A 72,089-nucleotide genomic window follows, 5' to 3' on the forward strand; every position below is an offset into this window, starting at 1 on the left:
CTTCACTCCCCCCACCCCCCTCCCCATCACCTGGCTCCATAGCAGTCCAGGCAAATAAGGACAAGATCGTCCATATTGACCTGCATGCACAAGCGACGGGTCACCAGCGATGAATGAGCCCGGGGCCGCGAATTGTTCATCGCTGGTGCCTCCACACTGAAAGATATGAACGGTATCTCATTAATTAATGAACGAGATCGTTCATATCTTTCAGTATTATCGCCCAGTATGTAGGGCCCATTACACTCCCCGTAGGTACCTAACCGTAACACCCCTCCCCCGCAGTCTAAGCCTAACCGCCCTACTGTAGCTTTCCTCTCCGGCATCCTGGCAGTCACTCATTTGGGATTCCAGCTGTCGGTATGCTGGCACCAGAATTGTGATCTCATTTGGGATGCCGGCACTGTCAGTTTGAGCAGTGTCGGGATTCTGGCGTCTGTATTTTCGACTGCCAGGATCACGACCACTTTGATTTTGACCGGATCCCATATTAAAAGGTATGAAACACTGGAACACTGATATATGAAGTCAGCGTGTTGTTGTGAAATATGTGTGTGCTGATTGCATGGTGTTCAACACGACTCTCTTCAGCGGCTTTTATAGACAGGTTTATGATTCAGCGCAGACTAAGTAATTGTCAGTTTATTTATACAAATAGAATATTTCACAAACCAATATAAATCAACAAACAGTGCAAATTTATTGTACAAAATGATGTGCTTAACAGAGAAGTCACTGCTCCAGCTTCCATAAAGCGCTTCACAGTTGGTGTACATTGCTGTCTGGTGTGGCTACTGTCTGCAGATACAAGTACAGGCGAGAAGAGCGTGGCAGTAAACAGTGCAGCAACTTTATTAGTTGGTGAAGGTTATCTATTGTCACGACGGGGTTGCAAGTATTATGATATTCAGATTTCAACAAATCATTCATCGAACTCTCACAGCACTGTGTAATGTTACAAATGATAAAGAACCCTATACTGCTGTGGGGTACATATGGAATACATAAGACTGACATATTTTTATTTCTAGACATTATTTAGTGACTTGCACTAAGAACCGTGATGTCATATCTATGGGTTATTCCAAGCCTCTATGCTCAGTGTGTGCTTCAGGGGCTTTACCATGGGTCTTATGTCACAGTATATAAGGAAGATGGTTCACAATGCACTGCATGGAGACGTTTGCTGACAAATTATTACAAATGGAAAATCAAATTTCTGTTTTGCTAAGTTGGATGAATACATTTTGTTTCACATAGGTGGTCATTCCGAGTTGTTCGCTCGCAAGCTGCTTTTAGCAGCTTTGCACACGCTAAGCTGCCGCCTACTGGGAGTGTATCTTAGCTTATCAAAATTGCGATCGAAAGATTACCAGAATTGCGAATAGACACTTCTTAGCAGTTTCTGAGTAGCTCCACACTTACTCGGCATCTGCGATCAGTTCAGTCAGTTTCGTTCCTGGTTTGACGTCACAAACACACCCAGCGTTCGGCCAGACACTCCCCCGTTTCTCCAGCCACTCCCGCGTTTTTCCCAGAAACGGCTGCGTTTTTTCGCACACACCCATAAAACGGACAGTTTTCACCCAGAAACACCCACTTCCTGTCAATCACATTACGATCACCAGTACGAAGAAAAAACCTTGTAATGCCGTGAGTAAAATACCTAACTGCATAGCAAATTTACTTGGCGCAGTCATACTGCGGACATTGCGCATGCGCATTAGCGACTAATCACTCCGTTGCGAGAAAAAAATAACGAGCGAACAACTCGGAATGACCCCCATAGTGCACACATGCCTACTCCCTTGGAACGGTCCGGGAGAGCAGGTCAGTGTCCAGTACCGCAGGAGATGATGGAAGTCTCAGCGGCTCTGCTCCCTGTGTGATGATGCAGCATTGCACCTCAGGTGGTTTGCTCTGTCCTCACCGAAGTCACCTGCATTTCCCCCCCAGGTGGGAACAGAAACATAGCAGGCAAGTGTGATATAGTGGTGTGTTACCCTGCAATATTCTTGCATCAGTGTGACACGGACCTCGCGGCATTAATCTCTTGTGGAGGACCCTGCTCCTTCTACTGTTTCTCAGTCTCTGGTTTCCTGCTCGCCTCCCGGCCTCACATTATGATTTCAGACCTCACAATTTGTAGATTTCCTAATCTGATCAGGATGCGAACTATGTCACTGTATGCCAACACAAGCATGGTCATGTTACATGGGGATGAGGTCATCAAAAGCCCTCCCATAAAAATTCCCCATCGATGCCACCTGACGCTGGTATTCTTGGCATTGAAGGGGCACCCTCAATATGGGAACAGCTGTGAAGAATAACACATTCAGCCCTGACTTCCTGGATATAGGGGCCATGGATTCAGTCCTGATCCGGTCACACATGACACATGTTTTGAGGACTGCACATGCACCGTAGCCACAGCTCCCTGTAAGTTGCATCCAGATTGGTGGCTGCAGGCATTTTGGGGCAGTTACAAGACGCACTCCAGAAAATGGAGGCAACAGACTAATTTTATGGGCATGCCAAAGCCAGAGGCTGCGTCTGTGGACGCAGGCAGCAGATCATCTGCCTACTGCAGCATTTCCATTTTGTTGCACAGATGCTCTGTACATACTACAAAGACGTAGCGGAGGTGACATTTGAGTCCACCCTCTGAATCAGGCCCGTAAATTAGGCCGTAATCATGAGTGGACAGGGTGCAGCCTCCCACAAAACCAGCTCACTCTTCTGCTAAAATACTCTCTACTGCTAAGAACATTACTGTAATATGAATAAAGGTTATATGATCGCTGACTACTTGAAGACACAAAGGTGCTCTGGCCATATCAAAATTCACCTTAAATGTGCTCTGAACATTTAGGGGGGTATTCAATTGTTTGAAAAGTCGGTTGCGGGTCTGTTTTTTCCTGTCTATTAGATAGGAAAAAACAGACACCCAACTGACTTTTCAAACAATTGAATACCGCCCTTGTAACGCAACTAGTTACCAGACCCTCAAAATGTTGAACAACAAAACAGTAATGTCAACGCCGGCAGCTGTGCGCACCCGAATTGATCAACAATTGAATTGCTCCGTTGGGTGCCATCTAGTGGCCGCCGGCGTGCAAAACACTTGAATTCCCCCCATAGAGGTGAGGTGCAGTGTTAGCCTTTTATTATATAGGATTCGCAAAAGTTATGTTGCCAAAAGATTCTGCTTTAATGTTTTCTATTGTTGTTTTAACAAATTTCAGTGGAATTGACCATTTACAAAGACTTAATGCAGCTTTTCAGACTATGGGGTAAATTTACTAAGATGGGAGTTCTATTTAAGATGGGATGTTGCCCATAGCAACCAATCAGATTCTACTTCTCATTTATCTAACACCTTCTAGAATATAATACCTGGAATATGATTGGTTGCTATGGGCAACATCCCATCTTAAATAGAACTCCCATCTTAGTAAATTTACCTCTATGACTTAATACTTGGCTGTGGGTGTGGCTGTGTCTTCTTAAAACTAATTTTAACAATAAAATATATATAGAGTTAGCCAAAAACATGTAAAGGCACTTAATATATGTAATATACCATGCTTATTTATTACTATTAAACCTGTTCATAAAATGGCAGTATGTACTAATAGCTGGTGACTATGAATATCATGAGTATTACACAGAAACAGAGAATTTGACGGCAGACTAGAACGGAGGGCGGTCATTAGGTTGACGAGTTAGGTCGACATACATTGGGTCGACCACGTGTGGTCAACATGCATTAGGTGGATCACGTTTGGTCGACATGCATTAGGTCGACATGATCACTAGATCGATATGGTCATTAGGTCGACATGGAAAAAGTTCGACGTGAGTTTTTCCAATTTTTTTGACCTTTTCATAAGTAACGATCCATGTGGACTACAATTGGGAACGGTAACAGAGCGAGGTGAGCCATGCGAGGGGTCACGGTGCACTAATTGGGGTTCCCCGTCACTTTACGAAGAAAACAACACAAAAAAAGTAAAAAAAACATGTCGACCTTTGTTTCATGTCGACCTAATGATCATGTCGACCAAACGTGGTCGATCCAAAGTATGACGACTTAACTCATGTCGACCAGTCAAGGAAAGTCAATTTTGACTATCTCCTCAGTCATTATGTGCTTGCGATACCGACTTAGTCCCCGTCGCATAGTGAGATTAGGGGTTAGCCCGAATCTCACCGTGTGTACTGTACACACCTTGAGACTGAATCAATGTAGCTATGAGAAAAAAAACTACCTGTTCACTGGTAATGCTAGCTAGGATGCACCCTCTTCTTCTTCCAACTCCAAATCTATCTGCACACGTTACATCTTCATTCCCTCCTCTCTGCAGGGCAGCATGGATTTATACACACAACTCTAGTTGCTAGTTGACTGTAAATACATTCTGTACACATAATAATGCGTATATTCACCAATATGCAGAGTTCTGCTCATTTTGGTGGCATGACTACCTTATATGTATACTTGACTTAATTGCTGACACCATTATCAGTGTGAACTTTCCCCAGCCCTATCCAAAAACAGGTGTAATCACGGGTATGCACAGATCTGCACATTTCTGTCAACTTGCTCTCTACCCTACGCAAGAACGCCCCATTACAGCAGAAATGTATCAGATTCCTATTGATTAATATACTGATTATATTCCATGAAAATGAGTAAAAATGTCCCATACGTGTCGTCAATCAGCAACTATCATTCATAAGCGCCAGTGCTGGGAATCACCATAAGCCATTATTCTCACCTGCCCCCAACCACCCTCACACAATATTCATTTCTCAGAGACATATAGGGCTTCCTACAACTATTAACAGATCACACACATATTGGGGGTAATTCTGAGTTGATCACAGCAGGATGTTTGTTAGCAGTTGGGCAAAACCATGTGCACTGCAGGGGGGAGAGCAGATATATAACATGTGCAGAGAGAGTTAGATTTGGGTGTGGTGTGCTCAAACTGCAATCTAAATTGCACTGTAAAAATAAAGCAGGCAGTATTTACCCTGCACAGAAACAAAATAACCCACCCAAATCTAACTCTCTCTGCACATGTTACATCTGCCCCACCTGCAGTGCACATGGTTTTGCCCAACTGCTAACAAACTTGCTGCTGCGATCAACTCAGAATTATCCCCATTGTTATTGTACTTCTGTCATGTCTATCCAGCCACAAGCGACATCAGTGTCAGAATGACACAAATCTGCATATATGTGCACCCGCTGTTCTAGACATGTGCAGAGCGATTTCACACACGCATACATTACCTAGAATGGCGCACTCATCATCAGCACCACTGTGTCACGTTGAAATAAATTAATATTGTCTTAAATACACCTATTGCTTTAATTTCTACATATCACTTTCCTCTGATCTACCAGATGACTAAACATATTAATGCACAGCAACCTGCTCATTGTATACAGGTCAAGAGCAAAGTTTATTGTACGTATTTATTATACATTTTCATAAGATAAAATTACTTATCTGGCTTCGGGGAGGAGGGGGGGGGGGGGGATGGGGCATATTACTGCCTTGTCCTGGGTGACAGAAATCCTAGTTTCAGCCCTGGTATCATGTTAGTAATCTCCATGGTCTGTTCTTGTCCCCCTTTTCTCCTTCATTAGAGATCTCATCACCTACTTTTACTTCCATGCTGATGAAACCAAAATTCACCTCTCCTCCCATGACGTCGCTCCCTGGGGAAAGAGGAGGAGGTCCGTGTGCAGGCTGTCGGGGCCCTCTACTCTCTAGCCGGCGGCAGCGCTGTGACTCTGGGAACTAGGGTCCCTAGGGGACCCTAGCGCTGTCCCAAAGTCTAGCGCACATGCGCAGATCTCTGGAAAAATGGTGCAGTGGCCATTTTCTCAGTGGTTTTCCTACTGTGCATGCACAAAACACCGGGAAAATGGCTCAGTGTCATTTTCCCAGTGATTCCTGCAGTGCTGCTGCTTTGCTGTGGGAATCCGGAGGGTAAGAATTACAAATAATGGGTGCAGGGTGTGCGATGTGGTCCCCCCAGTATCCCGGGGGTCTGTGTGCACCGCACATACTGCACCCATTATAAATACCACAGTGTTGCTCCCTCCGTACTCTCTCCTGTCTCTGTCTTTATGCTACCTCCTATGCCCCAGCACTTTCTCATACTCAGTATTTCTAAAAACAATCTCACCCTATTTACCCCTCTACAAAACCTGCTAAGCCTACTCTCTCTACATGTTGTTATTGTTACCACTACACTGTACCATAAGTCCCCGCTTACATGTGTGTTATCCGTTCCCCTCTGCAAGCCGAGTTACTGGCTCCTCATCCATCTAACCCTCACTTAAACTCTTTATTTTCATTTATAAAGCCCTCACTCACTTCCCTCACTCCTACATCTCCAACCTCACTGATCCTGTCTATCTGCCCACTTTGTGGGTATAGGCTCATTAGGGCTAATTCAATTCCAAGCAATGTGTGGATGCACATATCACTTGTAATTATAGTAATCCAACATCACAGATTTTCCTGCACAACTCTTTGGAGTGTGAGGAAAATTCTACAACCTTGGTGTTGGCAGTTGAAACTAAGGGCCATCGCCTCAAACTGAACTGCCTCCATTGAGTGCTGTTTACACTCTACTCGGGGGTGGAACTACTATTTGGTGCAGAAGGTGCATTGCACCGGGGCCCCTGAGGACTAAGGGGCCCACTGCTGCCCAGACCAGCAATGAGTTATCCCCTGGCTCCCCGCAGACCATTTTGAGCAATGCCGGATAAATGGCTCAGTGCAGAGAGCAGGGTGGGCACCACTGTCTGAGGGACCTGCCCCTTACCTTTGGGAGGCAGGGCTGACCTTGTGTGTGCCGAACTCATACCTCCCAACTGTCCCGATTTTTGCGGGACAGTCCTGTTTTTTGGGACTGTCCCTGTGTCCCACCAGCGGGCCGCAGTGTCAGTAGGGAGGCTCTCTATCACACGCAGCTCAGCTGTAGAGCAGCAGTAAGTCTATTCATGGCAGTCAAAGGGACTGGGGGCATGCCAGCAGCTCACAGAGCGCTGGGTATGCCCCTAAAGTGATGGACACTGGGAGGCATAGCGGGAGGTGAAGCTGCGCAGGAGTCCTGAATGGCATATCATGAAAGTTGGGAGGTATGCGAACTGACACAAGAGTCCTGCCACCTATCAGCGCAGATGATCACAGCCACATACTGCCTCTAATAACAGTCAACTGTATATTTTTTTTATTCACTGCTGTCTGTGAATTAAAGGCAGCCACAACTGGTGTAACTGGCACCGTCAGAGTCTGCCTGGCTGAGTAAAGTACAAAGGGTGGTGGTTCCTGTCACAGACAGAGCAGAGGCCTCTGTGTTTCTGCCCCCACCAGGGTACATGTCCCCTGTTTTCCACACCATACAGGACATTGTGCTTGTACCCCTGTCACCCACTGCCTCCCCATGTCACCCTCTGCCTCACCCTCCCTTCTGCTGTCAACCACTGTCTCTCTTTGCCTTACGATGTCACCCTCGGCCTCTCCTCGTCATCCAGTGCTGTGTGACACATTGTGAATTTGGGTTGGGGTGCAGAAGGAAGGGGGGGAGGATTATATTTTTACACCTGGGCCCACCACTCACAAGTGCTGCCACTGTCCCTACTCCACCTGTGTCATCCATCACTACAAGCTGCAGTGAGTCTCTATCTTACTCTACTACTCCCCCTGCCTCTGCGCTGTCTTTGGTTTTATATAATTGTATTTATATTTATATACGTATTTATGTTTATATTTGTAATTTTTACATAATTGTGTTCTTATCCAGGGCCGGTTCTAGCCCTTGTGGCACCCCAGGCGAAAATAGGGGCATGGTCAGTTATGCCCCCTGTAGAGTTGTGCCCCGTTTGTGCCCCCAGTAGAGTTATGCCCCCATTTGTGCCCCCAGTAGAGTTGTGCCCCGTTTGTGCCCCCAGTAGAGTTGTGCCACTTGCAAAAAAATAAAAAATAATAATTAATTCTTACCATCCCCGCTCCTGATTCCCGACCGCTGTTGACCTCCGTCTCCGGTCTCCGGCACCGCTCCTCGGATCTATGGGAGAGACATCAGGACGTCCCTCCCATAGCACAGCATAGACACTAGAGGTCAATTATGACCCCTAGCGTCTATGTGCCAGTCCCACAATGCCGTGCGGTGTGCAATGACGTAATCACACACAGCAGTGACAGCACAGCACCGCGCAGCACCAGGGGGCACCACCAGTAGCGGATCTTGCCACGGCGGTGGCGCCCTCCGGATGGCGGCGGCGCCCTCCGGAAGGCGGTGCCCCGGGCAAAAATCCTGTGTGCCCGTAGCAAGATCCGCCACTGTTCTTATCACTATGCAGTATACACAGTGGCACTTTTCTACACAGTTCATTCCCTCCTCGGGTTTACTTTCATCAGTTCATTCTTTTGGATTTTCTCAGTACACTTTTGTACATAAGTATTGTGCGGGAAAAGAGCCGCCTTATGAAATCCAGACCTGCATCTGCACATTCCGTTAATCATTCAGTGCGTTCACACTGACAAACCTTGTTCTTGATAAGAACCACACAAATTAACAGTACTGTATCTCTGCATATAAGACAGCAGTTACTACCACAGACAGGCTCTATGCATTCAAATTGGATGTACTTTACATTTATACATCATGGATATTGTGAGATTGTGCTTGGTAACGTTTTATTATTTGCTTTTGGGGCTTGTAAAAAAAAAAAACAACAACTCACAATATAACTAATGAAGGTAAAAATTTTTATATGGGCTCTTCTGCTCTGTGGGCCAAATTCAGAGATTTGTGCAAACCCGATGCTTTGTGCATCTCCGATGTTAGGCGATCTGAGCATGCACATTATGTGTCCTGTGCATGAGCAGATCTGTTTCTGCATCGATGGTCGTATTGCCCCCTAAGCCACAGATTAATTGATAGACTGCAGCTGTTTGGGGATGGAGAAGGGGCGGAGACCGCCAGTGTTTCAGAAAATGGGGCAAGTCGGCCCTACTTTTTGACCATGCTGAGGCCAGTTGCTACATCCATGGAAGCAGCTTTACTGTGAAAACACCAATCCTCCTGAGAAACCTGAGGGTTACTTAGATGGCCGATGTTCACGCAGATAATCCAATGCTGTGTCTCCGGACGCAGCAGCGGATCAGAGAAGCCGTCATATTTACACAAGACACCTCCTCCTGCGATATTTGCATATAATCGCACAGCACAAACTCGCAGCAGCTGTACGGTAGCATCCATCTCCAGATCGGGCCCTTTGTCCATTTGACACAACTGGTATGTTCTAACCCATCAAAAGCAGCATTCATAATATGACCATCTATCAGTTCATGTCAAAACCAATGACATTTGTATCATGAATAAGTGTGACATGTATACTTTGCCCAACTGCTAACTTTTCAGCCCTGCCCATGAAAATGTGCAAATGCTACCAACTGATTCTGCTGCAGAACTACATGAAAGCAGAGGTGTAGCTAGGGGGTGGTCTTCAGTATGCCGAATGTCGGGATCCCGGCGCACAGTATACCGGCGCCGGAATCCCGACACCCGGCATACCGACAGATATTCTCCCTCGTGGGGTCCACGACCCCCCTGGAGGGAGAATAAATAGCGTAGCGCGCCACCGTGCCCGCTAGGGGCTCATTTGTGCTCACCATGCTGTCGGTATGCCGGTGGTCGGGCTCCCGGCGCTGGTTTGCTGGTCGCCGGGAGCCCGGCCGCCGGCATACCATACTACACCCGTAGCTAGGTGCCATGGTGCCCGGAGCAAGGGTATGTTTCGGCACTCCCTACCCTGTATTGAATTGTGGGCATGTTACATTTGAAAAGAAAAAATATTTAAAAATTCTAAATTGGTGACAGGGTCGGTTCTAGACCTTGTTGATCTTAGGGCAAACGTTTCCCCCATGTTTAAAATAGGGTCAGTACGCACCTAAGGCGCGCAACAAACATATAGGGGCCTGGCTTCATGGGAATGGTTGTGGCCACAGAATAGTTCCAATTCAGATTGCACCTTACAGTATTGTCCGTTATTCACATTACACCAAAATTGTGTCTGTTAGTCACTTTACGCCACACAGTAGAGCCCCTTATACACGTTACACCACACAGTAAAGCCTCTTATACATGTTACGCCACAGTAGAGCCATTTATACATGTTACACCACAGTAGAGCCGCTAATACATGTTAATCTGCAGCAGCAGCCGGAACAGAGAGAGGTGCTGCAGCAGCAGCCGGAACAGAGAGAGGTGCTGCAGCAGCAGCTGTGACAGAGAGAGGTGCTGCAGCAGCAGGGGCAGAAAGAGGTGCTGCAGCTGCTGGGGCAGAGAGTAGTATAGAAGAACAGAAGTAACCCTGCTGCACAGCTACACGCAGACACTGAGACATATAAAGAGGGCAGCAGAGCTCCGGCATGTGCTGGTTGTCCGTGTCTCCTGCTGTCGCCTATGGCCTGCCCTGTTCCCTACATAGTCTCCGAGTCAGTGTGCGCCCTTCTGCTTCTCCTGCTCTGCAGCTGCCTGTACAGTGGCTCGTGGTATAGTGGATGGAGAGAAGGGTGCAAGTGGCTACGCGCCCTCTAACTTTTCCAGCACCCGGAGCTCGCGCTCCACTGGAGCCACCCTGCTACACCCCTGCATGAAAGCCAAGGTTTATGAAGTTACATATGCACAACCCGAGCCTGACATGTAAATTATGGACTATATGTTTTTAAATGATCTGTTAAGTAAAAATAAGACAAAGAACTCTGAAAACAGGATGACTTCACATTCAGAGACACATCCATTTACAACATAATAAATAAATAGCTGTAGTTTGTTTCCCCGTGCTTCTGATTACTGAGTGATCTGCAAGTGATCACTGGTATAGGGGTTTATTCAGAGTTGCTAGCAAACCAAAAAAAGTTAGCATTTGTGCAAAAACCATATTACACTACAGGTGTGGCATGTGTAACATGTGCAGAGAGAGTTAGATTTGGGTGGGTTATATTGTTTCTGTGCATTGCAAATACTGGCTGCTTTATTTTTATACTGCAATTTAGATTTCAGTTTGAACACACCACACCCAAATCCAACTCTCTCTGCACATGTTACATCTGCCCCACCTGCAGTACAGAATGGTTTTGCCCAATTTGCTAACCTTTTTTATTTGCTAACAACTCTAAATAACCCCCATAGTTTGTACAGTGAAGAGGAAAATTACGAAGACTCTATATAAGGCCTGGGCAACCTGAGGCTCTCCAGCTGTTGTGAAACTACACATCCCAGCATGCCCTGCCAAAGTTTCAGCATTCCCTAATAGGAAAACTGTGACAAGGCATGTGGAGACTTGTAGTTTCCTAACACCTGGAGAGCCACAGGTTGGGCAGGCCTGCTCTACATGAACTTGTTTATCAACCTGTCCTGTACAGTCATGATATACTTGTTAAGTGTCACCCCATATTTCAACACAAAGCTATACTTGTGATGTATAGACTTATTACACTTTTTGCGTGCCACAGTTGTCACATGTCAGCTTGTCTTGCACATGCTAAATAGTACCATTCTTGCCTTAATGCAAGGTCCTACTTAGCTGGAAGTGTACGTGCACTGGTAAATGTCTTTTGAGGAAACTTTCTTGCTCCTATTTCCAACCACTCAATTTTATGTTAAGATAAAATGTTAATGGGAATACAATTAGTCATAATTTGCTTTTACCATTGATGATAGCCATAAACTTGATAGATGTGGGAATTAAATAAAAGAAGTGAGTTCTGCCCTTAATGCATATAATACTGACCTTGAGGAAGGTCTTTGTTTTTTGTCTCTAACATATTAATACATTACTGCTGCATCTGCCTGGTGGTTTAGAAGATGTCTGAGAGCATTCTGTGAGGTCCTGTCATACCAGAATACTGCAACAAGAGAAGCTGGCATAGAGGTGAATGTATGTTCCTACGGACCCTGGAAACCTCATTTTTTATCAATGGTAGCATATAGTTCTGCTTCCAGAGCCATCTTATCAAAAGTACGTGTGTTTGTTTCTGATCGTACTCTATCCCGAAAATTGAAAGAAGCCCTGGCTACAGACCGTGCATTTTCAAGCACAGACTGTTTCTCCTTAAAGAGCTGTTCACTGCGCTCTAACTTCTTTTCTATGGACATAAGCAGTTCCTGTCTTTTCACATCCTCGCTTTTCAGTACTTTTTGACGATTTTCCCTCTGGACCTTCTCCTTTTCCAATCGGCTTTCCACAGCTTTTCTTGCTTTGTGCTGCACTACTTCATCGGCTACTTGTGCAGCATGCTGCAGTCTCCTATCAGCAGCCCTGGCCAGTTCAATTAAATGCTCTGCACGCTCCTTCTCTCTCCGTTCTGCTGCCTGTCTTGTTTTCTGGGTTTGAAGCTCTTCCCTCTCTGCTCTGTTCTTCAGTTCTTGGTTTCTTTTCCCAAGTAGCAGCTCCACGTTTTCCTGTGTTCTATGAAGGTTTTTCTCAAGTGTCCTTCTGCGCTCCTCATTATCAGACTCCTCTCTTTGGGCTAACTCCTGAAGAAGTGCCTGGTGCTTAATTTTCTCTATTTTGTTCTGCAGTATTTTGTTGACCTGTAGTTGTTGTGCCTTCTCCTGTTTCTTACTCTGTGCTAAAAGCAATTTATCTTCCAGTAACTCATCATTTTGCTCCAGATCATCATTTTTTTTCTGTTGTTTGGACTTCTGACTTTTCACCTGGTTGGAGTTCTTTTGTTTGCCTTCAACTTTGCCTTTTACCATCTTCTCCCGTTTGAGTTTTTCCACCTCTCCTTCCCACTGCTCCTCATGGAGCAAATTCTCTGTTGATATTTTATTACGCCTGTTTCTGACTTGAGACTCCAGCATTCTTTGTCCTTGTAGTATAGCTCTTTGTCTCTCCCTTTCCTCATACTCCTTTCTTATATTTGAAGTCCTTCGCTGGGTTTCCCACTGTAGGTGAGCCCAGTAACGCTGCTCGTTCCTGATGTTTTCCTCTTCATGTTTGGCAATCATAATTGCTGCAATCTTCTTATCTCTCTGAGGCAATTCTTGAATCCCTTTCTTCTTCACCTCCTTTACCATTTTCTCAACTTTCTTAGTTGTCTGGGGTGAATGACTGAGATCTCCAAGACTAAAACTCCTACCCAAGAGAGAATTAACTGTGTCCAGGGTTCTGGACTTTGGGATAAACTGTGCTGTCCTGCCACGAGAGCTGTCCCCACTGTAGGAAGATGTTATAGACTCGGAGGAGGTTCTACCAGAGGCACCATCTCTCATCTTCTGCAGGGAGTCCAAAGACTGACTTTTACTCTTTCTTTGGACAGGATGAGTAGAGTCTGTGATCACTGCATCAGCAGTGCCCTGAGCATCTTCAGATTGGGAGCATTTTTGAGTCTTGGACACTGTGGCATATTGCTTTTTGCGGATAGGAGGATTACGTCTTTGGGTGACTTTGGAAGGTAGGGATTGGTAGCTATCAGTATCATTGGAAAGTGTTTTTTTACGTCTTTGAGGATCCATGTAAGGTAGTGTATCAGATCTTTTAGGTTCTGTAGCAGATGCTGGTTCAGCCCGAGAAGGCACTTTTGAGCTTGATGGTGAGCTTAGGTTGCTGCTCAGCACCAAGGGTAGAATTCTCCTCTTCTCTTGACGTATAATCCGTTCCCTTTCCTCCCTGCACATCTTTAGCTTTCTTTGTCTTTCTATCTCGTACACCTCACAAAGACCAGTTGCTACTCGCATGGATCGCCCTGGAGCCTCTTTAACTAGATCAGATAGACTTCTAGATAGTAATTCTACAGGTTTCACCATACAGCGAGCACAGGCCTCCAGTGAGCGGGGACTAGTCAGCACATAACGACTTCCTTCTGCATCTGGGGACTCAAAGTTATAAAGGTCCAGGTGCAACATTGGAGAATGCTCTCTCTGCCGCACAGATGCTCCCCCTGAGGCCTCATCCCCTCCTGGATCGTCTGTGGGTTCAGCCATCATTATACCTGGCAGACAGAGAATAGTTTAGATTTTACAAATAATATAATATTTATATAATTATATGTATACTTTACACATAGACCTTGTATGTTCGGTAGGATAAACTAGCTACTGTGAAACTTAAAATAGATTTGGTGATGTTAATGCAATGTAGGGCTTCATATTTCAAAATCCAGTTCATCTTCATATACAGGTTGAGTATCCCTTATCCAAAATGCTTGGGACCAGAGGTATTTTGGATATCGGATGTTTCTGTATTTTGGAATAATTGCATACCATAATGAGATATCATGGTGATGGGATCTATGTCTAAGCACATAATGCATTTATGTTTCATATACACCTTATACACACAGCTAATTTTAGCCAATATTTTTAATAACTTTGTGCATTAAACAAAGTGTGTCTACATTCACACAATTCATTTATGTTTCATATACACCTTATACACACAGCCTGAACTTCATTTAATACAATATTTTAATAACTTTGTGTATTAAACAAAGTTTGTGTACATTGAGCCATCAGAAAACAAAGGTTTCACTATCTGACTCTCACTCAAAAAATTCCGTATTTCGGAATATTTGGATATGGGATACTCAACATGTATTGTGATTAGGATTCATTGTAAGTGAGCATAAGAAACGAGTTGTAAAATTATTATGATGATGATGATGTTCAGCCACATCCTTCCTTGTATCTGACACATTTACGATATATTTTATCTACAGTCAACACACACACCCGCGCTCCGTGATGGCTCAGCGGTACTGCGGTGCGGCGCTGGGAGGGGTGCCCTGGGCCAGCGCCGGACCCTACACTGTCCACTGAAGTCTGTCGGGGTCTGCGGATCCAGGCCAGCCCAACTCCTCCGGCCAGTATAATCTTTCGGTGAGCAGGAAGACAGCGCCATTGCGGGGGTGGAGCTTCTCCTCAGAGCGGACACAGCAGCGTTCAGCGCCATTTTCTCCTGCCTGCACTTACTACAAGTGGAACCAGGTCCCTCCAGAGCAATCTCCAGCTATCTGTACGGTACCAAGGGGGTTGTAGAAGGGGGGGGGGGGGAGGCTGTATACAGGCTGTGACACCTATTAAGGGAAACAGTCAGCGCTGTGTGTGGGTTGGCTCCAATCTCTGTGTCTCTCTGCCATTCTTGGGTGGGAACCTCTGTCTACATAATACCCTGTGTGTTTGTGGGGTGTTTGAGTGTGTGTGACAACATGTCTAGGGACACTGTTTCATATGCTGCAGAGGATTTATCTTCCCAGGAAGACTCCATTCCATGTAATCAGGATTGCACTGTTTTAGCGCAGATCCCAGCTAGAGAGCCAGAATGGATAGTCTCTCTGAGGGGGACTATTTCTAAGATTTCTGATAGAGTTGCTAGGACTGAGCATGCCACTCAGGTCCTCCAGTCCTCTATGGTAGTATGGTCTGATCCTGCCTCCTCGGGGTCCCCTGTGGTACATTCTCAAAAACGTGCACTTGCAATTATGCAGGATGACACGGACACCGACTCTGACGCTGCAGACGGTGACGGGATGTGTTGAGGGGGACGGCATCACTTGCCAAGGGGGTGCAGTTGATGATTGAGGCTGTTAGGGATGTTTTACACATTTCAGACACAGCTCCGGAACAGGTGGAGGAGGCCTTCTTTACAGATCATAAGAAGCCCCCCTCACCTTCCCGGCATCCAAAGAATTGAATGCTATCTTTGAAAAGGCATGGGAAACTCCGGAAAAGAAATTCCAGATTCCTCAGAGGGTCTTGGTGGATTTTCCCTTCCCTGAGGAAGATAGGAAGAGATGGGAGTCCTCGCCGATAGTCAACGCCTCTGTCTCCAGGGTGTCCAAACAGGTGGTATTAATGGTCCCGGGATCTAGCGCGTTAAAGGACCCGGCAGATCGCAAGGTGGATGCTACACTGAAATCCATTTACACGGCTTCAGGTGCTATATTGCGGCCTACTATAGCCTGTGCTTGGATTGCAAAAGCTATTGCCAGGTGGTCAATCACTCTGCAGGAGGAATTGACTACGATGGATAAAGGTGACGTTGATTTATTTTTACGTAATATTCAGGATTCTGCAGGGTTCCTGGTGGATTCCATGAAAGACCTGGGTTCCATGGCTGCGGGGATCTCCTCCATGTCCGTCTCGGCTCGCAAGGGTCTCTGGCTGCGCAACTGGTCTGCGGACGCGGAATCCAGGAAGTGTGTGGAGGGCCTACCATACAAAGGTCAGGCTCTTTTTGGGGAGGCGATGGATGCGTGGATTGCCATGGCTACCGCGGGTAAGTCTCCTTTTCTCCCCTCAGCTGGACCGGCTATGAAGAAGCCTTTTTCATCTACCACGTCACAGTCCTTTCAGCCCGCAAGGCCTAGAAAGAATAAGCCTTCGAACACCTTCTTCAGAGGTGGTCGTGCCAAAGGAAAGAAGCCTGCTCCAACAGGTTCCCAAACCCAGAAGCCCGCTTCTGATACCCCTAAGTCCTCCGCATGACAGCGGACAGCTAGGCCTGGAGGAGGGTCAGGTGGGGGCAAGACTCCGGCAGTTCAGCCACGTCTGGGTGTTGTCGGGTCTGTACCCCTGGGTACTGGATATAGTGTCCAGAGGGTACAGACTGGAGTTTCAAGATCCCCCGCCTCACCGTTTCTTCAGGTCAGGCTTGCCAGCCCTGCTGGCAGACAGGACAATTCTTCTGGAGGCCATCAGAAAATTGGTGGTGTCAGAGGTCATTGTTCTGGTCCCACTTCAGCAATGGAACAAGGGTTATTGGCCCTCATTCCGAGTTGTTTGCTCGCTGCTAATTTTAGCAGAGTTGCTAATAGGCTAAAATCCGGCAGTTCTGCGCATGCGTATGCACAGCAGAGCGCATGCGCTAGGCAAATTTACACAAAACTATGCTATTTTACTCACAGGCGGACAAAGCTTTTCAATCGCTCTGCTGATTGACAGGAAGTGGGTGTTTCTGGGCGGAAACTGGCCGTTTTCAGGGAGTGTGCTAAAAAACGCAGGCGTGCCAGGTAAAAACGCAGGAGTGGCTGGTCGGACGCTGGGCGTGTTTGTGACGTCAAACCAGGAACTAAACGGACTGAGGTGATCGCAATCTAGGAGTAGGTCTGGAGCTACTCAGAAACTGCAAGGAAATTGCTTTCGTTAGCAATTCTGCTAATATTAGCAGAATTGCTAATCTTTTGTTAGCAATTGCTAATCTTTCGTTAGCAATTCTGCTATGCTAAGATACACTCCCAGAGGGTGGCGGCTTTGTTTGCATTTCTGCTAAAAGTAGCTAGCGAGCGAACAACTCCGAATGAGGGCCATTATTCAAACCTTTTTGTGGTACCGAAACCAGATGGTTCGGTACGGCCTTTTCTAAACTTAAAGTCTTTGAACCCTTATCTCATAGAGTTCAAATTCAAGATGGAATCTCTGAGAGCTGTCATCTCAGGACTGACGGAGGGGGAGTTCCTGGTGTCTCTGGACATCAAGGATGCTTACCTCCACATTCCCATTTGGGCGTCGCATCAGGCATATCTCAGGTTTGCACTGACGGATGATCACTATCAGTTCCAGGCGCTGCCATTTGGCCTCTCCACAGCACCGGGGATCTTCACCAAGGTGATGGCGGAGATGATGGTTCTCTGCAAATAGGGGGTGAACATAATTCCATATCTGGACGATCTCTTGATCAAGGCATCGTCCAGGGAGAGGTTGTTGCGGTCCATCGCGCTCACGACACAACTGATCAGGAGGAATGGTTGGATCCTAAAGCTTCCAAAGTTTCATCTGGAACCGACAAGGCGGCTGTATTTCCTGGGAATGATCCTCAACATGAAAGTGCAGAGGGTATTTCTCCCGGTGGAGAAAGCTATGGTGTCGGTTCATCAATGCATATGCCTTCTGGGGAAGATGGTTGCCGCCTACGAGGCTCTGTAGTACGGCAGGTTTCATGCTCGACCTTTTCAGCAACCTATTGGACCAGTGGTCGGGCTCTCACCTACACATGCACAAGAGGATACGCCTGTCTCCAAAAGCCAGGATTTCACTCCTCTGGTGGCTACTACTTCCTCACCTTCTGGAAGGCCGAAGGTTTGGAATACAGGACTGGATCCTTTTAACCACATATGCAAGTCTAAGAGGTTGGGGAGCAGTCACTCAGGGGTAAACCTTCCAAGGAAGGTGGTCAAATGAAGAATCTCTTTTCCCAATAAACATCCTGGAGCTAAGGGTCGTGTACAACGCCCTTTTGCAAGCCGCACACCTTCTACAGGATCGGGCTGTTCAGGTGCAGTCGGATAACGTGACCACAGTAGCCTACATAAACCGACAAGGCAGAACGAAGAGCAGGGCTGCCATGTCAGAGGTGTCAAGAATCCTCCTCTGGGCAGAAAGGCACGCTGTAGCGATGTCGGCAATCTTCATTCCGGGAGTAGACAACTGGGAAGCAGACTTCCTCAGCAGACACGATCTCCATCCAGGGGAGTGGGGCCTCCATCCGGAGGTGTTCGAAGAGGTAATCGGTTGGTGGGGGGTTCCTCACATAGACATGATGGCCTCCCACCTCAACAAGAAGCTGGGGAGGTACTGTTCCAGGTCGAGAGACCCGCAGGCAGTGGCGGTGGACGCACTGGTAACACCGTGGGTGTTCACGTCAGTGTATGTGTTCCCTCCACTTCCTCCGATTCCAAAGGTCCTTCAGCTGGTAAGAAGAACAAAGGTTCTGGCAATCCTCATTGCTCCGGACTGGCCAAGGAGGGCTTGGTATGTGGATCTACTGGATCTTCTGCTGGAAGATCCAAGGCACTTACCTCTTCGGGAGGATCTGCTGCTGTAGGGGCCGTTCGCCTATCAAGACATATCATCGCTACGTTTGACGGCATGGCGTTTGAACGCCAGATCTTAGCTCGGAAAGGTATTCCGAGTAAGGTCATTCCTACCCTGATTCAGGCTAGGAAGGGGGTGATGTCTAAACACTACCACCGTATTTGGAAGAAATATGTTTCTTGGCGTGAAGCCAGGAAGCTTCCTGCGGTGGAGTTTCAACTTGGACGTTTTCTCCTTTTCCTGCAGGCAGGAGTGGATATGGGCCTGAGATTGGGATCCATCAAGGTCCAAATCTCTGCTTTGTCCATCTTCTTTCAAAAACAATTGGCTGTCCTCCCTGAGATTCAGACCTTTTTGAAAGGGGTTCTGCACATCCAGCCTCCCTTTGTGGCGCCATCGGCACCCTGGGATCTAGATGTGGTGTAGCGGTTCCTACAATCAGCATGGTTTGAGCCTCTACTGGAGGCTGAAATCAAGTTTCTCACAAGGAAGGAGGTCACTCTGTTGGCCTTGGCTTCTGCTCGGCGCGTGTCGGGCTTTATCTTGCAAAAATCCTTATCTGATCTTCCATGAAGACAGGGCAGAACTTAGGACTCATCCACAGTTCCTACCTAAGCTTGTATCGGTTTTCCATATCAACCAACTTATTGTGGTGCCAGTGGCTACTGACTCCTCAATTACTTCAAAGGCCTTGGATGTTGTACGGGCTTTGAAGATCTATGTGAAGAGGACTGCTCGTCATAGGAAATCTGACTCTCTATTTGTCCTCTACGATCCCAAGAAAATTGGGTGTCCTGCTTCTAAGCAGTCAATTTTGCGCTGGATCAGGTTCACTATCCAGCATGCGTATTCCACGGCAGGATTGCCGTGTCCGAAAACGGTTAAGGCCCACTCTACTCGTAAAGTGGGTTCTTCCTGGCCGGGGTGTCTCAGCCTTACAGCTGTGCCGAGCTGCTACTTGGTCTGGTTCGAACATGTTTGCCAAGTTTTACAAGTTCGATACTCTGGCCTCTGATGACCTCAAGTTTGGTCAGGCAGTATTGCAGGAGCCTCCGCGCTCTCCCTCCCGTACTGGGAGCTTTGGTACATCCCCATGGTACTAATATGGACCCCAGCATCCTCTAGGATGTAAGAGAAAATAGGATTTTAATTACCTGCCGGTAAATCCTTTTCTCGTAGTCCGTAGAGGATGCTGGGCTCCCGCCCAGCGCTTCGTTTTCCTGCATTGGCTATATGGTTCAGTGTTACCTGGTTCCTAGGTAAGTTCTGCGTTATTTATGTTTCAGCTGTTGCTGAGTTGTTCCGGCATGTTGGCCGGATTCGCATGTTTGTGTGAGCTGATATGAATCTCGCCACTATCTATGTAATTCCTTCTCTCAAAGTATGTTGTATTCTCGGGCACAGTTTCTAGACTGAGTCTGGTAGGAGGGGCATAGAGGGAGGAGCCAGCCCACACTCTTAAACTCTTAATGTGCCACTGGCTCCTGGTGGACCCGTCTATACCCCATGGTACTAATATGGACCCCAGCATCCTCTACGGACTAAGAGAAAAGGATTTACCGGCAGGTAATTAAAATCCTATTTTATTATGTTTGATATGTTTTTATATGTGTATCTCCTTATATTCCCAATAACTTCCTGTTGCTCACTCATTAAGGAATGTCTCCTAACTATATCAATGACCACCAAGGCCTTAGTCTCAGTGCCCTGTTACTGTAGAATGCATTTTCAATTTGAATCAAGGTGCTTTTCTTACCACAGATTTCTCTTAAGATGCATACACACGGTGCAATGTAACCATAGGATTTTGACTGTATAGTCAAAATCGTAAGGGAAGTTAGTGCAAATAGCACTGTGTGGACAGCTTGCGTTCCCGATGCGCGCTCCTGTGGGGTCGGTGTCGCAAGAAAAGATAGACTGTACAGCATACTTGCCTACTTTTGAAAACTAGTTTCAGGGAGATTGTAGGTGTGAGCAGAATGCTTCGTGTCATGCTCGACCCAAAGGGTGCATCTAACTCCACCTATGGGTGTGTCTATTGCCACAATGGGGCGTGTCCTTCATTGTTAGGTGCTCACTCCAGTGACTATATGGCATATCTCCCAACTTTTGTCACTCTGAAAGAGTGAAATATATGCGCACGTGAAATGCGCCCATAAAAGGGGTGTGGCCTATTAAAAGGGGCGTGCCTTTGCGGAGGGCCCGTGAATGTGATCCACACCCCGTTTTCATCACTGAGGGGGCATGCCCAGAGCTCTGTGCACTGCTGGCATGCCCCCTCTCCTATCTCCGGTGAATAGACGCTGTGCGACGGAGACAAGCGCCCAGCCAAAGGCGCGGCCGCCTCAATATATTGCTGAACTAGTTACTCCTGCAGTCCCTATGTGGATATATGTACTGGGAGGTGGTCTGTAAAATCCTGCACACCAGAGCCACTGGAGAATCTGTGCGACGGAGACGAGCACCCAGTCAAGGGCGTGGCCGCCAATTACATATTGCTGAATCAGCTACTTCTGTAGTCATCCCTAGTGCAGTGAAGCCGGGGAGTGCACAAAGTACTGGACTGGCACGCCAGCCGATAGCCTCCGACGGGGACGCCGTCCGTACCATCAATTGGAACTAGACCTGCCTCTCCAAAGCAGGAGAGCTATTCATTCGGTAAGCGTATCCAAGTTTCAAGAATATTATCCCAAAGATTGGGGCATATCAATATTGCTATCCTCTGGAATTGTTTAGAACTGTCATTTAAAATGTAATATTCATTAGTCACAGAAGACCGCAGAATCATCCCAACGCATGTTGTGCAGAATTGTATTGGTGTGGATACATTCAGTTTAAATAATTGCAACATAGTATGCTGATATTACAAGTGTATCCCCCCCGTACAGCTGAAATTGTTACATGAAGTGCTATTATAGAGTGTTAAGTAAAAGAAATAATGAGTATATGTGGTTTTAAATGTCATTTTATGGTTGATCTTAATTGTTTAATAAATACTCTTTGTTATTGCACAGCGCTTTCATAATTTATTCACTATCCCTATAACACTGACACTATACTATACTATAACGCTGATTCTATCCCTATAACGCTGACCCTATCCCTATAACGCTGACCCTATCCCTATAACACTGACCCTATTCCTAGAACACTGACACTATACTATACTATACTATAACGCTGACACTATACTATACTATAACGCTGACCCTATCCCTATAACGCTGACACTATACTATACTATAACGCTGACCCTATAACGCTGACACTATACTATACTATAACGCTGACCCTAGCCCTATAACGCTGACACTATACTATACTATAACGCTGACCCTATTCCTAGAACACTGACACTATACTATACTATAACGCTGACCCTATCCCTATAACGCTGACACTATACTATAACGCTGACCCTATCCCTATAACGCTGACCCTATCCCTATAACACTGACCCTATTCCTAGAACACTGACACTATACTATACTATAACGCTGACCCTATCCCTATAACGCTGACACTATACTATAACGCTGACCCTATCCCTGTAATGCTGACCCTATCCCTGTAACGCTGACCCTATCCCTGTAACGCTGACCCTATCCCTATATCGCTGACCTTATCCCTATATCGCTGACCCTATCTCTATAACGCTGACACTATACTATACTATAATGCTGACCCTGGCCCTATAACACTGACCCTATAATGCTGACCCTGGCCCTATAACACTGACCCTATACTATAACACTGACCCTATACTATAACACTGACCCTATCCCTATAATGCTGACACTATCCCTATAACACTGACACTATACTATAACACTGACCCTATCCCTATAACGCTGACCCTATCCCTATAACGCTGACACTATACTATAACGCTGACCCTATCCCTGTAACTCTGACCCTATAATGCTGACCCTGGCCCTATAACGCTGTCCCTGACCCTATAACACTGACCCTATACTATAACAATGACCCTCCCCCTATAACTCTGACCCTATAATGCTGACTCTGGCCCTATAACGCTCACCCTATCCCTGTAATGCTGACCCTATCCCTGTAACACTGACCCTTTACTATAACACTGACCGTCCCCCTGTAACTCTGACCCAGTTCCTATAACGCTGACCCTATACTTATAACGCTGACCCTGTACTATAACACTGACCCTCCCCCTGTAACTCTGACCCAGTCCCTATAACTCTGACCCTATAACGCTGACCCTATACTATAATGCTGACACTAACTCTGGCACTATCCCTGTAACTCTGACACTATCCCTGTAACTCTGACCCTATCCCTGTAACTCTGACACTATCCCTGTAACTCTGACACTATCCCTGTAACTCTGACACTATCTCCTGTAACTCTGACCCTATCCCTATAACTCTGGCACTATCCCTGTAACTCTCACCCTATCCCTGTAACTCTGACACTATCCCTATAACTCTGACTCTGACACTATCCCTGTAACTCTGACACTATCCCTGTAACTCTGACCCTATCCCTGTAACTCTGACACTATCCCTGTAACTCTGACCCTATCAATGTAACTCTGACACTATCCCTGTAACTCTGACACTATCCCCTATAACTCTGACACTATCCCTGTAACTATGACACTATCCCTGTAACTCTGGCACTATCCCTGTAACTCTGACACTATCCCTGTAACTCTGACCCTATCCCTGTAACTATCCCTATAACTCTGACACTATCCCTGTAACACTGACCCTATCCCTGTAACACTGACACTATCCCTATAACTCTGACACTATCCCTGTAACTCTGACACTATCCCTGTAACTCTGGCACTATCCCTGTAACTCTGACCCTATCCCTGTAACTCTGACACTATCCCTGTAACTCTGACCCTATCCCCTATAACTCTGGCACTATCCCTGTAACTCTGACCCTATCCCTGTAACTCTGACACTATCCCTGTAACTCTGACCCTATCCCCTATAACTCTGGCACTATCCCTGTAACTCTGACCCTATCCCTGTAACTCTGACACTATCCCTGTAACTCTGACACTATCCCTGTAACTCTGACACTATCCCTGTAACTCTGACACTATCCCTATAACTCTGACACTATCCCTGTAACTCTGACACTATCCCTGTAACTCTGACACTATTCCTGTAACTCTGACACTATTCCTGTAACTCTGACACTATCCCTGTAACACTGACACTATCCCTGTAACTCTGACACTATCCCTGTAACTCTGACCCTATCCCTGTAACTCTGACCCTATCTGACCCTATTCCTGTAACTCTGACACTATCCCTGTAACTATCCCTATAACTCTGACACTATCCCTGTAACTCTGACACTATCCCTGTAACTCTGACCCTATCCCTGTAACTCTGACACTATCCCTGTAACTCTGACCCTATCACTGTAACTCTGACACTATCCCTGTAACTCTGACACTATCCCTGTAACTCTGACACTATCCCCTATAACTCTGACACTATCCCTGTAACTATGACACTATCCCTGTAACTCTGACCCTATCCCTGTAACTCTGACCCTATCCCTGTAACTATGACACTATCCCTGTAACTCTGGCACTATCCCTGTAACTCTGACCCTATCCCTGTAACTCTGACACTATCCCTGTAACTCTGACCCTATCCCTGTAACTATCCCTGTAACTCTGACCCTATCCCTGTAACTCTGACACTATCCCTGACACTATCCCTGTAACTCTGACACTATCCCTATAACTCTGACACTATCCCTGTAACTCTGACACTATCCCTGTAACACTGACACTATCCCTGTAACACTGACCCTATCCCTGTAACTCTGACACTATCCCTGTAACTCTGACCCTATCCCTGTAACTCTGACCCTATACCTGTAACTCTGACCCTATCTGACCCTATCCCTGTAACTCTGACCCTATCCCTGTAACTCTGACACTATCCCTGTAACTCTGACACTATCCCTGTAACACTGACACTATCCCTGTAACTCTGACACTATCCCTGTAACTCTGACCCTATCCCTGTAACTCTGACACTATCCCTGTAACTCTGACCCTATCCCTGTAACTATCCCTATAACTCTGACACTATCCCTATAACACTGACCCTATCCCTGTAACACTGACACTATCCCTATAACTCTGACACTATCCCTGTAACTATCCCTATAACTCTGACACTATCCCTGTAACTCTGACCCTATCCCTGTAACTCTGACACTATCCCTGTAACTCTGACCCTATCCCTGTAACTCTGACACTATCCCTGTAACTCTGACCCTATCACTGTAACTCTGACACTATCCCTGTAACTCTGACACTATCCCTGTAACTCTGACACTATCCCCTATAACTCTGACACTATCCCTGTAACTATGACACTATCCCTGTAACTCTGACCCTATCCCTGTAACTCTGACCCTATCCCTGTAACTATGACACTATCCCTGTAACTCTGGCACTATCCCTGTAACTCTGACCCTATCCCTGTAACTCTGACACTATCCCTGTAACTCTGACCCTATCCCTGTAACTATCCCTGTAACTCTGACCCTATCCCTGTAACTCTGACACTATCCCTGTAACTCTGACACTATCCCTGTAACTCTGACACTATCCCTGACACTATCCCTGTAACTCTGACACTATCCCTATAACTCTGACACTATCCCTGTAACTCTGACACTATCCCTGTAACACTGACACTATCCCTGTAACACTGACCCTATCCCTGTAACTCTGACACTATCCCTGTAACTCTGACCCTATCCCTGTAACTCTGACCCTATACCTGTAACTCTGACCCTATCTGACCCTATCCCTGTAACTCTGACCCTATCCCTGTAACTCTGACACTATCCCTGTAACTCTGACACTATCCCTGTAACTCTGACACTATCCCTGTAACACTGACACTATCCCTGTAACTCTGACACTATCCCTGTAACTCTGACCCTATCCCTGTAACTCTGACACTATCCCTGTAACTCTGACCCTATCCCTGTAACTATCCCTATAACTCTGACACTATCCCTATAACACTGACCCTATCCCTGTAACACTGACACTATCCCTATAACTCTGACACTATCCCTGTAACTCTGACACTATCCCTGTAACTCTGGCACTATCCCTGTAACTCTGACCCTATCCCTGTAACTCTGACACTATCCCTGTAACTCTGACCCTATCCCTGTAACACTGACACTATCCCTATAACTCTGACACTATCCCTGTAACTCTGACACTATCCCTGTAACTCTGGCACTATCCCTGTAACTCTGACCCTATCCCTGTAACTCTTGACACTATCCCTGTAACTCTGACCCTATCCCCTGTAACTCTGGCACTATCCCTGTAACTCTGACCCTATCCCTGTAACTCTGACACTATCCCTGTAACTCTGACACTATCCCTGTAACTCTGACCCTATCCCCTATAACTCTGGCACTATCCCTGTAACTCTGACCCTATCCCTGTAACTCTGACACTATCCCTGTAACTCTGACACTATCCCTGTAACTCTGACACTATCCCTATAACTCTGACACTATCCCTGTAACTCTGACACTATCCCTGTAACTCTGACACTATCCCTGTAACACTGACACTATCCCTGTAACTCTGACCCTATCCCTGTAACTCTGACCCTATCTGACCCTATCCCTGTAACTCTGACACTATCCCTGTAACTCTGACACTATCCCTGTAACACTGACACTATCCCTGTAACTCTGACACTATCCCTGTAACTCTGACCCTATCCCTGTAACTCTGACCCTATCTGACACTATCCCTGTAACTCTGACACTATCCCTGTAACTCTGACACTATCCCTGTAACTCTGACCCTATCCCTGTAACTCTGACCCTATCCCTGTAACTCTGACACTATCCCTGTAACTCTGACACTATCCCTGTAACTCTGACACTATCCCTGTAACTCTGACCCTATCCCTGTAACTCTGACCCTATCCCTGTAACTCTGACACTATCCCTGTAACTCTGACCCTATCCCTGTAACTATCCCTGTAACTCTGACCCTATCCCTGTAACTCTGACACTATCCCTGTAACTCTGACCCTATCCCTGTAACTATCCCTGTAACTCTGACCCTATCCCTGTAACTCTGACACTAACCCTGTAACTCTGACACTATCCCTGTAACTCTGACCCTATCCCTGTAACTCTGACCCTATCCCTGTAACTCTGACACTATCCCTGTAACACTGACACTATCCCTGTAACACTGACCCTATCCCTGTAACTCTGACACTATCCCTGTAACTCTGACCCTATCCCTGTAACTCTGACCCTATCCCTGTAACTCTGACCCTATCTGACCCTATCCCTGTAACTCTGACCCTATCCCTGTAACTCTGACACTATCCCTGTAACTCTGACACTATCCCTGTAACACTGACACTATCCCTGTAACTCTGACACTATCCCTGTAACTCTGACCCTATCCCTGTAACTCTGACCCTATCTGACCCTATCCCTGTAACTCTGACCCTATCCCTGTAACTCTGACACTATCCCTGTAACTCTGACACTATCCCTGTAACTCTGACCCTATCCCTGTAACTCTGACCCTATCACTGTAACTCTGACACTATCCCTGTAACTCTGACACTATCCCCGTAACTATGACACTATCCCTGTAACTCTGACACTATCCCTGTAACTCTGACCCTATCCCTGTAACTCTGACACTATCCCTGTAACTCTGACCCTATCACTGTAACTCTGACACTATCCCTGTAACTCTGACACTATCCCCTATAACTCTGACACTATCCCTGTAACTGACACTATCCCTGTAACTATGACACTATCCCTGTAACTCTGGCACTATCCCTGTAACTCTGACACTATCCCTGTAACTCTGACCCTATCCCTGTAACTATCCCTGTAACTCTGACACTATCCCTGTAACACTGACCCTATCCCTGTAACACTGACACTATCCCTATAACTCTGACACTATCCCTGTAACTCTGACACTATCCCTGTAACTCTGGCACTATCCTTGTAACTCTGACCCTATCCCTGTAACTCTTACACTATCCCTGTAACTCTGACCCTATCCCCTATAACTCTGGCACTATCCCTGTAACTCTGACCCTATCCCTGTAACTCTGACACTATCCCTGTAACTCTGACACTATCCCTGTAACTCTGACCCTATCCCCTATAACTCTGGCACTATCCCTGTAACTCTGACCCTATCCCTGTAACTCTGACACTATCCCTGTAACTCTGACACTATCCCTATAACACTGACACTATCCCTGAACTCTGACACTATCTCTGTAACTCTGACCCTATCCCTGTACTCTGACCCTATCCCTATAACACTGACACTATCCCTGTAACTCTGACACTATCCCTGACACTATCCCTGTAACTCTGACACTATCCCTATAACTCTGACACTATCCCTGTAACTCTGACACTATCCCTGTAACACTGACACTATCCCTGTAACACTGACCCTATCCCTGTAACTCTGACCCTATCCCTGTAACTCTGACCCTATCCCTGTAACTCTGACACTATCCCTGTAACTCTGACACTATCCCTGTAACACTGACACTATCCCTGTAACTCTGACACTATCCCTGTAACTCTGACACTATCCCTGTAACTCTGACCCTATCCCTGTAACTCTGACCCTATCTGACCCTATCCCTGTAACTCTGACCCTATCCCTGTAACTCTGACACTATCCCTGTAACTCTGACACTATCCCTGTAACTCTGACCCTATCCCTGTAACTCTGACACTATCCCTGTAACTCTGACCCTATCACTGTAACTCTGACACTATCCCTGTAACTCTGACACTATCCCCTATAACTCTGACACTATCCCTGTAACTATGACACTATCCCTGTAACTCTGGCTCTATCCCTGTAACTCTGACCCTATCCCTGTAACTCTGACACTATCCCTGTAACTCTGACCCTATCCCTGTAACACTGACACTATCCCTATAACTCTGACACTATCCCTGTAACTCTGACACTATCCCTGTAACTCTGGCACTATCCCTGTAACTCTGACCCTATCCCTGTAACTCTGACCCTATCCCCTGTAACTCTGGCACTATCCCTGTAACTCTGACCCTATCCCTGTAACTCTGACACTATCCCTGTAACTCTGACACTATCCCTGTAACTCTGACCCTATCCCCTATAACTCTGGCACTATCCCTGTAACTCTGACCCTATCCCTGTAACTCTGACACTATCCCTGTAACTCTGACACTATCCCTATAACTCTGACACTATCCCTGTAACTCTGACACTATCCCTGTAACTCTGACACTATCCCTGTAACACTGACACTATCCCTGTAACTCTGACACTATCCCTGTAACTCTGACCCTATCCCTGTAACTCTGACCCTATCTGACCCTATCCCTGTAACTCTGACACTATCCCTGTAACTCTGACACTATCCCTGTAACTCTGACCCTATCCCTGTAACTCTGACCCTATCTGACACTATCCCTGTAACTCTGACACTATCCCTGTAACTCTGACACTATCCCTGTAACTCTGACCCTATCCCTGTAACTCTGACCCTATCCCTGTAACTCTGACACTATCCCTGTAACTCTGACACTATCCCTGTAACTCTGACCCTATCCCTGTAACTCTGACCCTATCCCTGTAACTCTGACACTATCCCTGTAACTCTGACCCTATCCCTGTAACTATCCCTGTAACTCTGACCCTATCCCTGTAACTCTGACACTATCCCTGTAACTCTGACCCTATCCCTGTAACTATCCCTGTAACTCTGACCCTATCCCTGTAACTCTGACACTATCCCTGTAACTCTGACACTATCCCTGTAACTCTGACCCTATCCCTGTAACTCTGACCCTATCCCTGTAACTCTGACACTATCCCTGTAACACTGACACTATCCCTGTAACACTGACCCTATCCCTGTAACTCTGACACTATCCCTGTAACTCTGACCCTATCCCTGTAACTCTGACCCTATCCCTGTAACTCTGACCCTATCTGACCCTATCCCTGTAACTCTGACCCTATCCCTGTAACTCTGACACTATCCCTGTAACTCTGACACTATCCCTGTAACTCTGACACTATCCCTGTAACACTGACACTATCCCTGTAACTCTGACACTATCCCTGTAACTCTGACCCTATCCCTGTAACTCTGACCCTATCTGACCCTATCCCTGTAACTCTGACCCTATCCCTGTAACTCTGACACTATCCCTGTAACTCTGACACTATCCCTGTAACTCTGACCCTATCCCTGTAACTCTGACCCTATCCCTGTAACTCTGACACTATCCCTGTAACTCTGACACTATCCCCGTAACTATGACACTATCCCTGTAACTCTGACCCTATCCCTGTAACTCTGACACTATCCGTGTAACTCTGACCCTATCACTGTAACTCTGACACTATCCCTGTAACTCTGACACTATCCCCTATAACTCTGACACTATCCCTGTAACTATGACACTATCCCTGTAACTCTGGCACTATCCCTGTAACTCTGACCCTATCCCTGTAACTCTGACACTATCCCTGTAACTCTGACCCTATCCCTGTAACTATCCCTGTAACTCTGACACTATCCCTGTAACTCTGACACTATCCCTGTAACTCTGACCCTATCCCTGTAACTCTGACACTATCCCTGTAACTCTGACACTATCCCTGTAACTCTGACACTATCCCCTATAACTCTGACACTATCCCTGTAACTATGACACTATCCCTGTAACTATGACACTATCCCTGTAACTCTGGCTCTATCCCTGTAACTCTGACCCTATCCCTGTAACTCTGACACTATCCCTGTAACTCTGACCCTATCCCTGTAACTATCCCTGTAACTCTGACACTATCCCTGTAACACTGACCCTATCCCTGTAACACTGACACTATCCCTATAACTCTGACACTATCCCTGTAACTCTGACACTATCCCTGTAACTCTGGCACTATCCCTGTAACTCTGACCCTATCCCTGTAACTCTGACACTATCCCTGTAACTCTGACCCTATCCCCTGTAACTCTGACCCTATCCCTGTAACTCTGACACTATCCCTGTAACTCTGACACTATCCCTGTAACTCTGACACTATCCCTGTAACTCTGACCCTATCCCCTATAACTCTGGCACTATCCCTGTAACTCTGACCCTATCCCTATAACTCTGGCACTATCCCTGTAACTCTGACACTATCCCTGTAACTCTGACACTATCCCTGTAACTCTGACACTATCCCTGACACTATCCCTGTGACTCTGACACTATCCCTGTAACTCTGACACTATCCCTATAACTCTGACACTATCCCTGTAACACTGACACTATCCCTGTAACACTGACCCTATCCCTGTAACTCTGACACTATCCCTGTAACTCTGACACTATCCCTGTAACTCTGACATCCCTGACACTATCCCTGTAACTCTGACACTATCCCTGTAACTCTGACACTATCCCTATAACTCTGACCCTATCCCTGTAACTCTGACCCTATCCCTGTAACACTGACCCTATCCATGTAACACTGACACTATCCCTGTAACACTGACAATCTCCCTGTAACACTGACACTATCCCTGTAACTCTGACCCTATCCCTGTAACACTGACACTATCCCTGTAACTCTGACACTATCCCTGTAACTCTGACACTATCCCTGTAACTCTGACACTATCCCTGTAACACTGTCCCTGTTCCTATAGTACTGTCAGCGCTCCCCCTAGGATGAGTGATAGTCAGCTTGGGCAGCAATAACATGTAATCACTCAGCACCCATCACTCAGTACCCACTTTGTTAATTTTCTGCAGCCCTGCCCTGCTCTCCCCACCCCAGCCACATGGACCCCATCCAAGACGCAGGCTGGCATTTTTTGATACTTTACATTCTGTGCTGCTGCTGCCACTGGTGATGAGGTCTCTGCAGCTGCCACTGCTGGAGTCTCCGCTGCCTTCACTGCTGGGGACTCTGCTGCTGCTGCCGCGCACACAGCCTCCCTGCCAGCTGCGCACGATAACCCCACGGTGGGCAGCAATAAAGCAATATCCAGGCCCGGTCCACGGTACTTCCCAACTGGCGCATGCGCAGTCCGCATAGTCTCAATGAAATAGTTTAAAAAACGGGAGAACCAGGCAGATTTGCGGGGCAGCGGGAGGTTGAGGTCAAAACCGGGAGCCTCCCGCTGAATGCGGGAGGGTAGGCAAGTCTGAGTAGCACTCTACGCTATACACAGCCCCTCCATCTTACACCCAGCAGCACATTACACTACATTTTACACAGCCCCCCCCCCATATTACACCCAGTAGCACTATACACAGCCCCTCCATCTTACACCCAGCAGCACATTACACTACATTTTACACAGCCCCCCCATATTACACCCAGTAGCACTATACACAGCCCCCCATCTTACACCCAGCAGCACATTACACTACATTTTACACAGCCCCCCCATATTACACCCAGTAGCACTATACACAGCCCCCCCATATTACACCCAGCAGCACATTACACTACATTTTACACAGCCCCCCCCCATATTACACCCAGTAGCACTATACACAGCCCCCCATATTACACCCAGCAGCACATTACACTACATTTTACACAGCCCCCTCCCCCCATATTACACCCAGTAGCACTATACACAGCCCCTCCATATTACACCCAGCAGCACATTACACTACATTTTACACAGCCCCCCCCCCATATTACACCCAGTAGCACTATACACAGCCCCCCCATATTACACCCAGCAGCACATTACACTACATTTTACGCAGCCCCCCCCCATATTACACCCAGTAGCACTATACACAGCCCCCCATCTTACACCCAGCAGCACATTACACTACATTTTACACAGCCCCCTCCCCCCATATTACACCCAGTAGCACTATACACAGCCCCCCCATATTACACCCAGCAGCACATTACACTACATTTTACACAGCCCCCCCATATTACACCCAGTAGCACTATACACAGCCCCCCCATATTACACCCAGCAGCACATTACACTACATTTTACACAGCCCCCCCATATTACACCCAGTAGCACTATACACAGCCCCCCCATATTACACCCAGCAGCACATTACACTACATTTTACACAGCCCCCCCATATTACACCCAGTAGCACTATACACAGCCGCCCATATTACACCCAGCAGCACATTACACTACATTTTACACAGCTCCCCCCCATATTACACCCAGTAGCACTATACACAGCCCCCCATATTACACCCAGCAGCACATTACACTACATTTTACACAGCCCCCTCCCCCCATATTACACCCAGTAGCACTATACACAGACCCTCCATATTACACACAGCAGCACATTACACTACATTTTACACAGCCCTCCCCCCCATATTACACCCAGTAGCACTATACACAGCCCCCATATTACACCCAGTAGCACTATACACAGCCCCCCATATTACACCCAGCAGCACATTGCACTACATTTTACACAGCCCCCCCATATTACACCCAGTAGAACTCTACACGATACACAGCCCCCCCATATTACACCTAGTAGAACTCTACACAACACACAGCCCCTCACAACCATATAACCCCCAGAACAGACAGCACCCACCTGGCTTTTGTTGCTGCCTCCAGTGAAGAGCAGGGATCCGCCCCATGGACAGTGAGGTGGGAGGAGGCAGATCAGGGCAGGCACATGCAGGAACCAGGAAGAGGAAAGCTGGCCTGTTACATTCAGTGGGTGAGTGTGATGGGCGGGGCCAGCCACATCGATGCAGAGCCCTGGCTGCCAGGCTACAGTATGAGCTTCGGTGAACAGGAAGCTGCTCTGCTCTCATTAGTCCCCCGTCACTGCTCCTGCAGCTCAGACTGCCCAGCTCCATACTGCACAAGACGGGCACCGCTACCCACAAACCCACAGTGCGGTGGCCGGCCATGACCTTTCCCTTGCAGCCCACCCCCACCTTGCATTGATGCAAGTAGGAGCTCGTAAGAACCGGGAGCTACGATCATTCACACTGACATGCGGGGGGACGCCCAGCACAGGGCTATCCCGCCCCGCATGTCAGTGCCCCCCTTCCTGCGCAGAAGTGCAAAGGCATCGCACAGCGGCGATGCCTTTGCACTTCAAGAGTAGCTCCAGACTAGCGCAGCTTGAGCGTGCTGGCCGGGAGCTACTCATCGCTCCCCGGCCCGCAGCGGCTGTGTGTGACGTCACGCAGCCGCTGTGGCCCGCCCCCCGTTCGGTCCGGCCACACCTGCATTGGCCAGACCACGCCAACGAAGCGGCTGCCAAATGCTGCCATTCCGCCCCACCCCCCCGCCCAGGGTCCGCCTCAGCCTGTCAATCAGGCAGAGACGATCGTAGCAGCACGACGGCTTTCGGCCATCCGGCATGCGCCAGCGCACCGGCGCATGTGCAGCTCTGACCCAATCGCACCGCTGCGATAAACTGCAGCGTGCGATCGGGTCAGAGTGACCCCCATAAAGAACAGGGCCGGTTCTAGATCTTGTGGCGCCCAGAGTGAAAGTTTCCTGTGGCGCCTCCCCCTGGCAGAATAGAGCTGGTGCGTGCCGAAGGCGTGCGTCCAAAAATAGGGGCGTGGCCACAGTTATCACCCTGGACTTGTGCCCCCGGTAGTTGTGACTCCAGTAGCTGTGTCCCCTTTAGTTGTGACCCCAGTAGTCATGCCCCCTGTAGCTGTGCCCCCAGTAGTTGTGCACCCCTGTAGCTGTGCCCCCTGTAGCTGTGCCCCCAGTAACCTTTATCCATTCCTGCATGAAGGAATGCTAAGACCCTGGAAACTCTGAAAGACTTAGGGTCCATTTTCCGTTCACTGCACCAGTGAATATAGGTTTGCCATATTCGGTGATAAATGCGAGCTAAGGAAGGTTTCCTTGTTCTGAGCATAGTTTGAATTACCTGTTGTGAGAATCCTCTTGACTTCAGGATAGAGGTTTCAAGAGCCACATCAAAGACAGTTGATCCAGAGGTCTGTGATTACAAGGTCCCTGCATCAGTAGATCTGGACGTTGAGGGAGCAGAAGTGAAACATCCATCGACATCACCGACAGGGCATCCACAAAGATCGCTCTGGAATCCTTTGTTCTTGACTCATATGCGAGCACTTTGCTGTTCAGCCGGGACGCCGTGAGATCTATCTCTGGCAACCCCATTTGTCTGCTAGAGTCTGGAAGACCTCTGGGTGTAGAGCCCATTTGCTTTCCTGCATGGCGTGTTGACTGAGGAAGTCCGCTCCCCAGTTTAGGACTCCCGGAATGAACACTGCGGACAAGGCTGGATGATGAAGTTCTGCCCACTTTAGTATGTGACTTACCTCCTTCATCACTTTTCGGCTGCGAATTCCTCCCGATGGTTGAGGTACGCTACTGGTTTTCCCCGAAGAATGTCCTTTGCCTGAATCAGTGCCATGTATATGGCCCGAAGTTCCAATATATTTATTGGCAGGCAACTTTCTTCCTTGGTCCATTGCCCCTGAAAACACAACCTTCCTGACACTGCTCCCCAGCCCTGGAGACTGACGTATGTCGTCAGAATTTCCCAATCTGACATCCAAAAGGGTCTCCCCTTGTCCAGATGGGATGTCTGTAGCCACCAGTCTAATGATCTTCTTACTTCTATCGTAAGAACCATAGTCTGTGTTTTTATCGTCTGATGCAACCCATTTCATTTGGCAAAAATCAGACGCTGCAAAGGCCTTGAGTGGAATTGTGCATACTCCACCATGTTGAATGTTGACACCATCAAGCCCATCACGCGCATTGCTGCGTGAATGCATACCGTTTGACTGTGTAACAAGTCCTGAATCCTTGACTGAACCTTGGATATCTTGTGCAGAGGTAAAATTACTCTCTGAAGACTTGAATCCAGTACAGCCCCCAAGTGAGTCATCCGCTGTGACGGAACCAGAGACGATTTTGCCCAATTTATGAGCCACCCGTGGTTCTGCAGACACGTCATTATCTGTTGCAGATGACATAACAGCAATTCCTGTGTCCGTGCCAGGAATAAAAGATCGTTGAGGTATGGAAATATTCTTATCCCCTGCTGGCGGAAATAAGATGCCATTAACACCATAATCTTGGTAAATACTCTGGGGGCTGTGGCTTACCCAAAAGGTAGGGCCTGGAACTGAAAATGCTGTTGGAGGATAGCGAACCTGAGATAGCACTGATTCGACAGTGCTATAGGAACATGTAGGTAAGCATCCTGTATATCCAGGGATACCATATAATCCCCTGGCTCCATGGCCAAAATGATGGAACGTAACGTCTCCATGTGAAACCGAGGTACCCAAATGTATTTGTTCAGTACTTTGACATTTAGAATGGGCCGAAATGACCCATTTGGCTTCTGAACCAAAAACAGGTTGGAGTGAAAACCCTGTCCTCGTTATGCAGGAGGAACTGGAATGACTACTCCTGAGTGAAGCAATTTCTGAACTGCCTCTAACAAAGCCCTGGCCTTCGTCTCTACCCGAGACGGACTGGTACAAAAAAACCTTCGAGGAGGGTGCTTCTTGAAGGCAAAAGCATAACTTAGAGATACCGCTTCCTGCACCCAGGCATCTGTTGTAGACTGCTGCCAGATCTGTGCAAACTGAAGAAGTTGTATTGGGGCTGCTTGCCATCCCTTTTTCCTTTAGCTTTTCCTTGAGACCGATAGGGCTGAAAAGCCTGAACTTTAGGTTTGAAATTGTATGTGGAAGGAAACTTGACCTTCTTGGAGTCTGCTTCTGACTCCAGAATATCTGTCAATTCTTTACCAAAAAGAATATCTCCAGAAAAGGGCAAAGATTCCAAAACCTTTTTAGATCATGAATCAGCTTTCCACGTACGTAACCAAACTGCTCGCGAGCAGCTATTGTTGAAGCTGATGCCCTGGAGGCAATAGTACCCATATCCAATGCTGCTTCTTCCAAGAACATTGCAGCCTGTTTTATATGAGCTATATGGGATTTTTGCTCTCTAGAAGCTATTGAAAAATCCCCCTCCAATGCATCAGCCCAGGTGGCCACTGCCTTTGCCATCCAAGCTGAAGCCATGACTGACCTTATGACTGCCCCAGACGGAGAAAAAATGTTTTTTTAGAAAACCATCCACTCTCCTATCCGTGACATCATTTAATGATGTTGAAGGCAAAGGTAATGTCGATTTTCGCACTAATCGAATTACATGCATATCTACTTTAGGAGCCACCTCCCTTTTTAAACAATCCCCAGCTGGAAGAGGATAATTGGAATTCCATTTCTTAGTAATTCTAACCTTCTTATTGGGCGTAGCCCAAGCCTCTTCCATAATTTCCGTCAGCTGATCTGACCCTGGAAACTCAGTTTTAACTGTTTTGGGATGTTTAAACACCGGTGGCTTTCATTGCTTTAATTAACTCAGCTTTATTCACTGAGCTGAGACCTTCCTCCTCCTCTTCGCATGCCGAAGTATAATTTATTGAGCTTTCATCTATCGATGAATCCTCATCTGAATCATGTGTAGCCTGTAAGGGTGAAGATTTACTTACCACCGTCTTATCAGCTTGTTTCTTTTTAGAGGCTGCTGCTGGAAGTGATACACCATAGGTGGGGAGCTGCATGTAAGGGTCAATAGTGTAACCTATCCCTGGTACAGGAGTTGGAGGAATTATCCGTTCAGCTATACTGGATAAAGTCTGTGCAAACATAGCCCAAGATGTATCCATCTGCACCTGAATCTGCCTTGTATTTTTCATTAACCCCTGGTGAAAGCTAAAACAATTTGCACACAAACCATCCTGAACCAGATCCTGAGAGGATAACACAGCTTTGCAAGACAAACATGATATGAGTGTTGGTGTTGGTGTGAGTGTACCTTCCTCACCTTTGCCACTCTTAGACATGATAATCAACACTTCCACAGTGTACTACACAATTTGTGACTGTAATCACTTTAAACTTCTTAAAGTGACATACAATCCGACCCTATCCAAGCACCAGCATTGAGGATCGGAATAAACAAACACAGAAATATAGTAAAGTCAGCAATCACACTAGCAGTCAGTCACATGTTATACATTAGTATAATAAGCAATATGAGCATATCATCAACTACAACTACATTTTAAGTATGTAGGAGAACATATTACTGAATCATGTTTAAACAGATCTAACGTATTCAGACGCAATTGCGAAAGAAACAACAGTAAATGTATACAGACTCATGTGCAATAGGCATTTATCTAACTATTCGTACTTAAAAAGGTAGATAGAGACTTAGTGCTGTATTACCCGTACTCAGTAGAGTGGGATACAGGAAGTCTCACCTTGCTTCCAGGATCGATCAATATGTTAGCGAACACTGAGTGGATCCAGATGCTACTAGTGTACACTGCCGCTCCATGAACCTATAGTGAACATAGACGCTCAGTGAACACCGACGCACCAGTCACACAGCCGCCTATGCTGCGACTGGGTCCCCTTCGTGTACAGCGTCTGAGACGGAAGCAGGAAACAGTTCATGGCGGGAGACTCAGAGGAAACTGGTCATGAACCGGGGGAGAGGGGCGACCAGGAGAGCGTCTGACTCCTCACTGCTGACATCAACCCTAGGGATAGTGGCCTCCTATTCCTGGAGCCTCTGATCCCTAAGGACTAGCGCTGGTGCACCCTAGGTCCGTATTCCCATACTGAGCGGAACTGATGCCTTACCTTTTCCCCGTGCTCCGGCCACAGCCTGGTAATGTCTGCTGGACCTGCTAGTATATCCGACACAGACGCCCGCCGAAACAGCACTGTACTCATGGGTAAGCGTTGTCGCAACCCGGCGGAGAATTGTTGGAGTGACTCTTTCTAAGGTATGTATAAGATGCTGTTTAGAAAGATCACTCAAGAAAAAATAGTATGACTATTAAATTAAGAAAGCTTAGGGCAGATAAAAACCATCAGCCCTCTGACCATGGTCCGGCTCCTGCTGCAGCAAACAACAAACTGATTTGCCTGAGCCAGTAGGCGGGGATATATGGACGGGCCCGTTGCATGCTGGGAGGCCGGAAAAGCTTTGACCGACTGGTGCAAATCTGCTGTCGCTTCATCATATCCCATTGTTATCCTGTGGATAACCTGTGGACTCTGCCAGAGAAAATTGTTCTTACATTTTATGAAGTGTGGGGAACACATGATACAGGAGGTAGATGAGCACACAAATCCCAGACTCTATGGACTGCATCGACTGCAATCCATTGAAGCCAGATTGGGCTGACGATCAGCAAGGAGTGGCTTCCTACAGGAAGCCAGTTCTCTGCTTCGCATGCCCAGTCTGACAGTCCCAGAGGGAGGAAACACCTCCCAAGGGAACTGCCTGTTCTGTAGGTGACTGGCACAGTGGCAGATTTAAAGGGGGCAGAAAGGGCAATCGCCCCCCTGCACCTGCCCCGCAGATTTGAGAAGCTAGGGTCCACTCCTGTACATTACTTCCGCCCGCCGCTACCGCAACGCATCGTGGCCGCGACGGTGATTATCTGCAGCAGCAGCACTGACTGTCTGAGTCTGACAAGTGTCAAACTCAGACCGTCAATGTGAGACCGTCACCGCCGGCAGCCGCGGTTGAGAGTCTGATTGCAAGGTTCCGAGGCAGTGTGTCACTCACTGTCTGGCATCCCATACCCTCCAACTGTACCTTTTTAGCAGGTACAGTATTTTTTTTTATGGTCTGTACCGATTTTTGGCTCTTCAAACTTCCATTGAAAGTATAGGAAAAGGGGCGTGGCTACGTCCCTTTAATCGTGGCCATGCCCCCTTTTCTAATTTGTACCGATTTTTACTTGTAAAATGTTGGAGGGTATGGCGTCCCTGTAAATTACCTTGTCCTGTCCTCGAATCAGGGTGTAATCTTCCAGTGCCCTGGACCTAGCTGGCAACCCATATCTGTTATTCACCATTTATCCTAAATAGTTCTAGAACAGGCCTCATGCTGCACTTGCACCCTTGTGGTTATCTATCCATTTGGACTATCTTCGTGTAGCTGGTCCTCTAGCTGGGCACCTTTGTGTCCTGGGCTGGAACCCTTTGCAGGAGCAGGAATGTGGCTTACTTTCTATGTAGTGGGGTGGCTCCTCAGAAACCCCACAAAGGTGCCATAGGGCAGCAACCATACTGCTCCCTCAGCCTTGCACCCTGGGTGATAGCACCAGTCGAACACCCCTCGATACGCCTGTTTAGTTTCATGCTTACTGCAGGAAAGTTGCTCCCCATATAAGGGGTTTGCTGTTGTCACTGAGGAAGATCATCAACAGAGAAATAATGATGGCACCAGCATTTTTACGCTAATGACTTACACAGCTACGATTCTTCAACCTACGGACATGTAGTAGCTCAACAGAAATGGACAGAGATACCCCCCCCTCCCCCCCTGACCCATCGCAACATGTCAGCAACTACGGACACAATTGCAACAACATTGACACAGATGTGGGGAACAGTGTCTCACTGCATGACTCTGAGACACCCTTGAAAAAGGTTGAGTCACTTGTGTTTTTGCCATCACTTCCCGTTACCTCCTCCAAATGGTCCCTTCCTGTCTCTTACTCTGTAAATAAATCCTCACCACTGGGGTGCATCACAAAAATATTTTGTCGCATGCACAGTGCGGCTGTGACAAATGCGCAGTCACCTGATAATCACTCAGCAGTGTAAATACCAGCATTACATACAAATACAAATCAGGCCCTGTGTCTGCTTCTGCCCACATTAATATCCTAATTAATTACCCTTTTGATTAGGAAAAAAATGCAAACATTATTTCGACACCTGTAAGGACAAGATACTCACAACTCATTTCCCCAAATGGAAGCGTATTGTGTATTTGACAGTGATCCTTTCCCCCCCTAATGGACTGAATAAATTACAGTATCTCAATAATCTGTAACATTATTTGATTTTTTTTTTGAGCGGGGGGGAGGGGGGATTTGGTTTATCATATTTATTTATACCTGTGTGTACATTATCAGAATGTATTCATGTAATATCTTTTAAATATTGATGCTGTGACAGAAATAAGGAGCCGGCGCCATCTCCTAGGGTGGAATTTGGAAACTAAGAGGAGATGCACCAAGTCTTGGAGAGAAAGTGGAGAAGTTGCCTAGTTGTCTAGAGCAACCAATATTCTTCTGTCATTTCATAGACTATACTCAATAAATGACAATGCTTACATTGGTGCAGAAAGCAATCATCTGCACCAATGGCTAAATAATGTCCCCAAAGGACAATAATTACACCTTTGTCCAAATTTTTCTGACACTAAAGTATTTGAACAAAAGGCCATGGAGATGTCGGACAGATTTATTGAGAAAAAAATGAAATTCTATTGGACAATAGATGATCTTTCGTTCTCTAACTTAATGGTAACTTGGTGGTTTGTTGTGCGGATCAGCTCTGTTATGTATCTACCACATAATCATAATTTCACAAATATGAATCAAATATATATTTGGGAATGTAGTGGGAAATTAGAATCATTGCTGTTCACATTTTAGTTCCTCCTCTGCAGATCTCTGCTGCCTTTCTGGTGACAACAGCTGCCTCCACTACGTCTGCAAATTTGGGAACAAGTTATCTGGCTTTACGTCCAACATTGCGCATGAAAAACACTGTTCACACAGCTACTCCAAGCTGGTGGATGACCACAGTCACCTTTCCCAGCGATCTGATTCCTTTTCACTACTTCAGACATCTTTCCCATAGGAAGGAGCGGGGCTCCAGAAACCAACACCATCTGAACTTTTAGTTTTCACAGTTTACTGTATTCTAGGTGGCTCCATCGTGTTTCCTCATGTGTAACAGGTCCATTAGTGACAAGGAATATATTCTGTATTTGGCCTTTTTGACAAATATTACACATTTAACATATCAGAACATCAAGACAGAATGTACATTGTTCCAATACAGCATTGGCTGATGCAAACAAGATTTTGGCAAATGAAAAATAACATTGCCATACAGTGCAACCGGAAAGTATTCAGAGCGCTTCACTTTTTCCACATTTTGTTATGTTACAGCCATATTCCAAAATGGAATAAAATTAATTTCCCTCAAAATTCTACACCAGGACTCTTCTTACAGCTGGCCAGCTGTCTAAACTGAGCGATCGGGGGAGAAGGGCCCTAGTCAGGGAGGTGACCTAGAACCCAATGGTCACTCTGTCAGAGCTACAGGATTCCTCTGTGGAAAGAGGAGAACCTTCCAGAAAGACAACCATCTCTACAGCAATTCACTAATCAGGCCTGTATGGTAGAGTGGCCAGATGGAAGCCACTCCTTAGTAAAAAACACATGGCAGCCCGCCTGTAGTTTGCTAAAATACACCTGAAGGACTCTCAGACCATAAGAAACAAAATTTTCTGGTCTGATGAGACAAAGATTGAACTTTTTGGCGTGAATACGAGGCGTCATGTTTGGAGAAAACCAAGCACCACTCATCACAAGGCCAATACCATCCCTACAGTGAATCATGGTGTTGGCAGCATCATGCTGTTTGGATGTTTTTCAGCGGCAAGAACTGGGAGACTAGTCAGGATAGAGGGAAATATGAATGCAGCAAATGTACAGAGACATCCTGGATAAAAACCTGCTCCAGAGCGCTCTTGACCTCAGACTGAGGCGACAGTTCATCTTTCAGCAGGACAACGACCCAAAGCACACAGCCAAGATATCAAAGGAGTGGCTACAGGACAACTCTGTGAATGTCCTTGAGTGGCCCAGCCAGAGCCCATACTTGAATTTGATTGAACATCTCTGGAGAGATCTGAAAATGGCTGTGCACCGACGCTTCCCATCCAACCTGATGGAGCTTAAGAGGTGCTGCAAAGAGGAATGGGTGAAACTGCCCAAAGATAGGTGAGCCAAGCTTGTGGCATCATATTCAAAAAGGCTTGAGGCTGTAATTGCTTGCAAAGGTGCACCAACAAAGTATTGAGCAAAGGCTGTGAATACTTATGGACATGTGATTTCTTAGTTTTTTATTTTTTAATAAATTAGCAAAATCTAAAAAAAAAAAAAAATTCACGTTGTCATTATGGGGTATTGGGGGTCATTCCGAGTTGATCGCTCGCTAGCTACTTTTTGCAGCGCTGCGATCAGATACTCGCCGCCTATAGGGGAGTGTATTTTAGCTTTACAAGTGTGCGAACGCCTGTGCAGCTGAGCTCTGCAAAAACATTTTGTGCAGTTTCTGAACAGGTCTGAACTTACTCAGCCCTTGCGATCACTTCTGCCTGCCTGGTCCCGGAATTGATGTCAGACACCCGCCCTGCAAATGCTTGGACATGCCTGCGTTTTTCCAAACACTCCCAGAAAACAGTCAGTTAACACCCATAAATGCCTTCTTCCTGTCAATCTTCTTGCGATCGGCTGTACGAATGGATTTTTTGTTAAATCCATCACTCAGCAACGATCCGCTTTGTACCCGTACAACGCGCCTGCGCACTGCAGTGCATACACATGCGCAGTAGTGCAAAGAAAAATTACCAAGGTAATAAGCCCGGCGCTGCAAACTGAGATGTTTAGCCTAGAGCAGCTGTTTAAGGGATAGTTAACCCCTAAAGAAATAATGGTGAAAAGGAGAATATACAGCGCTATGAACTGGATATAGAAATTTTACATTTTATTATAAGAAAGATTGTTGCAACAAATAAAACGTAAGTACTTATGTAATTTTAAAATAATAAATTTAAAATATATATGAAGAATAGGGCAAACACAGCACAGCAATTTGTTCGGTGTATTACCATATATAGAAGCCAAACATGGGCCCTCATTCCGAGTTGTTCGCTCGTTATTTTTCTTCGCATCGGTGCGATTAGTCGCAAACTGCGCATGAGCAACGTTCGCAGTGCGCCTGCGCCAAGTAAATTTGCTAAAAAGTTTGGTATTTTACTCATGGCTTAATGAAGACATTTCTTCGTTTTGGTGATCGGAGTGTGATTGACAGGAAGTGGATGTTTCTGGGCGGAAACTGGCCATTTTATAGGTGTGTGCGAAAAAACGCTGACGTTTCTGGGAAAAACGCGGGAGTGTCTGGAGAAACGGGGGAGTGTCTGGGCGAACGCTGGGTGTGTTTGTACGTCAAACCAAGAACGAAACTGACTGAACTGATCGCAATGGCAGAGTAAGTCTCGAGCTACTCAGAAACTGCAAAGAAATTTCTATTCGCAATTATGGTAATCTTTCGTTCGCAATTCTGCAAAGCTAAGATTCACTCCCAGTAGGCGGCGGCTTAGCGTGTGCAAAGCTGCTAAAAGCAGCTAGCGAGCGAACAACTCGGAATGAGGGCCATGATCTCCTGTTTAGAGTCCATGGAAAAAATGCCACAGTCCAGGGGATAAACACTTCTCAGATGTTTTTAGTCCATATAAAGTGACATGAACAGACCTTTGGACGCTAGATTCCGGACAAAATGGTCCTATTGAAAGCTTGGTCCTATACTCCTTATTCGGACAGCAACAGGTTCCCCGTTTGAGATCGTTGGTGGACTTCTAGGCGTATTCCTGGATGATTGCGAGATCTGTAGTGATAGGCTTCTTAAAAGTGCGCAGTAGTGACCTGATCGCTGCGCTGCGAAAAATGGCAACGTGCGATCAGGTCGGAATGACCCCCATTGTGTGTAGAATTTTGAGGGAAAAAATGAATTTATTCCACTTTGGAATAAGGCTGTAACATAACAAAATATGGAAAAAGTGAAGCGCTGTACTTTGTTTTCAAAAGGCCGGCAAGTCTGTATAAAACTTTGGGTAAGATATAGCATCAAAAACATTACAAAACAGATGAAGCTAAGGAAAGGCCAGAAGAAAGGGAGGGGAAGAGTAGACAGAGAGAAGAAAACTAGGCCAATTGAGTAGGCCCATGCAGATGGGTTGAGAATATAACTATAAATTGCACTGGGGGATAGAGGTAAATTGCACATTTAGACTAGGTAGGAGTCACCACTTGCCGCTAAAATAAATAAATAAATAAATATGGAACTAAAGGTGAAGAAGAGTTTAATACAAAGGGGATTCTGTGAACTCCATCAAGTAACCAAAAACAATGAGAACTCATTTGGCAATGACAAAACCAGGGGGTAGATTTACTAAAGCTTCTGTAACAGACCAGTGGTGGTATTGCCCATAAAAAACAATTGGATTCAATTAAAGGGGCAGACTACATGGACCATGTGGTTCGTATTTGCCGTCAAAGTCTATGTTTCTATGTTTATAATTTTCTAGAATGCAACAGAGAAATTATAGCATCCGATTGGTTGATATGGATAAAACGATCACTTTCAGTTTTAGAAACTTTAGTAAATGTGCCCTAGCCTCATTAAATGACATGAATATTGTTCTATATCTCCACCTTCCACATTCTTTACTCCTTCCAACCTTATATACCACACAACCAGTAGCACTACAGAAATAACACTTACCAATGGGGACTTTAATACTGGAGTTTGATAAAGTTTAGCTTCATATAACTTACCTTTTGAAATCAACAATTGTTAATCTACCTTTTGCGTGTTTTTTTTTTTAATCAGAAGTAGATGTTTCCCTTACTTGGGACAGGCTATCTTTACTTTCGGTTTCATTTTGTTCTATATTATTTATTCATATTATCCTTATCCCTTCAAGGGATAGTGATATGTTGGTTCTATACAAATAAATAATATTTTATGAGTGTCAACACAGCAATCATGTAATTACTTATATTTTCTGTATTCCTTCTCTAGTGATCAAAGGGCCTGAATCAGACCCGATAGCCGCTGTGCGTTTTCGCACAGCGGGTGATTATCGATAGACTGCGCATGCATATGCACTGCAATGCACACACGCTTCGCCAAACAACAGGCATCGCCGAACAGCGACAAGCTGGTGCGAAAATTTCAATCCAAGCTTATTAACATGAAGAGGCCGTTTGTGGGTGGTAACTGACTGTTTTCTGGAAGTGTCAGGGAAAACGCAGGCGTTCCCACGTGTTTTCAGGGAGGGTGTGTGACGTCAGCTCCGGACCCAAGTAGCCTGTTCTCATGGTACTGTAGGAGTAAGTCCTAGGCTACCCACAGACTGCACACAGTGGTAAAAACATTCGATGGTCAGTGAGGTGCGAACGGTTTTGCAGCTGTCCACTGACTGAGGGACATCTGTAGCTCGGCATACACGTGCGATTGCACACTTGCACAGGCGAATTTACACTCCCCTTGGGCGGAGACTATCTGATTGCAGGACAGCAAAATTAGCAGCCCAGATATCGCGTCTGAATTAGGCCCAAAGTGTCTTATTTGCACACAAAAAATTAAAACAAATACTGGTTGATAATATGGACATAAAGCATTGCTTATATATATGTTGTGAGGAAGTTTACTGGTAACAAGGATTGAGTAAAATAAAAAGATAGTGAAATCTGGTCTGCTGTAAGCAGGAGTTGGTCAAGCCTTGGTCTATCAAATGAGGCATTATGTTACAGTATAAAAGTCATTTCTGGTCTACACGCTCTGATCCTGGGCATTTCCCTCTGTCTTTAAACCCATTTCAATTTCAGCACCTCTGCCAGATGCTTGATTAATCCCCAGTAGTTCTGAGAGGGAGAGATCAATGCAGACAAGATGTGGGAATTAAGGAGAAAGGCACAGACAACCAATGACTGGTAGTGAAGTAACATTACACCACAATGAATGTAATATATGATACATATAAATAAAAAGGCATGGAAAATATCTAAAACATACCATACCGTACCATACAGCCATGTATATTGTTACTTGCAAGATATTAATTCTACAAATCAGAATGCATGCACACTGGTTGAAAAAGATAAAAGCTACATCTTTAAAATGTAGTAGAATATACACAGAGAGAGCAAAGTAATATGATGCATGTGTTATTCAATCACATAATAAAACATCATTTACCTTCATTTCCCAATTCAAGAACAACTGTCGGGTGTGTTTAGGAGAGAGATTTCAGCACCACAGCAATGGACAGCAAGCAGATAGCAGGAAGAGGCAGCTGCTCACAACAGCCAGCAATCAGCAGGCGAGGGAGGAGGCTATGCTACGGAACAGCTGGTGCGAAAGCTCTAGCAGGAATAGGCAGATCTGCAGGAGTGGAAGCTTGCAGACAAACACACAACCACACAATGGTGGGAGGGAAGCAGCTTCACAGAACAGCTATTCTAAACAAGGGGGAGGGTGAAGAATTTATTAGCACAGCCAGATACGATGACGAAAACTTACAACAGGGACAGAGGAAAGGTTTCATCTTATATTATTACCAGAATTATTGTTTATTTATATAGCGCTGCGCCACCATATCTCTCCAGAGAGAATAAGAGCTTCAATAATTATTCAAATATATGCACAATACTGATGATAACTGGTATACCCTGGAGTGTGTTTTTTATTTCAAATTCAGTGATCAATTTATTGTGCTATGCTGTAGATCACAGGTTCTCAAACTCGGTCCTCAGGACCCCACACAGTGCATGTTTTGCAGGTCTCCTCACAGAATCGCAACTGAAACAATTAGCTCCACCTGTGGATCTTTTAAAATGTGTCAGTGAGTAATGAATACACCTGTGCACCTGCTGGGTTACCTGCAAAACATGCACTGTGTGGGGTCCTGAGGACCAAGTTTGAGAACCTCTGCTGTAGATCATCTTCATGATGCTCAGCTGCGCACATTTCAGCCATTTATGGTAGGTTATACATTGCAAGCTTTCCTGCGCACCTCTGTGGGGTAAAGGAGAAAACTTCTGATGTTGATTGTTGCCATATGCTGTTTCGGAATGACACATCGCATCTAATGAATTTCATTTAATTGTCCCTTAAAACAAAGTCATTTTATACTTTGATATGAATTTGGTTAAATTTGAACAGATTTGTAATTGGATTGTCATTATTTTTAATGGGAAACGTGTTGTGTGCATGTGTAAAAAGCAGAGGTCAAGAGATTTCTGCATATTTTGGCCAACTTAGACACATACGCAGTAACACAAAATTGCTCCACTACGTCAACATTGACAGTGTGTTCCCTGGCCATCTTAACAGAATTGTAGGCCCTGGGCAAAGCAATGCATTGGGGCCCTACCCACCCATTCATGGTAGTAAAAAAAAAACAAAACTATAAATTACCCCTCCTGTGGTTTTGTGCCATCTACCCACATGCTTCCATGCAGTGAATGTCTGTCAGCTCTCTGGTTGGTGGACAGCTCCAGTCATCCACCAATCAGCATGCTGATAGCCATTCACTGCCTGGCTGCAGGCTGGCAGGCAAGTAGAGAATGCTGCTAGGCTGCTCTGATTATGTGTAATTCACAATCAGAGCTGCATTCTCTACCTGCATCCCAAGAAGCTACAGAGGCACCAGCCCTGCTCAAAGGCCCATAGAATCATGGGTCCCCAAGGCAGCTGCCCAGTAACTAAATACAACACATCATCAACAGAGATCAGGAACATCATAAATAATAATTTTAGTCTTTTGAAGATAGATAAATATTTAGAGAAAGATCTACAAGATTCACGTAAAAGTTGTCTTTAGGAAAGCAAATAATCTAAAACAAAAATTATCCCCTAGGGGTATATTTACTAAAATGGGAGTTCTATTTAAGATGGGATGTTGCCCATAGCAACCAATCAGATTCAAGGTATTATCTTCTAGAAGGTGCTAGATAAATGAGAAGTAAAATCTGATTGGTTGCTATGGGCAACATTCCATCTTAAATAGAACTCCCATCTTAGTAAATTTACCCCCTAGTATGCTGAGAAAGGTGGATGATAAACATGAAGGTCAAGATACATGGCTTAATTGCACTCCAAAATTAAAAGTTTTTTTTAGATGTCATACCTGTGTACATGCTACACACAGGAGTAATATAATAACTTCTTTTGCAGATAAAAGTGTACATAATTTTCTGAATTGTCAATCTAGTTATGTCATCTATGTCATCACCTGTGGATGCGGCTTTCAGTATGTAGGCTGCACCACCAGGACACTTAATATCAGGTTTTTGGAACACAGTAGACTGATTCTTAAAAATACAACGTCACACAGTCTACCTCACCATGTGCCCACTTGCCATATAGGCAACTTGGAGAATCTACAGATACAAGCTATTGGACAGATTCCAGGAACAGGGAGAGGGGGTGATAGGTTTAATAGGCTAAGCAAAAAGGAAGCATATTGGATTTTTAAACTGGGGACATTAACACCAAATGGCCTTAATGACACTATTGAACTTAATAATGCCTGAACATCTGGGGCTAGATAGGGCTGATCTGCTGTGGCATGGGTAACCTAGGTCCATAGAGACCCATGCCATTGGGATCAGTCCAGTCGGTATAGGTTGTTAACATACCATCTATGAATTAAGGGCTTGTCAATTCCTCCCTTGCTGTTGTTGGAATTCTGTCCCTATGTTGTCTAGGAATTTACTCTTAAGTTGTCTTTCTTTTCCCATAAGTGATAATAGAATTATTAGCATTATTAATATAAAAAATCCCCCCCCCCCTTTTCCCCCCAGTATATCATATAGTTCTTTTTCCTTTAAACTCCTGGACGATATTGTCCTTTCTCTTTAAGATGTTATAGAGTTATATATATATTACTCTATTATGTATAGTATATATTTTTAGATATATTTTTAGATACATTATCTATGAAATATACATTGTATGTGTCTGTACTAGAATTATTAGAACGGCTAATCATAAAATATATATTTTTGTTCATCACGTAACACTATATTTATCTGATTTTAAATGATTTATCTATGATTGTTAATAAAATGACACTATAATCAAGTATATAAGGGATCTACTGACAGTGATCGTCTGATTATGAGACACTGACTGATTTATACTATTTTATATTTTTATATTTGTATATTATTATTTTATATTTTCATATCTGTGTATTATTATTTATATTTGTATTCCCATTTTGTATTAAAATGTATATGTACATATGAGCCAGTAATGAGCCGTACCTAGAAAGAGTTAAGATACCAAATTGCAATCAGCTGCATTGACTGCTGACTTGATTTGGGATGTATAAATAAGCAATGGAACACAATAGGCAGTACTTCTGAGGAAACAGCCCCCATCTAAGAGGCTGAGAAACGCGTCAAGAATCGCTTCCATCGGACGTCTGCAGACCACACACCAAGCATCTCCTTGATAGCCGCTTCTCCCGTCTCCAGCGTGCACGGCAGCCGGCGTCTGCAGTGAACAAAGGAGGACCGCTTACAGATTGACAGCTTGTGCATAGAGGCTCCGGTAAGCTTGTCCACACTGCAGACAGTTACCTGTCAGTGGACTGCAGCCAGGGGCGGATCCAGAAGAAAATTAAAGGGGGGGCACCATGATAGGGGAACGGTAATAGTTATATTTACATGCACCTAAGGCACGCGTGCTCGCAGGTAAGGGTTGTGGTATCACAGGGGGTGTGACCTCACAGAATCAGGTAATCAGGTAATGATTGGCTGTAGGAGCGCATCCTGGTTTATTGCCAATGTTTCACCCTGATGAAAAGGCTGATTGGGCTTTGAAATGTTGGTCACCTGTTCCATTAGGTATGGGAGCCTGGAAGGCACCCCAGCACAACATAATTATTATAGTTTTTAGTTGGTGGTGGCAGGTGCAGCATACCTTGTTTTGGGCACTGCACTGAGACTCAGACTGCAGGACACGAACTGCCCATCTTTGATTAGAAGCAGCCAGCTGGATCTCCAACAAGCAGCATAAGACATCTGCAGGACAGCCCTGTCACAATCACACGGGCCACCTTCTCAAAGCTGAGGCTGAGTTTGACTGCACCTAGCATGGTGGTAAAGGTAGTGGAGGAGGAAGCACTGGGATTATTGTGCGGTGCAGTGAGGGCTGATGAAGCCTTCTGTGCTGTCATAAGTAACAGTTACTCGATGCTGGCATTTGAACCCCGCGCCTGGGCTGGACTCTGGCCGGCTGGCAGTGGGGGAGGTAGGTTGCGGTGTGAGCAGGGGGAGGCTGGAGCTGCAGCTCCAGCCTCCCCATTGGTTACCACACGGACTTGCTGTTAGAGCCACGGCGGGTCCTAGTGCCTGCCGGCTCTTTTATCAAAACTGACTGACGGAAATAGCAGTAGTGCTGCTGCTGTTCTCCTTTTGAAAAAAAAAAAGAAGTCAGAAATGACAGGGGGGGCACGGGCCTGAGTGCCCCCCCTCCCCCCCTGGATCCGCCTATGACCGCAGCAGTATTAACAAGATTATGCAAACCATTTTTAATAACACTCCCAAATTGCCGGAGGTCTCTCTTAGCCGTTAATTATTGCGGAATCCAATAATACATGATGGTACAATTAGCGGGACTCTAACAATACTCGAAAGTACAAAGAACTCCATGTACTAATATATCATCTAAGATTTGACTATTGCTTGGAATTTTTAAACGTCTTTAATGTGATTAACCATTTAAATCAACAGTGACTTTAATTGTGGATCCAAAGCATATATGGATCCTTAAATGGACACAAGTGAAATTGTTAAATAATCAAGTAGGGTTTGCAGACCGTTTAAAAAGGCTCAAGCTTTTTATGTAGTTTTTATTGTGATATTTGTGATGGTTTAGTCTGTATATTTCTTTTGTGATAATTAGCAGAGTAATTTGTTATGTTAATAAAATGTAGTTTATACCCTCACGGACAGCGCTTCCTATGCTCATTGTATACAATTAGTTTTTTTTTGGAGGGACAGCGCCTACATTGTGAAGCAGCAGTCTGTGATCGATATTCCAACGGGGATTCAGTGTCTCATGATCAGCGCACTAAGCGCTTACTTTTTTTTTTATTGTTAGCTGCCCAGTGAGCCTATACATTAAGATGGCCCTGGTGCGTACACCTCTGAATGCCCACAGTATTTTCCCACGGACTTCTAATCTGTGCTGGAGAAGAAGGTACTTTTTGACACATCTGATGGCAGAACCAGTTGGCACAATTTGGTGCCCTAGGAAAGACTTTAGCTGGTGCCCTAAACCACTTAACTGACACTTTTTGGTTCCCCATAAAACTCCTCAGAAATGTACACTTTTTTTCATTACGTACTAAAGTTTAAATATTATTTTAATAATATATATATATATATATATATATATAGATGATTTCAAAATATATCTATGGGTGTTTTGCACCCCCCCCCGTGTCGCTAGGCCCCCGTGATAAAATAACTTTCTATCCCCCATTGGTAATAGAGTGGTCTTAAATCCTAATAACAGTGCCATTTTGCACCCCCCTTCTCCTACCCTGTGACTACTGTATTTCTTATTTATAATTGTACCCTCCTCACCCCTCCAGCATTATTTAACTTTATGTTACCTCTCCCTCACCCCCACTAGTGATTGATCCCCCCCCCCCCCCCCCCCAGTGTGTTCCCTCCACCACCCCCATGGGCAATCCCCCCTGCTGCAGCTGATTTCTGCACTTTCAGAGATCAGCCAATAGTGCTTGGAGGGGAACCCCTCTCTGCACTGTGATCCCGGGCGCATGCGCTCCAGAATGCCAGCTGCATCACTGCAGGGTATCCGGAGAGCCAGAGGACATCCATTCTGTACATGTGCAGAATGGATCTCTTAATTTACAAGCTGGGCACACAGTGGGCAGTACGTCACATGTGATGCGACCAGGCCAAGTAATGTACTCCTGGCTCTGGTTTGCATCACATGCAACAATGCCAGGCAAGTGGTTAAATGACCAAGGGCTTCTCCTCTGTAATTGCTTAGTTCCTGCCTGTAACAATGACCTTGTAGGCATACCCAGGCATACGCCTATGGCCGACTCTATCTGATGGAATTTTTATTTAATTTTCTAATAAGGGAAGAATATTCAGGATATAGTTTAAACTGACTTTAGGGATATAGTTTAGGGATATAAAAAAAATACTGTTGTTGAGCAGTACAATAGAACTATAACACCACTGAGCACATTATTAGCTAAAGTTATTCATTTATGCAATGCTGACAGATTTCTAATGGCCAAAGATTGGAAGGAAAAACATCTACCTTACAGAGACACAGTTATAAATAGACATTGCTTCTTTGGAATGCATGTCTAGCTTGCTCTACAACTCTGATAACACCTTTGATAAAACTCAAGAACTCTGGAACATTTAATAGTACTTTAATGCCAGAAGAACACAACTTCTTAGAGTCCTAATATTACATATTTTCTTTTAACCCATTTTCATTCTTTTTGGATGATGTAACTTTTGTAACTATTGTAACTTTAAAAATCTTATAAATCCCTTTGGCACCAAATGTGTAATTTTCTATTTGTTATTTTGGTCCTCATTTAATACCTAGTCCTTCCACTAAGCAATTTATGGCTCAGGTACAGCACTTGATTTCTATTGCATCTATAACTTGTGACAAAACAACCACCAAACTACACCCGAGGTTTGTTTGAAGGAAGAATCTACAACCAAGATCTGGGGAGAGAAACCCAAAGATGAGGAAATGCAGTTTCCGTGGCATCAGACAAAAGTAACTGATATGGGTATCAATATCTCAGCTAATGGTTTCTAAACTTTCCATAGTAACTAAATAACCCTGAAAAGTGAATAGTCTGGCGTTCCTTTCAGGTCTCCACTACTGTTTTATCACCTGTACCTCATCTACCTGAGGCTTGGCCTGAATTGGTTCTATGACATAGCCCAAATATTTTACCTCTCTGTAATGGAAATGTAATATGTTTTGCAAACTCAGATATACCTTAATCTCCTTAGGTGGTTTTGTTGTCACCTATATGGTTCTCAATGACCTTAGGATGGCTTCCATCTTGGACATGTGATTCTCAGTCCAAGGAGTATATTACAATGTCTAAATATGCATCAGTATTAGCCTTATTAGACATCAACAGCCTATTAACTGGTACAGTACAAAGGCTGTACTGAGAGCAGTCTTGCCTTCATGTGGGGAATTTGCCAATATCCTGTCAACTATAAGGCAGTTACATATTTGCTGTTGGCTAGTTTCTCGATTAGTTGTTCACCCTAACCATAAGGTATGTGTCAAAATGCACAATGATATTCAAATGTCTGAAAACAAGCAAATGTATCCTCCCATTTAGTTTTAGAAACGACACATTCCAACATGCCCTGCCACAGTTTAGCATTTCATAGTAGAAAAACTGTGGCAGTGGATGCTGAGAAGTACAGTGCTTAGGGTAGACTGGACCAGCACGAGATTGGCTGCAGTCCAAAGGGTTCCTGTAACATTGGACATTGGACTTGCAAATGACCTACACTTCCACATTCTGGCCCAGTAGTATCCCATGCTGGTGCCTTTTCCACCCCGTCACTTCCATTTATGGGGCACTCAGACCATTCACCTGCCATTTTTGACATGACATGGACTTAGAAATGCCAGTGGCTTAGACATCTGGTGCATAGCCCCAAACATCTAAACAGTGATAGCTAGTTCCTCAAATGTTTGTGAGCTGCTTTGCAAGACTTACCCCTGAAGCCCTCTGTGCAGACCTTGGGTAAAATGGTATCAGTGATTCACACTGCTGAATTAGGTTCTGGTTGAAGCCAATTCTTAAGAAATGTAGACAATTCAGAAAGTTGCAACCTAAACGTTTCTCTATTTCAAAGCACAAATCATGAAATTGTTGGGCTATCCCAGTGGCTATAACTCTCATGTGAACAAAAGTCTCTTGCTTCAAGTATTGCTATTCAGTTGACTATGGGGGTTATTCAGCTGGGATCACTCCTGTGATCCTCAGTGCAGTTTCCCAATAATCTAAAAACTGCGCATGTGCAGCAGCAGGACCAATTTTACATATGTGCAGAACAGGTCCTGCGATCACATCGAAGCATTATGAATGCCTTTTTCCTAGTAAAATGGGAGGACCAGAAGCCTGACGACCTGATTTGTGTGTTACTGTGGCCCAGCAGAACGATGCAGAAATCATGGCACTGCTAGTTAGGGGCTGCAGTATACTTGCCTGCTCTCCCGAAAGATGCGGGAGACTCTCTATTTTTCGTTGAGTCCCCCCGCACCCCCAGAAAAGTAGGCAGATCTCCTGCATCCTGCCAACATCCTAGTGAAGCGGGCAGGATGGAAAGATAATCACCATTAATCATGGCACCTGCAGGAGGGAGTGGGGCTAAAATGACATGAATATTGTAATTTTAGCCCCATCCCCTCTCCGCAGACCCATGAATTGTGGTGTTTTGCAGAAATGGGGTACAGGGGCTGAATGACGTCTGATCCCAGTGCCCCCCCTCCCCCCCCACCCCCCCCACAATGTGCACAGCACCGTCTGTTCTCTGGGCTTCTCCCAGAGAGGAGAAAAGAACAGTAGGCAAGTATGAGCTGCAGTGATGTAGATAGCGGCACTACACCTCCTGGAAATCCCACTTTTATCACTTAGGTGAGACGTCAGCAAGTACATTGCATAGGGCCTGATTCCGAGTTGGATGGAATGCCAATGTAGTTTTTTTTGTAATATTGTGCATGCATCTAAGTCACACCACGCATGAGTCCTGATTGTGTTTTCTTACAGGGTCGCAGTTGAAAGTTCAGACTCACGCACGGAGAAGGTAGTTGAAAATGTGTTGGGCAGCATAGGAAAATGCAGGGGGGTTTCTGGTTGCCTTGAAACCAGAGGTGTAGCTAGGTGCCATGGTGCCCGGAGCAAGGGTATGTTTTGGCATCCCCTACCCTGCATTGAATTGTGGGCATGTTACATTTGAAATAAAAAATATTTAAAAATCCTAAATTGGTGACAGGGTCGGTTCTAGACCTTGTGGATCTCAGGGCAAAAGTTTCCCCATGTTTAAAATAGGGACAGTACGCACCTAAGGCGCGCAACAAAAATATTGGGACCTAGCTTCTTATGAAATGGGTGTGGCCACAGAATAGTTCCAATTCAGATTGCACCTTAAAGTATTGTTCGTTATTCACATTACACCAAAATAGTGTCTGTTAGTCACTTTACGCCACACAGTAGAGCCACTTATACATGTTACACAACACAGTAAAGCCCCTTATACATGTTACGCCACACAGTAAAGCCCCTTATACACGTTAAGCCACAGTAGAGCCATTTATACACGTTACACCACAGTAGAGCCGCTAATACATGTTAATCTGCAGCAGCAGCTGGGACAGAGAGAGTTGCTGCAGCAGCAGGGGCAGAAAGAGGTGCTGCAGCTGCTGGGGCAGAGAGTAGTATAGAAGAACAGAAGTAACCCTGCTGCACAGCTACACGCAGACATTGAGACATATAAAGAGGGCAGCAGAGCTCCGGCATGTGCTGGTTGTCCGTGTCTCCTGCTGTCGCCTATGGCCTGCCCTGTTCCCTACATAGTCAGTGTGCGCCCTTCTGCTTCTCCTTCTCCTGCTCTGCAGCTGCCTGTACAGCGGCCCGTGGTATAGTGGATGGAGAGAAGGGTGCAGGTGGCTATGCGCCCTCTACCTTTTCCAGCACCCGGAGCTCGCGCTTCACTGGAGCCACCCTCGCTACACCCCTGCTTGAAACCCCCCCTCCATTTGGCCAGCAGCTCAAATTATAACAATTATATCAAAATAGCAATAGTCTATAATATGATTACTAGATTACTGGAGCTGCCAGCACAACATGCAGTTTAAGGGAAACAGTGGTAGCAGTTTCTTCTACCAAGTTTTCTGTGTGCATGATCTGAGCCCTCAGTCAGTGCACAGGACCAGAGAGTAGCTGCCAGGTAGAAGAGACAGATGCCTTCCCATGAGTAGGGAGAATATGTGCATACAAAAAAAACAGTGTGTGTGTATATATATGTATATGTTCAGGGTCTGTACTAGGTTCTTCTACCACTCAGCCAGACTGACTGACTTGCTCCAATGTTCCGCAGAGCAGGAGATTGTGGATTGCATTTGGAAACCTCCCTCTAGAAATCGTGCGTTTGCCCCCGGGAGGGGACTGTTCTGATGTACGGAGATGATTCATGAAATGATGAATGGTCTATACTCCCGAAATGATGAATGCTCCTGATCAGCAAAGCAGTGTGCCCTCAGCTTGATCTCCTGTCAACATCCTCGCACACACTGTGCTAAAACAGGTTTGTGTGTACAGGCTTCTATGAGATCGGCAGGTTGGCCCGACAAATACTAAACAGTACATAAGATGCAACCTCCTGAACCCAGCTGTTGCTGAAGCGTTAAAGACCGTCTTTCAGCTAACACTCCTGTAATGGTATAGCATATACACCTATTCAATGGTCTACCAGATCACCCGATAATGGGAGAAAGGGGCAGACGATTGTATAGGTGTGTACCCAGACACTGCTTCCGACTAAGGCCACATAGAGGCAAGGGGAGGCTTGCCACTCAGGGGGCGTGTCATGCTCTACCCAAAGAGCGAGTCTCGCTCCACCAATGGGTGTGTCCTGCAGTGTCATTTCCTCCTGAGCCCCCATGTCATGCCTAGCCCCCATAGTAGTGTTATCAGCCCCAGAGTCCCACTCTCCATGTCTCTCTGCCCCATAGCCGCCCCTAGGCATAGGCAACAAAGTCAAATGCCTAGGGGCATTCCAAGCCTAGGACCAGCGGAGGTTTGGGGCACTTGGATTGCTTCTTTGGCTACCATGATCGGAGCTCCGATTGGGCAGCTTAGAATGCAACAGAGAGCAGACAGTGTGCAGCAAAAGACAGCCACACCAACCTCCCCCCCCCCCCAAACCCCCCGCAACCGCTGCCCACAGTTCCAGCACCTTGGAGCCAGCAGCTGCAGGGCACTGGAAGGCTTCACTTCTGCGCCGAGTGATGTCATGGGTCAAGTGTCATCCCCACCACTGCACCTAAGCCAGCCGAGTAGCTTGCAGGCGTCACTCTGCAGTACTGTTGAGTCTAACAGCTGATGATCTGAATGCAGCGACTGTGTCCTGCTGAGAGTGCTTCTTTAAATAGAAATAATATATTTTGATTACGCCTCATATATTTGTGGACCCTCTGGTGTGCGTGTGTGTGTGTATATATATATATATATATATATATATATATACACACACACAGAGAAAGAACCCAGGCGGCACTCAGAGACTTGTAACAGCAATCATATATTTGTGCAAATAGTGCAAATCATATCAACGTTTCGGGGACCTGGTCCCCTTCTTCAGGACCAGGTCCCCGAAACGTTGATATGATTTGCACTATTTGCACAAATATATGATTGCTGTTACAAGTCTCTGAGTGCCGCCTCGGTTATTTCTCTGCATACCACCGGTTCCCGGTTGGGGAGGGCACCAGAGCAGCATCAGTCCAGCATTGGACTACATGGAGTGCCGGAGCAGCTGTTTATTCTATATATATATATGTCACTTTGGAAATAGACACTGCGGTTGGCAGTGTACAGCACCATGTCACTTTATCTATTCCCATGAAGAAGATATTCGAAACAGCTGTCGGAATGATAAGTACTCATTGATCTGTTCATGTTGCTACCATCATGTGTGCTATATGCTTGTTGCCTTTTTTAATGAATTTTTTGGACAAGTAAAACCTCTTTTTGCATCTAAGCTGTGTGCTGGTTCTTCTGGGTTCAATCGCTTTTGTGGTTATTCTTGGATTTTTTTCTATATATATATATATATATATATATATATATATATACTAGTTGAATACCAATGCTTTGTTGCAGAATTTAAAGAGTAATGCCAATCTTTGTCAGGCCGCACCCCGGGCTTCCCCGGATTGATGCTGTCAAAATGCTGGCGCTGAGGAGAAAAATTAGCCTCCTTCTCTGCCCCGTCCCGCCTCTGATGCTGCCCTGCTCAGTGCTATAAATGCTGGGACAACAGGCCAAGCTCCGCCCACTGTATGTTAACTATGTTAGGTTTGCAGGCTGACTCTATGTCACAGGGCCCTAGGGCTTCTTGCTTAGCTTCGACACTAAAGTATGCCTCTGCCCCTACCCGTGTGTGCATCTACCCTTACCCATAGGTGCCTCTGCCCTTACCCGTGTGTGCCTCTACCCTTACCTGTGGGTGCCTCTGTCTCTACCCAAGTGTTCCTCTGCCCCTACCTGTGGATGCCTCTGCCCCTACCTGTGCATGCCTCTATCCTTACCTGTGGGTGCCTCTGCCCCAACCCTCTGCTCCTACTTGTGGGTGCCTCTGCTCCTACTCATGTGTGTCTCTATTCTTACTTGTGGGTGCCTCTGCCCCTACCTGTGTGTGCCTCTGCCCCTACCCGTGCGTCCCTCTGCCCTTACACAGGGGTGCCACTGCCCTTACCCGTGTGTGCCTCTGCCCTCACACATGGGTGTCTCTGCCCTCAGACGTGTGTGCCTCTGCCCCTACCTGTGTGTGCCTCTGCCCCTACTCATGTGTGCCTCTGTGTAAATTGCTCCAGGCATTCCAGAGTTATGCCAAAAACTATGGATTTTTACATGTCACCCCCTTCCCATTCCCACTGCTAGGGGTGCTAGGAGTGTCCAACCCTCACAGTATTTCTTTCCAGATTGCAAGGCATTTGTGTACCAAGTTTGGTGTAAATTGCTCCAGGCATTCCAGGGTTAAGGTGCATACAGACTGGGCGTTTTTGCCCAGCGTGTATGCACAGTGATGATCGTGGACATCGCTGGCAGGAAAATAGCTCAGCGCATACACACTGAGCTGTTTTCACTGTGCCAGCGGTGTCCAAGGGGAGGGGAAAGGGGGGTGAAGCACTTTCCACAGTAGGAGACTGTGGAAAGTGCTTCACTCGGCTATACAAACAGCCTGACGAACGGCAGCGGCTAGCGATGATGCGGAAGTGTGCATCAGCGCTCACCGCTAGCCCATACACACAGGACCGAGTTTAAGCTCAAAGTAGCTCAAAATGCCAAAAGTGAGCTACTTTGAGCTCAGAATCGCCCAGTGTGTGTGTGGGCCTTTATGCTGGAACATATATACATACATACATACATCCGTATATATACAGATATGGATGGTGTAATGGGCATTACGGATGGTGTAATGGTTAGCATTACTGCCTCAGAGCATTGAGGTCATGGGTTCGATTCCCACCATGACCCTTAACTGTGTGGAGTTTGTATATTCTCCCCGTACTTGCATGGGTTTCCTCCGGGTACTCTGGTTTCCTCCCACAATCCAAAAATATACTGGTAGGTTAATTGGCTCCCAACTAAAAAATTAACCCTAGTGTGAATGTGTCTGTCTGTGCACATGTGATAGGGAATATAGATTGTAAGCTCCACTGGGGCAGGGACTGATGTGAATGACCAAATATTCTCAGTAAAGCGCTGCGGAATATGTGTGCGCTAAAATAGCAAAAGCTGCTACTGATAAAATTGCATGTGTAGCGCCGCCCAGAGATCCAATTGCTACTGAATTGCAATTGTATCAGAGAATCCGAAAATAGAGGTAGACCCCCTGCATACGCAGCCAGGCTGGTGGCATGTTTGAAGGAAATGCTGGTGACTCCATCCGACCGCCTCAAAAACACCTGCGTTTCCCCGCAACACTTCCCACCAACCCTGCATCACCACCCCCAACCGCCAGTCATTCACTATGAGATTGCATCCTGGTGGGACGCAATTGCATTGTGATAGGTCTCTCATGCACAACGCGGTCAAAGCGCATGAGCAGTCAGATAATAATTGGCCGATCTGCGTATATGCAAGATTGCAACCAACTCTGACTAACCCCCTTAATATGGATTGCAATGCAAGGTTGAAGTAGGTAGACATCAAGCTAAACGTGGAAACACCTGCCTCAAACTTATTGCAGCTTTGTTTGTCACATTTTTTTTTTTTAGGTCTGCCCTATATATTTGCAAATAATTAGCATTAATTAATTATTAAGTTAATTTATTTCACATATAAATCCGTTTGCAACTCACTTACCATCTAATGATTTTTCCAGTCTGTGCAGTCTGTGCGTATCCCAGAACCTACTCCTACAGTCAGAGGCGTAGCGTGGAGACATGACACCCGGAGCAGGGTCATGTCACGGCGCCCCCACCCACCACCACACACACATACATACATACATACATACATACATACATACATAAATTCACACACATTTAGGCACAGACATACATAAAAACACAAATACAGTATACACAGATATATATACACACACACATTGTCGAAGTCAAAAATATTACATAAAGAGAACATACAAACTACACACATATAAGTCGCTATACTTGCAAATACGCGCAGCGAGCACAGCAATATATGGTAATACACGCATTTACACGGACATGCCACAGAGATGGATTCGACACTTATCTCATACAGTACATAATTATAATAATATCAAGCGCCAGACATCATAATGATTTAGAATTGTATATGATGGAGTGGTGTCATGTATGTGTATTATTTGAATGAAACCAGATAGACTGGTCATGTTTACTATTGAAACGACCAGATTAATGTGTGGATTCATTTGATACTTGTTATTAAGTTGTAGGACATTGCAACACGGAATTATGATTAAATGTATAAAAGCAAAAATCACTTTTATTAGCACAATAGATACTCCAAACAGGTAATGAACAGGAAACTCAGGCCAGCCCCTTTGGACGTCCCCAAGGCTGAACCTGTTCAGCATATACAAAGGAACTGGTGACTCATCGTGAATCCCTCCCCCAGAAACTAGATAACACATTGACCACACAGGAAGTTAGTGGCTGTAAGGTCTGAGACGATGATGGACTTGCTGGCAGATCAGTTCCTGTATTTATTTACAGAGAGAGAGAGTGATATGGAAAGACGAATTTATATAACTTAAGGATAATGGTATTGCATGCTGGCATGTAACTGTATGTAACTATGTATTAACTGCTTACTGTGTGAGTTGTAATCATGTAACTATAGGTATACTGTACTTTGTAATATATATTGAATCCATATTATTATTATTACATTTTATTTATAAGGCGCCACATGTGTTTCGCAGCGCCGTACAAAGGACAGTACAGGGAGACAAAACATAGCATTATAGTAAATAAATAACAGAAATAGAGTACAGGTAACAGAGCACCACACGTTCTCAAGACATAATACAGCTAAGATGTAAGTATTGATGGAGTGATCATCGTACTACTAGAGGCTGGTGGCCATAGATGGAGATGAGCCTTTCCTTGCAGGATAAAGATGGTCATTGAGTAGGGGAGAGCTGCGAGTGAAATGTGTCAAGACGAGGGCTTAGATAACAAGAGGAAAGAGAGCCCTGCTCTGAAGAGCTAACAATCTAGTGGGGAGGGGCGACAGACAGATGACAAGAGGTGCAGGCAAGTGGGAGGTAGCCAGATGGCAGTATGCAAGCAAAGCTGAGGTGTTCACAGCATGAGGCAGGGGGGTGGAGGCGCGGCTTCAGCACTGGGTTATGCATCAGGAGGGTATGCTTTGATGAATAGGTGGGTTTTAATGCCCGTTTGAAGCTTTGCAAGGTCGGGGAGAGTCTAATGGAGCGGGGGCAAGCGTTCCACTGAAGGGGTGTAGCACGGGCAAAATCCTGAACTCGTGCATGGGAAGCAGTGACCAGGGCGTTGGAGAGGCGACGGTCATTAGTCGACCGTAGGGGGCGGGAGGGAGTATGAAGGGAAAGGAGGTTGGAGATGTAGGGAGCAGTGGAATTAGAGATGGCCTTGTATGTGAAGGTGAGGAGTTTGAAGAGGATTCTGTAGGGGAATGGGAGCCAGTGTAGATTTTGTCAAAGGGGAGTGTCAGATGTGGTGCGGCGGGAGAGGAAGATAAGCCTAGCTGCGGAGTTCAGGACAGATTGGAGGGGAGCAAGATGGGAGCAAGCGAGGCCAGTGAGGAGAACATTGCAGTAGTCAAGTCGTGAGATGACCAGTGAGTGGATGATGAGTTTAGTTGCACTCTGGGAGAGAGATGGCCTGATACGAGCAATGTTGCGTAGCTGGAAACGACAGGATTGTGCCAGAGCTTGGATGTGGGGTGCAAAGGAGAGGGAGGAGTCAAGAGTGACGCCCAAGCAGCGGAGTTGGGGAACAGGGCAGATGGTGGTGTTGTCAACAATGATGGAGATATTGGTCGGGGGGTGTTGCTCTGGATGGGGGGAAGATGATGAGTTCAGTTTTGTCCATGTTGAGCTTTAGAGAGCGTTCAGACATCCAGGAGGAGATTGCGGAGAGGCAGCTGGAAACCTGACAGAGGACAGAGGAGGACAGATCAGAAGATGAGAGATAGCGTTGTGTGTCATCGGCATAGAGGTGGTATTGAAGGCCAAATGAGTTAATGAGCGCACCCAGGGAAGAGGTGTACAGGGAGAACAGAAGGGGTCCAAGGACAGAACCCTGAGGGACACCAACAGGAAGGATGGAAGGGTGTGAGGTGGTGCTGGAGGCAGACACAGAGAAGGAGCGGTTAGTTAGGTAAGAAGAAAACCAGTCAAGGACAGTGCTAGAGAGGCCAGCGTTTTGGAGTGTGCGGAGGAGGAGAGGATGATCTACGGTGTCAAAGGCAGCAGAGAGGTCCAGAAGGATGAGCAGAGAGAAGTGGCCCCTGGATTTGGCCGAAAGCAGGTCATTGGTGACTTTCACCAGGGCAGTCTCAGTTGAGTGGAGTGGGCGAAAGCCAGATTGTAGTGGATCGAGGATGGAGTTGTCAGAGAGGTAGCTTGTGAGACAGCTGTAGACTAGTCGTTCAAGTAATTTGGAGGCGAAAGGGAGAAGAGAGATGGGGCGGTAGTTAGTGGGTGATGAGGGGTCGAGGTTGGGTTTTTTGAGAATAGGTGAGACCAGAGCATGTTTGAATGGCGAGGGGAAGATGCCGGTAGAGAGGGACAGGTTAAAGAGGTGTGCAAGGTGGGAGCAGGCAGTGTGGGAGAGGGAGCGGAGAAGACCAGAGGGAAGGGGGTCCAGGGGGAAGGGGGTCCAGGGGTGGGGGGATAAGATGAGGGAGTGGACTTCCTTTTCTGAAGTGGGACGGAATAACAAATATATACTTATAATAACAAATATATACATCAATGAGCTTTGGAACTCAGATAATGTGTGGGTGTATTGTTTTCTCTTATGGGATACAGTGTTTTGCGATGTATAGCGCACATTCATGGGATATGGTAATAAGAGATGCAGGCATTTACAATATATATTAGAGCGGGCATTTTAAATATTTGAGAGAAATCAATTTGGCATTCACAACATAAACACACAAATATACACACACAGATATACACAGACATACACATATACACACAGACATACATAAACACACACATATACTCACACATACTGTATACAAAGATATATATACACACACACATGCATGTATACACATTAGCACACACACATTTACACACAAACACATTTACACATAAACACACAGTATACACAGACATAACCACACAGTATTCACACAGTAATTCTCACCAAGAGGGCAGCAGCAGAGCAGCTCCTCATTCTAGCCTGGAGGGGCGGAGCTTCTATGTGATTGACAGGCTGGACCTTCGTGGGTAGAAAGAAAGGACTGAGGAAAGGGAACGGGTGGCCACCACACTGCCTGCATGTTCCAGATCACTGAATGCAGATCCCTGACAGCCAGGAAAGTTCTTCTGACAAGCCTCCAAACCTCCTCACTTCCCTAGCAACACACCACACTGCACTGGACTCTCTGCACCGTGCAATCAGTGATCTGCAACATGCAGGCAGTGTGGTGGCCACCCCTTCCCTCTCTTCTAGTCATTTCCTTCTACCCCTGCCCGAGATCCCGGCTCTCAGCTGTGCAGTGAGCCGGCGCCTTCAGTCCCCAGCGGCGCCTGGAGCTAGAGCTCCACTTGTTCCACCCTCCCTACGCCCCTGCCTACAGTGTGATGGAATCAGGCTGATTGGGGCAGGAGCTGATGCCACACATCCTCTCTGAAAACATTTGATCACGCCTGCATTTTTCCTGACAGTCCCAGAAAACATCCAGTTACCATCCCCAAACGCTGGCTTCCTGTCACTCAACTTGCATACGGCTAGAGTTTAAAAAAGTTGCTGAATTTTTTCGCTGTTTGGCCTCGCGCATGCGCACTATGATCTGTACGCATGCACAGTCGATGAAAATCGGTGGGCTTGCGAATTCGCACACCAGCAATCAGGTCTGAATAACCCCCACAGTACAGTGGGACCAATTCAGCTTCAGTAGCAGTATTGCTATAATAATCCAATTATGATCGCATTATTATTATTATTATTATTATCCTTTATTTATATGGCGCCACAAGGGATCTGCAGCGCCAATTACACAGTACATAATAAAATGAGCAAACAAGAAAACCGCACTTACAGTACAGGACAAAATAGGACAGGTATAGAAAACCCGGTGTTAGGTGCCATCAGAGGGAGTATGGAGTATAAGATAGTGTAAGAAAGAAAAGGAAAGGCACATGAGGAAAGAAGTCCCTGCTCTTGCGAGCTTACAATCTAAAAGGTGAGGGGTTAACAGACCAGAGTGACACAGACGGGGTAGACAGTGAGCATAGACAAGAGGGTTAGGAGGAGAGTTGGCTGAGTTTGGTGAAGAAGTGGGTCTTGAAAGCCCGTTTGAAGTTTTATAGAGAGGTGGAGAGTCGGATGAGGAGAGGTAGAGCATTCCAAAGATAGGGAGCAGCACGTGCAAAATCTTGTAGGTAGGAGTGGGAGGAGGTAATTAGTTGGCAGGAGAGACGGCGTGCATTAGCAGAGCGAAGAGGACGGTGGGAATGTAAAGAGAGATAAGGTCAGAGATGTAAGAGGGAGAGGAGTGGGTGAGGGCTTTGTAGGTGAGTGTGAGAAGCTTGAATTGGATTCTGAATGGGAAGGGTGGCCAGTGAAGGTCCTGCATGAGAGGGGATGTGGATGTAGTACGTTTGGTGAGGAAGATGAGACGGGCAGCAGCATTGAGGATAGATTGACGTGGAGAGAGGCATTGCAGAAATTGGCAGTTAGTGGAAGCCCCAGCAAGGCTGCATATGCAGGAGCACCATCGCCATGTTTCCTATCGCGAGAAACGCAAGCAAAGTCATCGGCCCGCCCTGAAAATGGCGATGACACACCTGCATTTCCTGCTGACCTCCCTCCAATGCTGGCTCAGAATACTTGCCGCCTGTCAATCAAATTGTTATTGTCCCCTACAGATGCGATCATTGGGGGTCATTCAGACCCAAACGCACACTAGCTTTTTCTGCAGTGGTGCGATCGGGTCTGAACTGCGCATGCATATGGTCTGCAATGCGCAGGCGCATCGGCCACCAGCGACGGGGATCGCCGGACAGCGATGGATTTAACGAAGAAAGCGATCGCACGGGCAATCGCAAGAAGATTGACAGGAAGAGGCCATTTGCGGTTGTCAACTGACCGTTTCTAGGGAGTGTCCAGAAAAACGCAGGCGTGCCCAGCCATTTGGAGGGAGAATTCCTGACATCAGCTCCTGGCCGGATAATCGCAGCGGCTGAATAAGTCCTGCTGTGCAGAGTGCACTGGGTGCCAAAGGAAACTTTCGCCCTGTGCGCCACAAGGTCTAGAACCGGCCTTGTCTGGATTTCCAGTATTCAAGTAAAAGTTTGTATATGATTTGATTTAATTAGTAAAAGCTAGTAGTGTGCCATGGCTAATGAACCTAATTGAGAGTATACTCAGAATTGTTTTCTTGTTTTGTGAAAATGAACCTGTCAGAAATGTGGTACATTTGCTACAAAGGCAATATTTTCACCTACACTTGGTATAAATGTGGCACATGTTACTGAGCTGTGTTTAGTTCTGTATACGGGTGAAACACACAATTGCTTTTTAAAAAATGTAAATTACGTTAATTTATCCATTGACTCTGCAAGAGCTCAGGCCCCAAAATTACATTAAGACAGTAAGGTGGGAATCCCAATTGAGGTCGAAGTCCTAGTGCCCACGGGTTTGTGCAGAGAGTCGCACTTTTGCGATAGCATTAACTCGCACAGTGTTCAAAGACCTATGGGGCAGCAAGCAAGAATTTGCATATTTGTAACTAATGTGTGTACCCAGCGACACTGTGCATGATGGGACCAAGCAGGGAGCCGGCATCCAGGGCCGTAACTAGATGTGTGCATAGTGTGCTCCGCACATAGCGCTGCAGGGTAGGGGGCGCTGTTGGCAGCACTTGTCAATTATAAATTATCTAATTAATTTCACTTTGCAGCTTCCTCCCTTTGTGAAGCCCAGCATCTACTGACCGCCCTGTCTCCTACCTCCACAACTTTTGTTGCTAATACCTATACAGCATTCATGGACTTGACTTGAGAGCTCCTTGTTGTTCAGTTGCACTGTCCTTCATTACATTTCAGGATGCTGATGTGCCCACGATACAAACCCATTGCCTATGACATTGCAGTCGGACACTCTATTCATTAAGCTATCTGCCCTTGCATAGAAAGCTAGAGAATTCCAAGCTGGAGAGTCCTAACAATTTGAAGTTTACCTTGCACTTTGTAAAGGGGTGATCAGTGTTGCAGATGGACAGATCTATGTAGTGTGTAGCTGCACAGGGATTGGATGTGTGGCTACACACTGCATGGATCTGCTCGATTATATATAATGGGATTTCTCTGGGATCAATTTTGTCATGCCTCTTCCCTGCAAGGCATAAAATGGGGGGGAGGAGGGAGGGGCGCTCTGCCTGTACAACCCTGACATCTGTCCCACGTACCAGTATATCCTGCACGGCGCTGTCCGCAGTACGTTACCTGTAATCCCAGCAATCGCTCTTTTTGTACCATGCCCCTCACATACATAACCATCACATAGAAGACTACAGTATGGTAATAAGTACATAAAACTGTGTTTTAAAAAAGATTGTTACTGTCACGGGCATAGCTACCATAGGTGCAGGCAGTGCAGCTGCAATGAGGCCCAGATCTGAGAGGGGCCCACCTTCCCTGTCAAAGTTACATGTGCTATATACATGTTTTGCCATTGGGTGGTACGTAGGGGTCCTTTCAAACTGTTTCCTTGGGACCTGCAATCTATCTAGGTATGTCCCTGGACCTGATCATTGTAGTGTGGTATAAAATGAACTGGAGGGCATTTTAATGTTATATAATATGAACCCGGGCACTGTAATGAGGCACAATATGAACGGGGAGCACTATATATAATAATGTGAATTGGGGATACTGTGCGGCATAATGTGTACTGGCAGCTCTGAAATGTGACATAGGGTGAACTTAAGCACTACTGCGATTCATAAAAGAAACTAGGGCACTACTATGGGGCATAACATTAAATAAGGCTCTACTATGGTTCAGATAATGAACTAGAGCACTATTATACGGCATAAAATTAACAATACAGCAGAGAAGTGTCTATCTAGAAGCATTGGTACGGGGGGCCCTTCAAAATGTTGCTACGCCCCTGGTTACTGTTTAATAAAGCCATGTGTGTAATATTAATTTATGGAACCATTTATTAAGTCAACTAGGAACTAAAAATTTTCAAATGAACTTCAGCAGCTACAGAATATGTCAGATGAATACTATGATTAGTATAATAGTCTCACCACTGTAATTTGTTGCAGAACTCCACGTGTTATGATAAAAACAACAGAGAATGTCCTAAGAAAATAATATGAGCCCATTTAAAAGAGTGCACAATTTTCAATTATAGTATTAATGCAGGTAGTTCAGTATGTGCATTGTCTTACGTCTGCCAGTCACAAATGTGACCTCCATAAAGCCTCAGACCAGACGCTGCGCACATCAAAGGTGAATCCGGAAAATGAATGCCCGCATATGACAGCGTGCTTACATATCATCATGGCAGCTATCATCCTGTCACCTTACCAGACCCCTGTATTTATATCCATATAACATAGTGGCAATTGGAGCCAAAACCAGCATACATGGTAGTAAAGGTCACAAAGCATAAACACTCAAACACGATTGTAGTTATTATTTATTATTATTAATAATGTATTATTATTATTATTTTAATTTATTACTGTTATAAGTTGTTATATTATAGTTGTATATCATGTTAAACAGTTGGTATTTTAGGATGCTAAATAATAAGTAAGTTGTTACTGACATCTGTAAAATGGTGAGCTGATGTAAGTATCTCGCTGTAAGCAGGTTAGTTGGATCTCTTTGGTTTTCTGCCCAGCTTTGATTTAATCCATTGGAAAACATTTCTCTTGGATTATTTTCTCTGTGCTATGGGCTTTCTCGATGTCGTCTTTCTTACATCTTCTCCCCAGCTTTGTTTGTATTCAGGTTCTGACATTGGATTTGGGCTTTTTATTAATAACACCCGTGGTGGTTTTGTCAGGAAATTCATGGCAGGCGCTTGTGTGCGGCTCGGCCTCTTCTGTAACAGGGAGGCCGGGAGTCTTTTCTCACATGGAGATGTTTTCTGGGTGGTGGTGTCAAGACATTCATGGCAGATGTTTGTATGTAGCTCGGCCACTTTCATGAGATTTAGGCTGGAAGGCTTTCTCCAGCCTACAGACATTTTCTGGGTGGTGTTGTCCAGAACCTCATGACAGTAGTTTATGTGTGGATCAGCTTCTTCTAAGTGAGTGAGGCCGGGAGGATTGTTCTTGGCTAGAGATGTTTTTTTTGTAGGTGTTATCCAGCCATCCGTCCCACACATAAAATTTCACCTTTGGGTGTTAATTATCTGCATCAATTATGTCTTCCTCATCGCTGTCATGGAGTATGATAACTATGTCATAGCTCTCAGTATTGCAGATGTCTTCTGCACTGATATCATCTGTATCCCCATCATCTGCGATGTAATGGCTGGACATCTGGGTATAATATTCCGCATCAGGTGTGTCTGCCTCTCTACCATGATCCTCATCATTGTCATCACCAATATAGACGGTTGGGTAATAACTATCGTTGCTCATCTCACTGGTGACATCCTCTTCTTCTTCCTTCCCAGTGTAGTATACCACCTTTGGGACATCTTTCTTTTCAGCACCAACATAAGATGTTACAATTGTGCCAAACATCACAGCGTAGTAAGTGACCATTTGTAAGTAAGTGTCATCTCTCATCTCAGTGGTGACATCCTCCTCTTCTTTCTCCCCAGTGTAGTATTCCACCTTTGGGACATCTTCCTTTTCAGCACTACCAAGTGATACAATTGTGCCAAACATCACAGTGTGGTAAGTGACCATTTGTAAGTAAGTGTCATCATTCATCTCCGCTTCATTTACTAGAGTGAGGCCGGGCGGTCTATTCATGCCTAAAGACATCTTCAGTCTCAGGCTGGTAATTCGCTGTTTCGAAATGCTCTCTTTTCAAAGCTCCTTCACCAGGCAACTCGTATTGAGAAGTGAGGTTACAGAGGCAGCAGCCGATTATACCGTGTCTGTGATGTCACCAGCCATCAGCACCAGCCTGGAGAAGTGTCCTGCTTGTTAATTTCATCAATCCATACAGGTGTAGGCATCTGTGTTGATGCATGGTGCCAGATAATTACATACAACCTTCCTATTCCTACATTATATTCTTCTGGAATATTCAAACAAAACCTGGTAAACCCAGTTTTTTTTGTTTTTGTAGCATGATTAGTGATCTATATATGGGATATAAAGTATACTGTATTATATGAGTTATATTATATGTTGGTTGATTAATAACTTTATATAATAAGAAATGTCATAGTGGTATTATATGGATAAGCGGACTGCAATTAGGACATTGCTAACATGGCCCGTGCATAAGGTTATGATCCTCCGCGGTAAGCTCGTGGGGGCCCGCGGGCAGGGAGGAGAGCGAGGACTGGAATTGAGGGGACCCGGATGAGGACGTTAAGAAAAGAGCGTTGGAGCTGTGGCGCAGGAGAGATGCAGGACGGGACGGCTACGGGAAAGAGAGCTGAACGGTGTACCGGACCCAGCAGGATTGATATACCTGAGAGACACTACAAAAGCCGGGAGCCCGAATAGACGTGAACTGTACCTTTGCCCACAGATCATTGAGAGGGAGCTGCAGTAACAGCCAGCGGGAACCGTACATCCGCCCACAGATCATCGAGAGAGAGCTGCAGTAACAGCCAGCGGTGATCGGATCAACTCTCGGAGACTGCAGAGCTGGGGGAGCAGGAGTGGTCTGAGACTGCGGGAACTGAGCAGAGACTGTGCCCGACGGGAACCCGGTATGTGGTAGTCGCCAGTGGGAAGGAGCTGTCAGTGAGTAGTGCCGCCCCTCTAATTAGACTGGTACTGTAAGTGCTGCACAGAGCCGCCCCGAAGGAGGACCTGAGGCCGGGTGACTCCCCCTAATCTCTCTAACTGTACTGAACCACAAGTATCTAACCCTTGCTATAAATAGAGAGAGGATATTCAAGTTTGATTATAGCAGATGCATTCTCATTTATGCTGCCTAACCAGACCCGGGACATAAATTATTAAGGGATTATAACAACCCTAAATACATAACACGTCTGAAGGGGAGTCTATATCACTTAGAGGACAACAACGTCTGCAACACCCATTAATGACATTTAATACTTATGTATTTTGGGACATTGCAGACCGGTAATTGGACAGAAACCGTGAAGGAGAATTCACCCTTATATTCCAGTACGGTGCTCTCCCTAAAATAAAGCAGAGATTTAGGAATAATTACTCCGGAATACATCAGTAATGCAGTCTCAGAGCACATCGCAACATCCACGTTAATACCGGATGACTGTTAGATTGTATTGGCCGCTTTGAGCATCTAATATACCAAAAGTATCAAGGTCAAGTATTGGCCCACAGAGTCTGAGTCCCGGATTAGTGAGTGACATTGGCGATTTGGATACAGACAAGAGACTTAACTCTTCCCCCATAAAACCTTCCTGTGGTGTTAAGGTCAAATATTGGACTATCATTCCCACCTTTATGGGGCGAATTTATAGTTAATCTACGATCCTCATTGTTAGAGAGAGAGAGATACGGTACCAGTGCACTGACTTTAGGTATATATATATTTGCAAATATATAACTCACCTTGGGGCATTTTGTTGATAAGGATATGTTCAATAGAGTTATATTGATATATGATACTAGGTGATTCATCGCGCCCTACGGGCGCTCTTCACACCGTCGTTAGGGGCTACGCCCCGTTAACCTCTGCACGGCTTTGAACATACGCAGGGCGGTAGATAACAGAATCAGAAACGCAGGGCAGTATAGAGGGCATACAGAAATGGTGTCCGGTTGAGATAAGATAGAGAGGCGTAGGGGGGG

General features: G+C 45.8%; 1 protein-coding gene across 1 annotated transcript; it reads right to left on the reverse strand.

Annotated features, from left to right (window-relative positions):
* Window positions 1-626: 626 nt before the first annotated feature.
* On the reverse strand, window positions 627-46,960 carry CCDC177 (coiled-coil domain containing 177). The gene is made up of 2 exons (XM_063948015.1): window positions 46,838-46,960; window positions 627-14,036 (listed from the first exon to the last, which is right to left on the reverse strand). Exon 2 carries the CDS (start codon window positions 14,029-14,031, stop codon window positions 12,004-12,006), a length of 2,028 nt encoding a protein of 675 aa, XP_063804085.1. The 5' UTR covers window positions 14,032-14,036; window positions 46,838-46,960; the 3' UTR covers window positions 627-12,003.
* Window positions 46,961-72,089: the final 25,129 nt, after the last annotated feature.

Source organism: Pseudophryne corroboree, chromosome 12 (assembly GCF_028390025.1).
Source record: "Pseudophryne corroboree isolate aPseCor3 chromosome 12, aPseCor3.hap2, whole genome shotgun sequence".
Classification (NCBI taxonomy): Eukaryota; Metazoa; Chordata; class Amphibia; order Anura; family Myobatrachidae; genus Pseudophryne; species Pseudophryne corroboree.

Excerpts from the sequence above, each read along its gene's own strand:
- CCDC177 (XM_063948015.1), bottom strand. The coding sequence starts at position 14,031 with ATGATGGCTGAACCCACAGACGATCCAGGAGGGGATGAGGCCTCAGGG.